At 36.4% G+C, this 72089-nt stretch overlaps 1 protein-coding gene across 1 annotated transcript; it reads left to right on the top strand.

Moving 5' to 3' along the window:
• The first annotated feature begins 38171 nt into the window (after nt 1-38171).
• Nucleotides 38172-41488, top strand: LOC112022953 (MDIS1-interacting receptor like kinase 2-like). The gene is given in 8 exon segments (XM_065773295.1): nt 38172-38652; nt 38655-39098; nt 39101-40150; nt 40153-40566; nt 40569-40700; nt 40703-40897; nt 40900-41091; nt 41178-41488. Coding segments are annotated over 8 exon segments (3189 nt in total). The 5' UTR covers nt 38172-38201.
• Nucleotides 41489-72089: the final 30601 nt, after the last annotated feature.

The following is a 72089-nucleotide window of genomic DNA, read 5'->3' as shown; positions in this document are numbered from 1 at the left end:
CGTGTTTCTCATAAAAACCACCATTGTTGTTCATCATTTCTGCTTCAATCTTCAAGGAAAGGTATGGGTTTTGTTCCTTACTCATTCTATTTTTCATTTACTGCATATATATCTTGGATTGTGTGTTTTTGCTGATATTTGTATATCTCTTGATTGAATATGGGTATCTAATCTTATGGTGAAATTGATGTGTGATTATTGGTGGTTTTGTACTGATCTACTCTATCTTGAGTAAACATTGTGTTGTTAGTGGCACACATGCACTCATTGTCATGCTTAGGACCTAAATCTCAATTTTTTAGGGTTTTCTTCATTATCCATGTTTTGGAAGTAACCCAATGCTAATAATGTTTGGTGTCTTGTGTGGTTTCTCTTGTTTTTGGTAAAACATGATGCACGGTGAAAATGTCTCCATTCAAGAGAGCAGCCGTGAAAGGGGGCAGCAGCAAAGAGAAGGAACCTGTCATTGATGTTGATGACCTCTCACTGTTAGGACATATGTGTTTCACGTGTTAAGAACATATGTCATTCTTTTATGTAATTGGCTAATCCTTTGACAAAACGCACTTAACTTGTAATTGGGTATTTCTAGGTGTTTTTAATACTTCAAGAAACAAGATTTCAAGATCAAGTGTTAAAGTCATCAAGTCTGTCCAAAAAACAAGCTGAAGAGGTGCACAGTCATTAAAGCTCGACAGGATCTCGACAGCTGCATGTTGTTGAGGTTTAAGAAGATGTCTCAAGCTCGTGGCTCGACACCTGCTCGACACCTTCTATCTATCAAGGTTTATAAAATCAAAAATTTTGATATGATTTCTTGGGATCCATGAATGTGTCTTTGGGCCTTCTTTTCTCCTAACCCTAGACATATAAAAGGATTGTTCTAAGGGCCGTTAAAGCGTTCATAAGTTGTGCAAGAGGCTTGGATGGCTTAGGTACACTGGGTAGATTAGGCTTGGAGGGTCTATTGTTGTTCATGTATCCCAACTATATTTTCTAGTGGATTATTGACCGATTGGAGGGTGGCGGAAAGGTTTTTCGCCGAGGGCTTCAGTTTCCTCTTCGGTAACACATCGTTGTGTTGTCCTTGTCTTTACATCTCTCTTCCCTTAATCTTTTCCATTTAATTTCTGTTGTGGATGTGATTTTATTTGGTTAGATTGTTTATCAATTCTGTTCTTGCTTATGTTCATGTTTCGCACATTTATTGTTTGATAATAAGCTTGAATTGGTAATTTGTAAATTGGGGTCTAAATGTTCATAGTGTTTTACACGCTATTTGAACATTCAATTTATGTCTTGCTATTTGTTAGTTAGAAGTTTTGAATCTTGATGTGTCTACAGAAGGGGAAATTGTGATTCACAATCTTGATTTGTGATGATGTGTCTACAGTCTATAGGGAGGGGAAATGTTTATTTTCTTATGCAACAGAGTGTGTAGAATTCTTGAATCTTTATATATGAGGACATAAAGAAATAATCTATTTTTATCAATTGAAATCATTATTCTTTCTGTAACATGCGAGTGCCTTGGTTATCAAAAAAAAAAAAAAAAAAGAATGAGTGTCTTTAGTTTGTTGGCTTGCAACTTCTTTTATGGTAAACACTGATTTTTCATTATGTCTTGCTATTTATTGTTAGTGAAAAGACTTTAACTCATGGTTTGTTGACGTGAGGAAAAATTGTGATTTACTTTTGCAGCAATGGTATGGTGTAGAAGTGTTGAATCTTTATTGTTCTTGGGCAATATGAAAGCCCTTGAAATATTCTTTTGATTTCACATTTTTTACCCCTAAATGTTTGAATTTTATCTTGTCACTTGTTCAATTTATTTTATGGATTTTGTTTCTTAGCAGTTTTTTTAAGGCATATATGTTTGATCCGTTTTTCTTGATCAATTTGGTCCTCTTTATTAGGTGCACAAATATGTAAACCGCCTCTTCCATGTAAACTGCTCTTTTGGTGGTGCACAAAAATAATAAGGAAAAAGTTAACGGAGCAAAGAAAAGGGTGTTGTTCTCACATTCATTGAGGAGTCCATTATTTATATTCATGGTGGGGTTCATAATAAATTTGAGAGGAAGGGGTATCATTTCTTCATATTTCAGGAGTACTTAAAAATTTTCTTAGATTTTGGATACATTTTTAGTAACTTTGTAGAGGACAAGAAAAAAGCATTTAGTTTTTATGACGGTTGATTATATGTCTCATAAAAGTGGTGTTATAACTTAAATTTAAAAAATAGTTTATTAATAATTACCCTAAAGGCATCTATCAATATAAAAATACTTTTAACCTTATATTGACCAAGGATTGAAAGTTAAATGTATGAAATAATCATAGATTTTGCATTGGCAGGGTCCGGGACATGTTATCTCATTTTTAATTAAAAAATTCCTAAATGAGCAAGCTAAATAGAATTAGCATTTACTGATTTTATAATTTTGTTAAAATAATTTTTTTTAAAACATATATCTCCAAATCATGATAATTGGTTTGGATGTTCCCTTTTGAGAAAGTGCAAAAAAGAAGCTGAGGTAATATATGTGATTGGTATCCACTAATTTCATTTTTATTTGTTTACTAATGTTGGGAAATTTAGACCTCGGTCGATAGAATTAACAAGTTTTAAACCCAAGTTGTTAATTATATTTATTATAAATAAAATTTGTTAAAACAAACAAACATCAATATCATGTCAAAATCATGCAGCAGAAAAATAAATAAGACAAGGTATGATGACCAGGAAACCAATGAAACCAACCAGTTTCACAGTAAAAAACCTAGGGGGAAACCTTCCGAAAGCAATCCATTATAGTATTTTTTTTTTTTGATAACCAAGGCACTCGCATGTTACAGAAAGAATAATGATTTCAATTGATAAAAATAGATTATTTCTTTATGTCCTCATATATAAAGATTCAAGAATTCTACACACTCTGTTGCATAAGAAAATAAACATTTCCCCTCCCTATAGACTGTAGACACATCATCACAAATCAAGATTGTGAATCACAATTTCCCCTTCTGTAGACACATCAAGATTCAAAACTTCTAACTAACAAATAGCAAGACATAAATTGAATGTTCAAATAGCGTGTAAAACACTATGAACATTTAGACCCCAATTTACAAATTACCAATTCAAGCTTATTATCAAACAATAAATGTGCGAAACATGAACATAAGCAAGAACAGAATTGATAAACAATCTAACCAAATAAAATCACATCCACAACAGAAATTAAATGGAAAAGATTAAGGGAAGAGAGATGTAAAGACAAGGACAACACAACGATGTGTTACCGAAGAGGAAACTGAAGCCCTCGGCGAAAAACCTTTCCGCCACCCTCCAATCGGTCAATAATCCACTAGAAAATATAGTTGGGATACATGAACAACAATAGACCCTCCAAGCCTAATCTACCCAGTGTACCTAAGCCATCCAAGCCTCTTGCACAACTTATGAACGCTTTAACGGCCCTTAGAACAATCCTTTTATATGTCTAGGGTTAGGAGAAAAGAAGGCCCAAAGACACATTCATGGATCCCAAGAAATCATATCAAAATTTTTGATTTTATAAACCTTGATAGATAGAAGGTGTCGAGCAGGTGTCGAGCCACGAGCTTGAGACATCTTCTTAAACCTCAACAACATGCAGCTGTCGAGATCCTGTCGAGCTTTAATGACTGTGCACCTCTTCAGCTTGTTTTTTGGACAGACTTGATGACTTTAACACTTGATCTTGAAATCTTGTTTCTTGAAGTATTAAAAACACCTAGAAATACCCAATTACAAGTTAAGTGCGTTTTGTCAAAGGATTAGCCAATTACATAAAAGAATGACATATGTTCTTAACACGTGAAACACATATGTCCTAACAGTGAGAGGTCATCAACATCAATGACAGGTTCCTTCTCTTTGCTGCTGCCCCCTTTCACGGCTGCTCTCTTGAATGGAGACATTTTCACCGTGCATCATGTTTTACCAAAAACAAGAGAAACCACACAAGACACCAAACATTATTAGCATTGGGTTACTTCCAAAACATGGATAATGAAGAAAACCCTAAAAAATTGAGATTTAGGTCCTAAGCATGACAATGAGTGCATGTGTGCCACTAACAACACAATGTTTACTCAAGATAGAGTAGATCAGTACAAAACCACCAATAATCACACATCAATTTCACCATAAGATTAGATACCCATATTCAATCAAGAGATATACAAATATCAGCAAAAACACACAATCCAAGATATATATGCAGTAAATGAAAAATAGAATGAGTAAGGAACAAAACCCATACCTTTCCTTGAAGATTGAAGCAGAAATGATGAACAACAATGGTGGTTTTTATGAGAAACACGGTAGGTTTGAGATAGGTTCAAACGGGTGAAGACAATGAATAGTCACAAAAGTTCGAGGGAAAACTGAAAAGTTTTGAAAACTGCCCTTAAAGTGCAAAACACGCAATTTTCGCAACTGAACCAAATCGCGAACAAGTTAGCAGGGCCAGTCGCCAGAACACTTAAAAACAAAAATTTGAAAAATTTTCCAAGTGTTTTTCGTGACTGGAAGGTCTACCCGCGAGAAAGTCGCGAGGTAAGCCATGAAAATTTCTATGTACCCCTCACGACTGGACCTTCCACCTGCGAATATGTCGCCACACTAAGCCGCGAGAAACATAAAAACCCAAACTTTGAAAAATATTCTAAGTATTTTTCGCGACTGGGACTTTGACCTGCTAGTGAGTCGTGAAGACCTTCTGAGTAATGTTCGCGACTGGGGGCATGTGACTGGACAGACCGCAACTAAGTCGCCAGAACAGGGCAACACTGTTTTTGAAATTTTGACAATTTTTATAAAAACAAAATACTCTCCAAAAACAACTAAAACACTCAAAAATATTTTTGTGTTTGATCAACAAAGATTGAGCATGTGAAAACACATTTAATCAAGTACAATCACACAAATGAATAAGGCATTCATTGAACATAGACATGTGTGATGTGTGTGGGTACCAAAAATGAGATAGTCCTTAGTCCAATGTGAAACTTCAATGATCAATTCAACCAAGGCATACACAACTAGCACTAGATAGAGTGACCCATCTCAATTATAGAAATATGCATATATGACCTCCTACATAAAACTTGATAACATAATTTTGAAGCTTTTCATTTGGCTCCATATACATCATATCATTTAATCTTTTTGAATTAATACATCTCATTTTGAGATCGATGCCTGAAATTTTTGATATTTCAATTTAATGAGCAAGCCTTTGGCTTTTTAGGCATCATACATTTTATTTTTGGTCGCTTTCCCTTTTTCCTAGTCAAATACTAGTATGTGCGACTGACTTTTGTTTCATTTGGAGATTTACATTTGGTGAGCTCTTTAAGCAAAAACAATAAATAAAGAGAGGGAAGATATATAGGTACAAGTCTATGCATGTCTCAAGATCAACAAAACCATTCACTAATCATTCATGACAAGGTTGAAGATCTATTTACAACAGTCACATAGATTTCAAGATTTCTCCCATAATGATATGAGTGCATAGGGAACAAGGTAAGCTCGTAGATGCACAAAGCCATTAGTCAAAAAGTCCTACTTTAGATAGAAAGAATCAAAGCAGAGGACAAACAGAAAAGACAATTAAGTCTTAGGCTCCTTTCTCACCCACACAGCACGAGTCTTTGGCCGTGAAGATGAAAAGGCATGTGTCCTAGTATGTCTACTAAAGGACATTGAAGAATTAGAATTCTCCTGAAATTGAGTTAAAAAGCTCAAGACTTTTAATAACTCTCCAAACAAATGTGTAGGTCCTTGAGAGGAAACCTGTGACCGTTTGGACAATTGCTTATGAGGATATAACTTAAAGCAGTTAGGACGAATGTGTCCAGCAACACCACAATGATGACAAACATAAGGCTTAACAAAGGATTTAGAAATAGCCAGATCAGTTTTGGATTTCCTACCTCTATTACCTTTCTCAGATTGTGGCACAAAGATAGTCCTTGATCCAGAAGCTGTGGATGAGGAGGGGCTAAAGGAAATAGCATATCTTAAGCCAGTCTTATCAGAGGCTTCCTGAAGGGACATCTTCTTAGGTACTTCATCATCAGAAGAATCCTTACTGTCATTAGCACTCTCCACAATCACCTTATCGGTTGTGGCAATAAAGGCCATAACTTGACAACATTCATCCACAAACTCATCAGAAGAGTCATCCTCAGTATCACTCTAGGTAGCAACCAATCCTTTTTCTTTTGGCTTCTCGGTCTTTTCCTTCATGAGGTAGTTTGGACACTCTATCCTCATATGACCAAAACCTTTGCACTCATGGCATTGAATAAGGGGTTTTTCATTCTTGCCCTTCCTAGAGGATTTAGGTTTCCTAGGAGGTTTGCCCTTATCCTTTTTCCTAAACTGAAGAAGCTTGATAATCTCATCAGTTATGAAGGTTAGATCCTCATCCTCATCTTCACTTTGATCTTCATCTTTAGAGTCCTCAGTCTCTTCCTCTATACCCTTAAGAGCCAAGTTTTTGTTCTTTCCACCTTTTCCCATTGAGCCTAATCCCATCTCATAGGTTTGAAAGTTCCCTACAAGCTCAGTCAAAGGAATTTGATCAATGTCCTTGACTTCTTCAATGGCAATGACCCTGGCATGGAATCTTTCAGGTAAGGACCTAAGGATTTTTCTAACAATTTTGGATTCTACAATACATTCTCCAAGGTTGAAAGCATAATTCACAATATCCTTGAGTTTGGCATAGAACTCATCAAATGTCTCATCCTCCTCCATCCTTATTTCTTCAAAACTACTTGTGAGTTGTTGAAGCTTCACAGTCTTTACTGCCTTGGTACCTTTATAGATGGTCTCAAGAATAGTCCATGCTTCCTTGGCAACTTCAGTGGATGAAATTTTCTTGAATTCTTCATTAGTCACCCCACAAAACAAAGCATTCAAGGCCCTACTGTTGAAATTTGCCGCTATAATTGTTGCATCATCCCAATCCACTAGCGCTTCCTTTGGCTTAATCCAACCAACTTCAACAGCTTGCCATATCTGTTCACCTAAGGCCTGCAAGAAAACTTTCATACGAACTTTCCAGTACGCATAATTAGTTCCATCAAATAAATGAGGTATAAATAAAGATTGTCCTCTATCCATGACAACAGGGGTCAATGGATCACACTCAGGAAATTAATCCAATCAGATTGAACCCGCTCTGATACCACTTGTTGGAAAATATAGACCCCAGTTGATAGACTTAACAAGTTTTAAACCCAAGTTGTTAACTAGATTTATTATAAACAAACCTTGTTAAAACAAACAAACATCAATATCATGTCAATAATGAATGTAGCGGAAAAGTAAATAAGACAAGTTATGATGACCCAGGAAAACCAATGAAACCAACCAGTTTCACAGTAAAAAACCTGGAGGGAAACCTTCCTGAAAAGCAATCCACTGTAGAAAAGAGAAGTTTCAGATCTAGTACAAAACTTTTGTCCCTAGACTCTACAATCCCCGTAGATGAACTCACAGCAGAAACCTTCTACCGCTTCAGAACCTCTGAACTCTTCAATATATGAACGCCACCCTTTTTGTTGCATGGATCCTAGTACGTGACTAACTCCTTTGCACGAATCCTAGTACGTGATTCACTCACCAACTTAAGGAAGAAGAATGTTGGCTACAAAATTTTTCACTTCATTAACAATGAAGATCAAGAAGCACTTGGTTACAAAACCCTAAGGCGCAAAGACGCAGTAGCTTCTTTCAGAGAGAATAAAGCATCAATCACCTTTTTGCATATGTTCTCCTTTTATTCTCTTATGTGACGGCCTTTAAAATAAGCCTTATATATGTCTAGGGTTGTGAGAAAAGAAACCCTACTCAAATACATAAGCCTGGCCCAAAAATCAAAATGCTGAAAATTCTGATTTCTCGTAACCTCGATCGATCGAGAGGTGTCGAGGAGGTGTCGAGATTTAATGAATCTTGACAGATAGCAGCTATCGAGGAGGTGTCGAGGAGACAAAAACTTTCTCGATCGATCGACCAGCTATCGAGAAGCTATCGAGATTGCGATAAGCATCAGCTGAAGAGCTCGACAGATAGCCAGGTGTCGAGGTAGCTATCGAGAAGGTGTCGAGCTTTAAAAACCTTGCACTTCAGCTTGCTTTCTCTTGGACAGACTTGATGATTTCAACACTTGACCTTGAAACATTGTTTCTTGAAGTATTAAAAATACCTAGAACTACCCAATTACAAGTAGAGTGCGTTTTATCAAAGGATTAGCCAATTTACATAACTAAGTGACATATGTTCTTAATTAAGTTAAAACATATATGTCCTAACACATATGACGTCTTCTTTGTCCCTACTCAGATATAAATTCTATTCCCAATGTGACATGATGTATTCATAGCTTCTGCCTAAAATTTTTGTGGAATGTTTTTGTTGAGTAACATGACTCTTGCCATCTCTTGGATCACCCGGTTCTTTCTTTTAATCACCCCATTCTGTTGTGGAGTCTTTGGAGTTGAAAATTCCTTCGTGATGCCGTGCTCATTGCACAAAGCTTCAAATTTAGCATTTTCAAATTCCTTTCCATGATCACTTTTGATTTTGACTATGGGAACCCCCTTTTCATTCTGTAGCCTCTTGCACAACCTTTCCATTTTATCACATGCTTCCGACTTTTCTCTAAGGAATTCCACCCAAGAGTACCTTGAGAAATCATTAGCTACCACCATAATATAGCGTTTTTCGCCCATGCTTTCAGTTCTTGTTGGACCCATTAGATCCACATGAAGTAACTCCAAAGGTCGTGAAGTAGCAACTACATTCACCTTAGGATGAGCTGATTTTGTTTGTTTTCCCATTTGACATGGACCACAAACACTTTTCTCAATTTTCCCAAAATTTGGTAAACCAATCACTGCTTCTAGCTTTGAGACTTTAGCCACTTGCTAGTAATTAGCATGCCCAAGTCGTTGATGCCATAGCTCCAAAAGATTCACTCGAGCACTTCGACATGATATGCTCGGTTTGGGAATGATACCATAACAATTGTCGGTGGTCCTAAGTCCCTTCAACACTTGAACACCCTCATCATTTAGGATTAGACACCCTTTCTTCAAAAATTGGACTAAGAAGTCTTCATCATGAGTGATGCTCAGTAGGTTCACTTTCAATCCTTTAATGTACAACACATCAATCAACAAGGGCAGTCCCGAAATCTCAACGGTTCCATTTCCTAGAACTTGTGAATGACTACCATCTCCAAATGTCACATAACCATCTTCCTTCTCTTTGAGAGTTTTGAACAAAAATTTATCTCCAGTCATATGCCTTGAACAACCACTGTTAAGATACCACAAACATGAATTAAACACTTTCAATGCGGTATAAACAAAAAGACGAGCATGTGATAGGCATTCTTGATCATCAAAACAAGACTCATCTTTATTTTCTTCATTCATATAAGAATGTAGCTTTCTTTTCAAACCATCAAGTTTATCACACAAATGTCTATTCCTTTTCTTATATTTTTCAACCAAGGAAATCGACTCACAGAAGCTATTATGAACATCATGATTTCTATAAACTAATGATTTCAGCATGTGTATAAACACTTTAGCATGTTTCTTAGACTTGAATTACTCTAAAAGTTCATTACTAGGACAATCTCCAAATATGCTCATAAAGTCATTATCACAAACACCTTTACTCCACTTCATATTGGCCTTTGCCATAGCACTTTCCATAGCAAGTCAAGGGGTCTAGGATCACACTCAAGTAAAAACACCACAATGAGTGTACCCGCTCTAATACCAATTGAATGTTCAAATAGCGTGTAAAACACTATGAATGTTTAGACCCCAATTTACAAATTACCAATTCAAGCTTATTATCAAACAATAAATGTGCAGAACATGAACATAAGCGAGAACATAATTGATAAACAATCTAACATATTAAAATCACATCCATAACAGAAATTAAATGGCAAAGATTAAGGGAAGAGAGATGCAAACACAAGGACAACACAACGATGTGTTATCGAAGAGGAAACCGAAGCCCTCAGTGAAAAACCTCTCCGCCGACCTCAAATCGGTCAATAATCCACTAGAAAATGTAGTTGGGATACATGAACAATAATAGACCCTCCAAGCCTAATCTAGCTTTTTGCTCAAATGAGGTTATGCTGAACCTTTTTCTTTTCTAGCTTACCGAATTCCGCTATAGCCCATAGCATAACCAATAACCATTGGCCCCTTGCTAATTGCTTCCCAAAGCACCAAAAAACCTTCTCACAGATATGGGTATGGTGAGAAAAGGATTTGGCCAAGAACCTCTCAAGGATGTAACAATAGAGATGGTGAGAGTAGAGGAATTTGAAGAGTCTCTATGTAAAGATTGTGGATGAGTTAATCTTATTTTTCTCTAGGGTTTCTCTCTCAAAATTCTCTTTGGAAGCTCTCTACATTTCGTGAGTATAAGGGGTATTTATACTGGGGAGAGAAAGGAATGCGAAGAGTCAGTTTTTTCAAAATAGAGCTGGCTGGCGACTTGGCCTCGCGACTTGACTGAGTCGCGAGTTCAAGCTGCGAGCTAACTGAACGGCCAGTATGTATTTTTTGTCTTGTAGTGCTACAGCTAGTATGACGATTCAGCTTCTTTGCATGCTTCACTCGTGTGATTCTTCTAGCGGCTTGCCAGTCGCGAGCCACCCATGAGATCCAGTCGCAAGTCCCTCCTTCACTGCACAGTTCTTGAGCATTTCTTCATATTCTCTCACACACTACCCTTACATGATTCCCACCTACATAGAGTGTTTCTATATGCTGAATTACAAGCAAATTTGGCACGGAATACAGCCAACAAGATGGTTAATTAAATTCAACCTTACATAAATAAAAGTATAAAACTCCAGTTGCCGATTGACAGAAAATGATATCAATGATGATATAGACAACAAATAGATAGACTTCAATTAACAAAAATGAGGTTGCAGGCTGACTAAGAAAAAACATGCAAGCTGAAACATTATTATTCAACTATTATGAAGAAAATAAATAAATCAATTGATAAAGAAAGATTATTCCTTAGGTCCTCATCAAACACCATCCCAAGTAGACATACCTTACTTAAACATATTAAACAGATTGATTTAGGGGTAAAAAAATTCATAAAAACCCTCGTATCCAGAGCATGACCCAAAAATACAAGAGGGCAAATAAGGAAGCACAGACCTAAACTTCTATATTTAGAGAAAAACCATGTATAAAGCATGCTAGTCATAACAATAAATCACCATCAACTAATGCAAAATATCATATGAGGCTGTAGAGCAAATGAAAAATTCATCTTTGCAAATCTTAAGTTCTAAAAACTTGCGATGAGTGTAAATGGATGACAGTAGAAAAAGACACTAGGGAAACATGTTGAGTGTTGGAATGAGTTAGAACCGCATAAATGGAGCCTAAAATATCCATAATGGAAGCATCCATTTTCATTTACACAAAGATTTTAAATTTCTTAATCCACAGTAACCAGCCAGCTCAAAATAAAAGGGGGCAAAAAAAAATTCACATATTTGTGCTCCTATAGAAGAGTACTAAATTGATTTAGAGAAACCTTAAAAAGCAGCTGTAAGGTTAAATTTAATCAACCATCTTGTTGGATTTATTCCGTGCCAAATTTGCTTGTAATTTAGCAATTAGTAACCTTGTATTTAGGTGGGAATCATGTAAAGGTAGTGAGTGAGAGAGTGTGAAGAAATGCTCAAGATTGTGCAAGGATGCAGAGACTCGTGGCTAGGACTCGCGGGTGACTCGCGACTGGCAAGCCACCAACTGTAGCACATGAGTGAAGCATGCAGAGAAGATGAACAGTTGCGCCAGCTGGAGCATTGTAGGACAAAAAGTCTAGCCTGACCATTCTGTTATCTCGCGACTTGAACTCGTAACTTAGTCAAGTCGCGAGGCCAAGCCGCCAGCCAGCTCTATTTTGTAAAACCTGACTCTTCGCATTCCATTCTCACCCTAGTATAAATACCCCTTATACCCACAAAATGTAGAGAGCTTCCAAAGAGAATTTTGAGAGAGAAACCCTAGAGAAAAACAAGATTGATTCATCCATAATCTTCACATAGAGGCTCTTCAAATTCCTCTACTGTCACCTTCTTCATTATTACATCCTTGAGAGGTTCTTACCCAAATCCTTTTCTCACATACCCATATCTATGAGAATGCTATTTAGTGTTTTGGGAAGCAGTTAGGAAGGGATCAATGACTACTGGTTGATGCTATAGGCTATAGCGGAATTCGGTAAGCTAAAGAAGACAAAGGTTCGGCGCAACCTCATTGGAGCAAGAAGCTTGGAGGGCTTAGGTACACTGGGTAGATTAGGCTTGGAGGGTCTTCTGCTATTCATGTATCCCAATTTCATTCTTTAGTGGATTATTGACCGCTTGGAGGGTGGCGGAGAGGTTTTACGCCGAGGGCTTCGATTTCCTCTTCGATAGCACATTGTTGTGTTGTCCTTGTGTTTGCATCTCTCTTCCCTTAATCTTTGCCATTTAATTTATACTGTGGATGTGATTTTATTTGGTTTAGATTGTTTATCAATTCTGATATTAACTTGTGCTCATTTTCCGCACATATATTGTTTGACATTAAGCTTGAATTGATAAGTTTGTAATTGGGGGTCTAAACGTTCATAGTGTTTTATACACTATTTGAACATTTAGCAGCCAATCTCCAAATTCTATAAATAAAAAATTAGAGTAAAAATATTATAATATTTCAGGGATCAAACAAGAATCTCAAATTCCCCAAAGGGTGCAGGACCATTGAATGTTCAATTATTCCTCTCCCCCTCCATATGGTCAATTTTAAACAAAGAGGAGCTGTATTGCAAGCAAAAGAACTTCTATGCTTGCTATATCAGCTTCTCCAGCCATACATTTGCACATATAAGCTGAGGGCACTAGGGAATGAATTTTTTTTTTCTTTTTTTTTTTTTTCAGTAAAGTTACTTAAAATTTTCTAGATTGGACTATTATGCAAAACAAAAGTAGTGTCAATTCCAAGAAATAGTGAAATTTATAAAAACCTAGATATACCAAAAACAATAAGTACTAAAACTTTTAAGGGATATGAAAGAACTTAATTTGTTTGTTGTTGTACTAAATGCTACTATTTCATCACTCTTACTGGTTTTTAACTAGACTTACAATAATTGACTTTCTGTTTTATGTGAATGTGTATTGTGTTTCATAGATTTATGTATATAGGATGTCATTATGGGCAGAACATCTTGGATTTAAGGAAGACTACTTTAAATAACTAGAGTCTCAAAGTTTTCATCATTTTTTTCTTAACCTGTGTACCCAATAGAACTAATCTTTGTCCAAACCAATCTTTACGAGATGGGTTCTGCTTCTGAGCTAACAGTTGCTGCTAGAGGCATGAGACACATTTTACACCATTCATAACAACTATTTACACTCAAACGTAATTAGTTTGACACCATTTACAACAACTATAACAAAATCATGCCTACAATTGGATAAGACACATTTTACACAAACCCAGGGACATCACTAAAACAGCACCACTCAATTTGCCAAAACCCCCCATCAAAACCCCAAGCACATTTAAACTCATTAATGAGAAAATAATCATTGCAGCATGTAAAAGACAAAAAAAAATTCTCATTAATGAGAAAATCACACAGATGTAATCATATAGCAAGAAATACTTTAGGGAAATCATCATTGTAGAATTCTCATCTTGATTAGTAAATTTACTACTTTTTAAGTAAGTTTCAACAAAATAATCAAAATCCCACATAAAACACAACCTAATATTAACCAAGATCAGAAAAGATATCAGAGGAGAGGACCGTACCTCACTACAACAAAATGTATTTTTAGTGACAAAAATTAGTGAGGAAATATTTTTCGTCACTAAAAATACAGCTTTAGTGACGAAATATGAATTTCGTCATTAATAATGAAACAATTTATAACATTTAGTGACGAAAAATAAATTTCGTCACTATTGTGATCTGAAAAATGAGCGCCAGTGGAGGGAAACTTTGGCGCCAGTTTAATTAATCTATAGTGACGAAATATTTCGTCGCTAAAAGTTGAAATTTTTAGTGATGAAATATTTTGTCACTGTAGGTATTGCTGTGGATAGTTTTAGTGACAAAAATACTTTCGTTGCTATAAGTAAGAATTAGTGACGAAAAATAGTTGTCACTAAAAATAGTAATAGTTTTGCGCTTATATGTTTTTAGTGATGAAATGTGCATTTCGTCACTAAAAGTATACTCTAGTGACAAAATATGAATTTCGTCACTAAAAATAATAATAGTTTTGCACTTAATATTTTTTGCAACGAAATCACATTTCGTCACTAAAAGTATGCTTTAGTGACGAAATATGAATTTCGTCTCTAAATTTTAACAAAGCTTGGGTTCTTTAGTGATGAAACTGACATTCATCACTAAAAAACATATAAAATACCTTTTACGATGACGAAATGAGCATTAGAGATAGAAATATTGCATCGCTAAAGACCCTTATATAAATATCCTTTTAGTTCACATACCCCTCATTTCATTTCACTCCTAAACTTAGAACACCAAACAGAAATAGCACGCCTCTCTTCATCGTCACCTGAAGCAAGTGCCATCAAAGCCAATCGTCGCAGAAGCCTTCTGACGCTGAAGCCTTCCGACGCCGAAGCGAACCATTGTCGAAGCCTGTCCAACCGTCATCGAAGCCTGTCCAATTTTCGCCGAAGCCTTCCGATGTTGAATACCACGAACTAAAAAAGCGACGATTTGGCGAACCCATTCGCGATGCTTCAGCTCCCAATATCGCCGGTGAAGCTCAACGGCGACGCTTCATCTCCCACCATCGCTGTTTAAGCTCATCGGCGACACTTTAGGTCCCACTATCGCCGATAAAGCTCAACGGCGACGCTTCAGCTCCCACCGTTGTCGATGAAGCTCAACGCTGATCACGACGCTTCAAGTCGCCGAGCGTTGGCGACGCTTCAGCTTGCCGGCGACGCTTCTGTTGACCCTTCGCCTCCCTTTCCTACCGGCGACCTTTCGCCTCCCCTTCGCACTGGTGACGGCGACTGTGAGTTTCTTTGGTCTTTCTCTCTAACTGGTCTCTCTCTTTTTTGCCTTTTCATTATTGCCATGGCTGGATTTGTTATGACTTTTGTGTTTTCATTCATTTAATTCTCTAATCCTTTTATGTTGTCCAAATTTATCTGCTTGATGTTTGACAAAATGCCTCAGAGAGTTGAGTTTATTACATGTTGTGCTATATAGTTGACTAATTGAGTTTATGTTAAATTGTTAGGTCCAACATGGTTTAAAATTTATATTTGTGTAGTACCCTTTGGCAATTTTGTTAGAATGGAGAGAATTGTTTGGTTGTCATTTTGCAAGAGAAAAATAAAAATGGGTATTGGAGTTTATTGACAACTTATACTTGTTTTCTTAGTAATGGTTTTTGTCCTATTCCAAGCACTTAGCAAGTGGTTGCTAATTTGAATTATTCTTCTATTCTAACTGGGTTACAGATGTATTTGTGAAGGTTTTTGGGTATTAGGATTTAACAAATGAGAATAGTAAGACTTTGAACAAGGGGTGGTGTTATTGTAATTCATTATTGGTGGCTACTGGATTCATTTAAGTTTTAATTAATGAACGGATTCATAAAGTAATGGGTAGTGAAATAATTTTTATTGGATAAGTAATAATACTTCATTCATGAAAGATGAAACAATATAGTGGGTAGTAAAACAAATTAATAGGGGTAATGATGATCTTAAGTAATATCTTGATTTTCATTCATTTTTGCAGTAAACTTGTGGAACCTATGGTATTTCCAGCGTGTACACATTTTACAACTAGAATTAAAGCTCACTACAACTAGGTTTGATTATTAGAGCATTGTTTTCCCCAAATTTTATTTTATTATATTATTATTATTATTATTATTATTATTATTATTATTATTATTATTTTGTGTGTGTGGCTGTGACTTTACATTTTCTTACTAGTTAATTGTGGGCTGTTGTAAGTACTAGAAGGAGAGTGAAACCCTTTTAGGGAGGCAATTTAATAAAGGATCTCTCAGCAAAGTGAAATTTAACTAATGAATTATAGGTTGTTTATTAGAATTTTCATTGATCTTATATGGTTGTAAACTTGTGAGCTTGTGCATTTTGTAATTATTTCTCTTTATCTAATGATTGTCATGGTCATGAATTAGGTACTAGAAGTTGTCCCTTTTAAAGAATTTCAAGATCCAAATAAGGTGAGTTTCTTATGCATACATGGTTAATATATGAATCTATAAAATGCTTCTATTTTTCCCCAGTTAAGATGTACAAAGAGTATCATCTATATTTACTTTCTTGACCAATGAAAATGCTAGTTAAAACATGAAATTGAGTCTTGATTCTCAGATAATTTATTAGTAAATTTACTACTTTTTAAGTAAGTTTCAACAAAATAATCAAAATCCCACATAAAACACAACCTAATATTAACCAAGATCAGAAAAGATATCAGAGGAGAGGACCGTACCTCACTACAACAAAATGTATTTTTAGTGACGAAAATTAGTGAGGAAATATTTTTCGTCACTAAAAATACAGCTTTAGTGACGAAATATGAATTTCGTCATTAATAATGAAAAAAATTATAACATTTAGTGATGAAAAATAAATTTCGTCGCTATTGTGATTTGAAAAATGAGCGCCAGTGGAGGGAAACTTTGGCGCCAATTTAATTAATCTATAGTGACGAAATATTTCGTCACCAAAAGTTGAAATTTTTAGTGATGAAATATTTTGTCACTGTAGGTATTGCTGTGGATAGTTTTAGTGACGAAAATACTTTCGTTGCTATAAGTAAGAATTAGTGATGAAAAATAGTTGTCACTAAAAATAATAATAGTTTTGCGCTTATATGTTTTTAGTGACGAAATGTGCATTTCGTCACTAAAAGTATACTTTAGTGACGAAATATGAATTTCGTCACTAAAAATAATAATAGTTTTGCACTTAATATTTTTTGCGACGAAATCACATTTCGTCACTAAAATTATGCTTTAGTGACGAAATATGAATTTCGTCTCTAAATTTTAACAAAGCTTGGGTTCTTTAGTGATGAAACTGACATTCATCACTAAAAAACATATAAAATACCTTTTACGATGACGAAATGAGCATTAGCGACAGAAATATTGCGTCGCTAAAGACCCTTATATAAATATCCTTTTAGTTCACATACCCCTCATTTCATTTCACTCCTAAACTTAGAACACCAAACAGAAACAGCACGCCTCTCTTCATCGTCACCTGAAGCAAGTGCCATCAAAGCCAATCGTCACAGAAGCCTTCTGACGCTGAAGCCTTCCGTCGCCGAAGCCTTCCGACACCGAAGCGAACCGTCGCTGAAGCCTGTCCAACCATCGTCGAAGCCTGTCCAATTGTCGCCGAAGCCTTCCGACGCTGAATACCACGAACTAAAAAAGCAACGATTTGGCGAACCCATTCGCGACGCTTCAGCTCCCACTATCACCGGTGAAGCTCAACGGCGATGCTTCATCTCCCACCATCGCTGTTTAAGCTCATCGACGACGCTTCAGGTCCCACTATCGCCGATGAAGCTCAACGGCGACGCTTCAGCTCCCACCGTTGTCGATGAAGCTCACGCCGATCGCGACGCTTCAAGTCGCCGAGCGTTGGCGACGCTTCCAGTGACCCTTCGCCTCCCTTTACCGCCAGCGACCTTTCGCCTCCCTTTCGCACTGGCGACGGCGACTGTGAGTTTCTTTGGTCTTTCTCTCTAACTGGTCTCTCTCTTTTTTGCCTTTTCATTATTGCCATGGCTGGATTTGTTATGATTTTTGTGTTTTCATTCATTTAATGGAAATGAGTTTTTCTTTTTTGGTCTCTAATCCTTTTATGTTGTCCAAATTTATCTGCTTGATGTTTGACAAAATGCCTCAGAGAGTTGAGTTTGTTACATGTTGTGCTATACAGTTGACTAATTGAGTTTATGTAAAATTGTTAGGTCCAACATGGTTTAAAATTTATATTTGTGTAGTACCCTTTGACAATTTTGTTAGAATGGAGAGAATTGTTTGGTTGTCATTTTGCAAGAGAAAAATAAAAATGGGTATTGGAGTTTATTGACAACTTATACTTGTTTTCTTGGTAATGGTTTTTGTCCTATTCCAAGCACTTAGCAAGTGGTTGCTGATTTGAATTATTCTTCTATTCTAACTGGGTTACAGATGTATTTGTGAAGGTTTTTGGGTATTAGGATTTAACAAATGAGAATAGTAAGACTTTGAACAAGGGGTGGTGTTATTGTAATTCATTATTGGTGGCTACTGGATTCATTTAAGTTTTAATTAATGAACGGATTCATAAAGTAATGGGTAGTGAAATAATTTTTATTGGATAAGTAATAATACTTCATTCATGAAAGATGAAACAATATAGTGGGTAGTAAAACAAATTAATAGGGGTAATGATGATCTTAAGTAATATCTTGATTTTCATTCATTTTTGCAGTAAACTTGTGGAACCTATGGTATTTCCAGCGTGTACACATTTTACAACTAGAATTAAAGCTCACTACAACTAGGTTTGATTATTAGAGCATTGTTTTCCCCAAATTTTATTTTATTATATTATTATTATTATTATTATTATTATTATTTTTTTGTGTGTGGCTGTGACTTTACATTTTCTTACTAGTTAATTGTGGGCTGTTGTAAGTACTAGAAGGAGAGTGAAACCCTTTTAGGGAGGCAATTTAATAAAGGATCTCTCAGCAAAGTGAAATTTAACTAATGAATTATAGGTTGTTTGTTAGAATTTTCATTGATCTTATATGGTTGTAAACTTGTGAGCTTGTGCATTTTGTAATTATTTCTCTTTATCTAATGATTGTCATGGTCATGAATTAGGTACTAGAAGTTGTCCCTTTTAAAGAATTTCAAGATCCAAATAAGGTGAGTTTCTTATGCATACATGGTTAATATATGAATCTATAAAATGCTTCTATTTTTCCCCAGTTAAGATGTACAAAGAGTATCATCTATATTTACTTTCTTGACCAATGAAAATGCTAGTTAAAACATGAAATTGAGTCTTGATTCTCAGATAATTGACTCTTAACCTTTAACGGAGGCTGTGCTTTCTTCTTTGTTATTGTCAATATCTCTTTTTAAGGTGCAATTATGTTTTTTTCATGATTTATAATTGCATTCTTGGCTGAATCAATGATAATGAATTAAGAGATCATATCCTAATTGCCCCTAGTCTGATCTGAGTTGGGAGGTGGGATTGTGGTTTGAGAATAAAAAGAGATGAGTGTTTCTTTGTCCAAGTTATTTAGTATCATATCCCACATTCCTTGTTTTTCTTAACTATTTTTGAGTTTAGTCTTTAGAGAGAGCCAAACCCAACACTTTGTTTTGAAACAGACACAAGTGAAGTGATCTCAAATGTTGTTGTGAACAAGAACTGGACACTGGTCATATATAATCACAAAGGTAAGATTATTCATGGGTCTTTTTATATTTTGCTTTTCTGTACTCCCTTTGGTTGTTATGTGTTTGTTATTGGTTTTGTTTGTGCTAAAGCTTAAGTAGGGAGCCAATTTTGGTAGAGATTTTTTCTTTGGTGGGTTATCCATTTCTTAGTAAACTAAAATGTTTTTTTTTTTTTTTTTTTTTGTATGTAGGCTAAAGCTAACTAAAAGTTATCTTTCTTTTATCTCCAGTGAAAGTTCAAAATAGGTATGAACCACCCTTGAACGTTTAGACCCCCAAATACAAAAATACCAATTCAAGCTATATAACAAACAATGTATGTGCGGAAAAAGATAAATAGCTTAGACCAGAATTGATAAACAATCTAAACCACAAATAATTACACACACAACAGTAATTAAATGGTAAAGATGAAGGGAAGAGAAATGTAAACACAAGGACAACACTCGATGTGTTATCGAAGAGGAAACCGAATCCCTCGGCGTACAACCTCTCCGCCGCCCTCTAAGCGGTCAATAATCCACTAGAAAATTTAGTTGGGATACATGAACAGCAATAGACCCTCCAAACCTAATCTACCCAGGTACCTAAGCCCTCCAAGCTTCTTGCTCCAACGAGGTTACACCGAACCTATTTCTTTTCTAGCTTACCGGATTCCGCTACTTGACCATAGCATCAACCAATGTATATTGGTTTCATCCAAACAGCTTCCCTAAGCACTAAATGTACCTTCTCACAGGCGTGGGTGTGGTGAGATAAGGATTTGGTAAAAGACCTCTCAAGAGTATGACAATGGAGAGGAAGAGAGTAGAGGAATTTGTAGAGTCTCTAAGGTAAAGATTGGGGATAAGGCAATCTTGTATTTCTCTAGGGTTTTCTCTCACAAAATTCTCTCTGGAAGCTCTCTCAATATGATGGGTATAAGGGTGTATTTATAGTAGAATGAGAAGGGAATGCAAAACGTCAGTTTTTGCCAAACAGGGTAATTTGGCGACTTGGTCTCGCGGCTTGTCCAAATCGCGAGTTCCAGTCGTGACATAATGGCCTGGCCAGCTGGAACTTTTGTCCTGTAGTGTGATAGCTGGTGCGACCCTTCAGCTTCCTCAGTGTGCCTCTCACGTGACTCATTTTGGCGGCTTGCCAGTCGCGATCCACCCTCGAGATCTAGCCGCGAGTCTCTGTTTTTCTTGCACACTCTTGAGCTTTTCTTCACTTCTTCTCACACACTACCCTTACATTTTTCCCACCAAAATACAGGGTTACTAAGTGCTAAATTACAAGCAAATTGGTCACGGAATAAAGCCAATTAGATGGTTGATTAAATTCAACTTTACAATCTCCCCCTTTGGCTATTCCATGACAAAACCCTACAACAGACTCTAGACTTAAACGTGAGTTGGGAACAGTTGAAAAACTCACTCACACCTAACTCTAGATTCTGTAAAGCTCTTGAACATATGAATAAGTAACTCCTGAAACACAATAACATAGCTATATCATTGTATGCAGAAAGCTTAATATGCATATAGAGCAAAATAGGCATGATCAAGCAAAAATGAACATAAGCATAACATCAATGATTCATGGCAAGATTAACAACAGTAGTCACTTAAGCAAAAGTGATTACTATGTTCATTCACACAAGGAATGAACATCCGGACATGCAAAAATGATAAACTCAATTGAAGAGCATCATTTGCAAGTCCAACACTCAACCAATGCATACAAACATATATGCATCTAGGAACAATCCTACAAGGGCACAAGAGTGTTGTACTTAAGATAATGCAATGCATTAACAAGTACCAAAGCACAAAGCATAAAGGCTACATATGCAAAGTTTTGCAAATACATGGCACAAACCATAAAAGCCTACAAGTATGCATAAGAACAAGAAACAACCCTCAAAGCTTACAAAAGCAATAATGGGTACAAACCAACATCATAAAGTGCTGAAAAATATAAGATGGATACAGAACAATGATAAAACTAAAGATAGACAAAAGCAGTAAACAGAAATCTGTTAGCTGAAATCTCCCCCTTTCGTTGAGCTCTCCCCCTGCCACCAGCATCTCCCCCTTTTTGTCAAGGAATAGCTAGGCTTCATTATCTTCTAGCTTTCTTTGAATTTCATCCAGTTGAGTTTGAATTGAAGTAAACTTTGTATCCCATTAAGAGTTGAGATGATGCAAGATGGAAGTAAGATCGGACATCTTTAATCTCAACTCATGAACAGAAGCTACAATAGAGTCTAGCTTCTCGTCAGCGGGGAGTGAATTGGAGCGCGAGCCACTATGTGACATGGAAGCTTCTGTTTTGATTCCCTTCTTGCTATGACCAATGCTAGCATTGAATGTGCGCATGTTGATTGGGCATGGTTTTGTGCAGGGAACTTCATTCTCAGACGGATAGATCCCTTTACGCTTTAGAATCCGTGAGATGAGACAGCAGAATGGGATGCACAACCTTGATTCTGTTCTTAGAACAGTCTTGCGAAGGATATGAAAGATATGAGCGCAGATGTCTATTTCGGCATCAGAAATCAGATCATGAAGAAATAGTGCACGCCCGAGATTCATTTACCCTGTGCTGGATAGGGGATACAGGTTGTGAAACATGACGATTGTAAGCACCCTCAATTTTGGAGGAAGAGAAGAAACACTGACTGAATTCCCATTTGAGGAAAATTCTAGATTATCCCCAAGAGCTGCTTTAAGTAATTCCTCATCCGAACGAAAATCATCATAGACTGGTGATATCCCAAGTATTGGCCTGTTGATGTGCAGAATCTCTGCTACATATGCGGGAGAGACTGAGAAACTTTTTCCTCTAATCCAGCACTTAAGTTCATCTCCTTCAACAATTGCATTAGCATAAAACTCTTTTACCAGATCTTCATATGCATCATCAAGGTCAGAGAGGAGATAATTCCAGTCCTTGCGAGCAAACCATTGAGGAATGTTGGTGTCAAACAGAGAATGTTGGTCAACGACTCTTTCAATCAAAGGTGTTGCCTTTTTAAAATAATTTTCATGAGTCTGAAAGGCAGCATACGATCGAAACTTGTTGGAATTGAACACACCAGACGGGGAACGAGCTCGCTTTGGTCTAGGAGAGAAATCATCAATCTCAATGACATGTTCCTTCCCTTTGCTGCTTCCTTCTTTCACAGCTGATCTCTTGAATGAAGACATTTTCACTCTGCACTATGATTTAATTCACACACAAACACCAAACAAGATAGCACCCATTATTAGCAATATGTCAGTGCCATACCATGGATAAGGAAGGATACCCTAAACACTTGAAATTGAGGGTTAAATCATGACAATGAGTGTGATAGAACAACCAACACCACAAAAAGAACACAAGATAAAGATGATCAACGTATGGGCCAGCACAAACATATAGTATAATCCGAAAATCATAACCCCAAAATCAACCATGATAAATCACAATACACAACACCAACTTCACAAAACAAAAAAATTGCCCAAATCAAGAAATATGAAGGGTAAGGAAGAAAACCCATACCTTTTTGTTGAAGATTTGAGAAAAAAATGATGTAGAAATGGAAGATTTTCAACGAGAAACACGGAGTGTTTGTGAGAGTAAAGTGAGGAAGACAATGAATAGTCACACAAGTACGAGGGAAAACTAAAAACAATTTTAAAATTGTCTTTAAAACGTAAAACACGCGTTTTTCGCGACTTGATCAAGTCGCTAGTAAGTCGCCAATTTAAGCTGCGAAACACTGTGAGGAAAAGAAACTTGAGAATTTCTCTAAGTGTTTTTCGCGACTGGAAGGTCTACTCGCTAGATAGTCGCGATATGAGCCGCGAAAATCCCTGAGTACCTCTCACGACTGGACCTTCCACCCGCGAACCAATCGCCACACTGACCCGCGAAAAGTGCAAAACTCAAATTTTGAAAAAAATTTCTAAGTCTTTTTCGCGACTAGAGCACTGACTCGCCATTAAGCCATGAAAAATCTCTGAGTGATCTCGCGACTGGTACATGCGACTGGGACAACCTGCGACTTAGTCGCCAAAACAGGGCAACACTATTTTTGAAAAAAATTGACATTTTTGTAAAAACAAAGTACTTTCCAAAAACATAACAAAATACTAAAAAATCTTTTTGTGTTTGATCAACAAAGATTGAGCATGTGAAACCACATTTAATCAAGTACAATCACACAAATGAGTATGGCATTCGTTGAACATAGACTTGTGTGTTATATGTGGATATCAAAAATGAGATAGTCCTTAGTCCAATGTGAAGCTTCAATAATCAATTCAATCAAGGCATACACAACTAGCACTAGATAATGTGACCTATCTCAATTATAGAAACACGCATATATGACCTCCCACAAGTACTTGATAACAATACTTTGAAGCTTTTCATTTGGCTCCATATTTAACATATCATTTGCTAATTTTGAGCAAAGAGAATCTCATTGTGAGATAGATGCCTGAAATTTTTGATATTTCAATTAACGAGTTAATCTTTGGCTTTTTGGACATCTTTTATACAATTTATTTTGGTCGCTTTCCCTTTTTCCTAGTCAAATACTAGTATGTGCGACAGGCTTTTGCAGCTCTATATCTCTTTTCATTTGGAGATTTACATTTAGAGAGCTCTTTTAAAGCATAAAACTAAAAAGTGGGAAGATATATAGGCATGAGTCTATGCATGTCTCAAGATCAACAAAACCATTCACTAATCATTCATGACAAGGTTGAAGATCTATTTACAACAATCACATAGATTTCAGAATTTCTTCCACAATGATATGAGTGCATGAGAGACAAGCTAAGCTCGTTAAATGCACAAAGCCATTAGTACAAAGGTACAAGGCAAAACATGCTTTGAGACAAAACTCAACAAAGTGATCAAACTTTTTGGATTTTCAAACTTTTTATGTGTTTTTGGATTTTTTGACAGAAAGCAAATTTGACAAACAAATTAGCAAAAAGACGACAAACAAAAGACACACAAAGCAACTAAAAACACAATTAGATATCATGGAGGATTGAGTTTAAGGAATGATACCGACACCAATTGTCTTACGCAAGGATTCAAACCTTGGGCCATTAAGAGGTTTGGTGAATATGTCAGCCTTTTGATTGTCAGTATTGATGAATTCTAGACATACTGTTTTGTCTTCTACCAAGTCCCAGATGAAGTGATAGCGGATCTCGATATGCTTTGATTTGGAGTGCTGAACTGGATTCTTTGACAGATTTATGGCACTCATATTATCATAGAACACACACATAGTGTCTTAAGAAATGCCATAGTCATGCAATAGCTTTCGCATCCATAACAATTGTGCACAACAACTTCCTGCTACAATGTATTCAGCTTCAGCTGTTGACAGAGATACCGAATTTTGCTTTTTGTTCATCCATGAAACCAAGTTATTTCCAAGATAGAAGCACCCACCAGAAGTACTTTTTCTATCATCAATGCACCCTGCCCAGTCAGCATCTGAATATCCTGCCAAACACTCATTTGAATCCTTTGTATACCAAATCCCATAGTCAGATGTCCCATTTACATAGCGAATGATTCGCTTAACTGCTGTTAAGTGGGATTCTTTAGGAGCGGCTTGAAACCTTGCACAGACTCCGACACTAAATGCAATATTCGGCCTGCTTACGGTGAGATAGAGAAGACTGCAAATCATACTCTGATAGAGGGTTGGATCAATATCAACACCGGCTGCATCTATGCTCAACTTTGCCGAGGAACTCATGGGAGTAGAGGTATGTTTCTTGGAGTCTAGACCAAATCTTTTGACAAGATTTTTGGCATACTTTTCTTGAGAAATAAATATTCCATCTCTCCGTTGTTTCACTTGAAGTCCAAGAAAGTAGTTCAGCTCTCCCACCATACTCATTTCAAATTCCCTTTTCATTTCTTCCGAGAACTCATGGGCTAGTTTATCAATTGTGGAACCAAATATAATATCATCCACGTACACTTGAGCGACAAGAAGGGATTTTTCATCTCTTTTAACAAACAATGTGCGATCTGCTTGACCTCTCTTGAACCCACGATCCAATAGGTAAGTAGTGAGACGGTCATACCATGCTCTTGGCGCCTGCTTCAACCCATACAAAGCTTTCTTCAATCTTAGTACATGACCTGGGAAGTGAGGATCTTCAAACCCCTTTGGTTGTTCAACAAAAACTTCTTCATTGAGAAAGCCGTTTAAGAAGGCACTCTTTACATCCATTTGGTACAACTTAAAATCTATGATGCATGCTATGGACAGGAGAATCCGAATAGATTCTAGTCTTGCTACCGGAGCAAAAGATTCATCAAAATCTATGCCTTCCACCTGAGTATACCCTTGAGCCACCAATCTAGACTTATTTCTGATAACTTCACCATCTTCATCTATTTTGTTCTTGAAAATCCACTTGGTGCCGATCACATGTGTATCTTCAGGCATTGGGACCAATTCCCACACATCATTTCTAACAAATTGGTGTAGCTCCTGGTGTATAGACTCTACCCAATTCTCATCTTTCAGTGCTTCTTCAACCTTTTTGGGTTCAAATTGAGCGAGATAGCAGTTGTATGTTACATGGTTAGTAGTGTACTTTAGCCCTTTTCTCAACCGAAGTCCTTCATTCACATCCCCAATAATATTACTTGATGGGTGATTAAGTGTCACTCTTGATGAAGGTTTCCTGGAAGTTGATAGTTCCATATCACGAGAAATTGGGGTTTGAATTTCTGGAGGAGTGAGTGGACTTGAGACTTCTTGTGTTGATCTAGTCTCTCTTCTTGATACATGGGGTGTGGTCTCCTTTTCGGGTGTTACTTTCTCAATATCATTACTTAGAGGCATATCATCGTCATCCTCATTCTCCTTGAGTTTGAGCCCCTTTCCATCGTCATCAATTTCCTTTTCAGATATGGTGTCGTCTATGACCACATTGATTGACTCTATCACCGTCTTAGTGCACTTGTTGTACACTCTATAAGCTCGGCTATTTGTCGAGTATCCTAGGAGTATTCCTTCATCACTCTTAGCATCAAATTTTCCTGAGTTTTCCCTGTCATTTAGAATATAGCATATGCTCCCAAATACTCTGAAATACTTCACCTTGGGTTTCTTTTCTCTCCATATTTCATATGACGTCTTCTTTGTCCTCGCTCGGAAATAAATTCTGTTACAAATGTGACAAGATGAGTTCACAGCTTCAGCCCAGAACCTTTAAGGTATGTTTTTGTTGAGTAGCATGACTCTAGCCATCTCTTGGATCACCCGGTTCTTTCTTTCAACCACCCCATTTTGTTGTGGAGTCTTTGGAGCTGAAAATTCCTTCTTGATACCATGCTCTTCACAAAATGACTCAAATTTAGCATTCTCGAATTCCTTCCCATGATCACTTCTGATTTTGACTATAGGAACTCCTTTTTCATTTTGCAATCTCTTGCATAATCTTTGCATTTTATTACATGCTTCGGACTTCTCTCTAAGGAATTCCACCCAAGAGTACCTTGAGAAATCATCAACTACCACCAGAATGTATCTCTTTCCTCCTAGGCTTTCAGTCCTTGTAGGCCCCATTAAATCTATGTGAAGAAGTTCCAAACACCGTGAGGTAGCAATCACATTCACCTTGGGATGGTTTGCTTTTGTTTGTTTCCCCATTTGACATGCTCCACATATAGTCTTCTCCACCTTTTCAAAATTTGGAAGTCCCTCAACGGCCTCAAGTTTAGAAACTTTACATACTTGTTTGAAGTTTGCATGTCCAAACCTGTGATGCCAAAGCTTCAACATATCAACACGAGCACTTCTACACGAAATAGGTGTCGTAGGCACTACTTCATAGCAATTATCAGTAGTCCTATTTCCCTCAAAGACTTGAATCCCTTTTTCATCAATGATTATGCACCCCTTCTTTGAGAATTGCACAAGAAAATCTTCATCACATATTTGAGTAATGCTTAGGAGATTTGCCTTCAATCCTTTGATGTATAGTACTTCCTTCAACACAGGTAATCCCGGTATTTTAACTGTCCCTTTTCCGAGAACTTGAGCATGACTTCCATCACCAAAAGTCACATAATCACATGTTTTCTCTTTAAGAGTCTTAAACAATGATTTATCTCTTGTCATGTGACGAGAACATCCACTGTCAAGATACCATAAACATGAATTAAATACCTTCAATGAGGTGTGCACAAACATACAAGCATGAGACAAGCATTCTTGACCATCAAACAAACATTCATTGTTATTTTCCATGCTTATTCCAGACTGAATTTTCTTTTTCAGATTATCAATTTTTTCACACAGTGATCTATTTCTTCTTTTGTGTTTCTAAATCAAAGAGTTAGACTCATATAGACTATTGTGAAGAATGTGGTTCTTGCTTTCAAAATATTTCAGCATGTGAATGAACATTCTAGCATGTTTCTTGGATTTAATTAACTCTAAGAGTTCATTTTTAGAGTATCCCTCAAATATACTCATAGAGTCTTTTTCACAAACACTTAAACCACAATTCAGCATAATCCTTTTTACAGCAGCATCCATAGCCAAGGGGTCTAGGATCGCACTCAGGTAATCAAACCACAAAGAGTGCACCCGCTCTGATACCAATTGAAAGTTCAAAATGGGTATGAACCACCCTTGAACGTTTAGACCCCCAAATACAAAAACATCAATTCAAGCTATATAACAAACAATGTATGTGCGGAAAAAGATAAATAGCTTAGACTAGAATTGATAAACAATCTAAACCACAAATAATTACACACACAGCAGTAATTAAATGGTAAAGATGAAGGGAAGAGAAATGCAAACACAAGGACAACACTCGATGTGTTATCGAAGAGGAAACCGAAGCCCTCGGCGTACAACCTCTCCGCCGCCCTCCAAGCGGTCAATAATCCACTAGAAAATGTAGTTGGGATACATGAATAGCAATAGACCCTCCAAGCCTAATCTACCCAGGTACCTAAGCCCTCCAAGCTTCTTGCTCCAACGAGGTTACGCCGAACCTATTTCTTTTCTAGCTTACCGGATGCCGCTACTTGACCATAGCATCAACCAATGTATATTGGTTTCTTTCCAAACTGCTTCCCTAAGCACCAAATGTACCTTCTCACAAACGTGGGTGTGGTGAGATAAGGATTTGGTAAAAGACCTCTCAAGGGTATGACAATGAAGAGGAAGAGAGTAGAGGAATTTGTAGAGTCTCTAAGGTAAAGATTGGGGATGAGGCAATCTTGTATTTCTCTAGGGTTTTCTCTCACAAAATTCTCTCTGGAAGCTCTCTCAATATGAGGGGTATAAGGGTGTATTTATAGTAGGGTGAGAAGGGAATGCAAAACGTCAGTTTTTGCCAAACAGGGTAATTTGGCGGCTTGGTCTCGCGGCTTGTCCAAATCGCGAGTTCCAGTCGCGACGTAACGGCCTGGCCAGTTGGAACTTTTGTCCTGTAGCGTGACAGCTGGTGTGACCCTTCAGCTTCCTTAGTATGCCTCTCACGTGACTCATTTTGGTGGCTTGCCAGTCGCGATCCACCCGCGAGATCTAGCCGCGAGTCTCTGTTTTTCTTGCACACTCTTGAGTTTTTCTTCACTTCTTCTCACACACTACCCTTACATTTTTCCCACCTAAATACAGCGTTACTAAGTGCTAAATTACAAGCAAATTGGTCACCGAATAAAGCCAATTAGATGGTTGATTAAATTCAACCTTACATCTAGCTTTCTTTCTCGTTTGTTGCTGAAGAAATTGTGAGGAATAAGGTGAAGAACACAAGTTAACTTTGAATTTTTTCTGAAAGTTGTAAATTTAGCTTGAGCAAAGTAAGTAAATTTTAGTTAAAAACTTATAAAACTCTATATACATATTTGTGATGTTGGAAATTGGTTTTATGGTGGGTTGTTGTGTTGGAGCAAGCGGGTGGCTTGCATGGTGTTATAAGGTGGCTTAAATACATATTGGGAGTGTTTTTAATTTCTTACAAATGTGAATGAAACTTGTTGATTAGTAGCAATTGTGTTCCTTTATTCGATTTCAATGCTTGTAAGCATTGTACTTGTGATGTTTGTGATTGGTTTTGTGGTGGGTTGTTGTGTTGGAGCAAGCGGGTGACTTGCATGGTGTTATAAGGTGGTTCAAATTCATATTAGGAGTGTTTTTAATTTCTTGCAAATGTGAATGAAACTTGTTGATTAGTAGCAATTGTGTTGAGTTAGTAGTAATTGTGTTCAAATTTAGCACTTATGGGGGTTGTTCAACTTCAAGTTAAAACACTTTTTGGTTAGTAATTTATTTGCTTTCTACAACTTATACATTAGGAGTTGTGATTTTAATTTATTGGTGTGGTTACTCTTAATGCATTGTTAGAAATGTTTCTTATAACATAGTTAATGTTTTTACTTTACGATTTTAATGAAGTATTGTTTTTATATTTGTGCAGATTTCTTATTGATGGCTTTTAGGGGATTTTCTTTTGGCATTACTTGAAGACATATGAGGACATCTTCCGTTAGTTCTAAAATAGGGTTTAGGTAGAGTTATTGTATGTATTGCAAACAATTATTGTATGGAAGGAGTTGTTTTATTTTTTACTTGTGGAATGTATGGATTTTTTTTCAAAAATGTGTTGTTGAAATAAATGTTTTATTCAAATGTGAGATTTTAATAATGTAATGACAGGTTACAGGTTAATATCAAAGCCATTAAAAAAATAAAAGCAGAAAATAAGTTTTAGTGACGAATATTTTCGTCACAAATGTAGCAACAAAAAATTGTTTTCGTGACGAAAATTTCATCACTAAATATAGCAAAATATTGTAAGAAATGGTTTTAGTGACGAAAATTTTCGTCACTATATGTGTTTGGTTTTTCTTAAAAATAGTTTTAGTGACAAATTTTTTCGTCACTATATCCGAACATAGTTTTAGTGACGAAATTATTCGTCACTAAATATGATTTAGTAAACTAAAGTGTTTTTAGTGACGAAATAGTTTCGTCATTGAATAGTGTTTTTAGTGAGGAAAACATTTAGGGACGAAACGTTTTCGTCACTAAAAGTTTTTTTTTTTTTTTAAATCAAATCGGACTTTTAGTGACGAAATTTTTCGTCACAAGGACTTTTAGTGACGGGGCTACAGTGAGGAAATGAGTTTTGTCAATAAAAGTCCAATTTCGTTACTAAAGGTCCTTAGTGACGAAAAACTGGACTTTTAGTGATGAATTTTTTCGTCACTGAAAATACATTTTGTTGTAGTGCCTGTAATCAACGGCGGCGGGAAGCAACGGTGACGAGAAGCAACGACGACTGATGGAGACTGGATAGGGAGAGTGAGGAAGAGTGGGGAAGCCTGATCGCAGAGCGAGCGAGGGAGAGTGTAGAGAGAGAGTGATGGCAGAGAGCGAGGGAAAGAGAGTGTACAGGGAGAGAGTGAGTGAATAGGCATTGTGAGACGTTAGGGTCCTATTGATTCAAACCACTGAAGAAAACTCGATTTTACTCTTCCCGAGTTATGAATGACTACACAAGCATTTTTTTATTGGGAAAAACGCACGTCTGCTACACCAGCATGGCACAATGGTCAGACTAACTCGATCATAGGAATATTGAGTTCTTCATAAAAACTTGACTCTCATATTGTCAAGTTACAAAAGAGGAGCATTTCCATATTTAGTTTGGGAAAGTTGACAAAATCCTGTTTACTTTGCCCGAAAAGGGCAAAGGGCAATTTTGTCCTTGAAATTTATATAGGAAGTCAAAAGAATTATTAAAAATGCCCCGCGTTCAAAGAAAATAAGAGAGTAGGTTTAAATCACCTTTGCCTATTTGTTCGAATTCACATAAAAATTTAGGAGTTTTCTTGCCCCGTACGCACGCTATTCAAATGACTCCGAATTTACACATCAAGTCAAAAGATTTGTTGGATATGTTCGACATTCAAATTTCAAAGGGTAGAAGGAATTTAGGTGTTTTCTTGCCCCGAATGCGCGTCATTCCAATGATTCTGAATTTACACATCAAAGTCAAAAGAATTGTTGGATATGCCCCACATTCAAATTTTAAAGAATACAAGGAATTTAGAATTTTTCTTGGCCCCCAACGAACGTCATTCAAATGACTTCGAAATTTATAAAAGCAAGTCAAAGGAATTGTCGCGTTTACCTACAGTCAAAGAATATGAGGACCAACTTGGTTCGTGTTAGTTCGTTTAGACCACATATATGTTAATTTAATCAATTTTAAACCAAATAAATTATTAGTTAAATTATGCATAATACCTTGATCAATATGTAGATCACCACTATGTGCGAAAAGTAATAAATAACATAAAAAAAAAAAAATGCAAAATATGATGATGCAAAGAATAACTAATTGAAAACTGAATACTACGCAAAGGAAAGAACAAAACCACTTAATGGAGTTCAAGTTTTTACAAATTGAATAACCATATTTTAGTTTGCTATAACCTAGCAGTAGTACTTACGAGAAACTTGATATTCTAGATAGGGTTGCAGCTTCTACACCACCAAATTTATAATATTTCCAAGACACTTACACGGCACATTTTTGTTTATATTTTGTGAACCTACACTATAGACTCAATAGTTTGAACTTCAATTTGAAAAATTTATTCCTTGCATATTAAGTTTGTTATAAATGGAAGAGAATTTGAACATATGAAATGTTTTTGATGTCCTTTCTATGATTATTGCTATTTACATTACGCTCAGACACCAATTTTGTTTTCAGTGTAGGCTGAATTCAAACTTAAGCCCTGCAATCAACAAGATATTTTACGCTTTTAAGCTTATTGGAACTTGGAACCTACAATATTAGTTAGGCTTCTAATAAGTTAAACATTATATTAATATTCTATTAAGGAAATGTAATCACATAATTATTCAGGTTTTTGTTGACATCTATATAAATATTAAGAGAGATGCTACGTCTACAACAATTTTACAACATTTTTACAACAAATCATATGTGGTTAGTTATTATTGGTTCAAATTTGAAACTAATAGTAAGATTACTTTTTTGCCGCAATAATAATAACTAGTAACAACCTGCCACTTAGGATTTGTTGTAAAATTGTTGTAAAAATATTGTAGACATAGCATTTCTCAAATATTAATAGTCAAAGTTTATAGAAAATCCAATCAAATTTTAATTGGATTCTCAATTTTGTGTCATGTGTCTCATTTAGTTTTTAATTTTGTGCCAAGTGAATTATTAAGTATAAGAATTGAAGAGTTCTGAATGGTTTTAGACTCCTTAAAACACAACCAGATTGAGTAGCCTAGATAATTAGCCAAGTTGTTACTTAGTCAAATTAAGCAATTCTAGGTTAAAACAATCAAACAATCATATCAAGAATATAAAGCAGCGGAATAATAAATAACACAAGATATGATTACCCAAGAAACCATACTGGTAAAAACCTGGGGAGGATTTGACCCACTGATCCTCAAGGCAAAACAAAATTCACTATGAAAGAATCGAAATTCATACAAAAGGACTTACAAGCTCCCCGCTCGACTTCCTAATGCTACCTACCAGTAGAATTTACTGACACGACCCCGTGTAAGCTCCGAATCCACGGACTCCTTCTTTCTTGAATTCTTCAATCAGTTACAAGCACCCACGCTTGTTATTCTTTAAGCTTCAATGGTAGCAACCGAGTTGATCATCAAGATGTTGAAGTAATCTCTACCTTGAAAATCCTAAGTTTTGTGTAAAGGAAAACTCCTCTAGATCTCACAAGAGATTTACACAAAACAGCAATGTATAAGCAACAATACAACTGGAGCAACTCTAAAAACGTGACTAGGGTTTTTCTTTATATACCTAAGGTAAAAACAGAAAACCCAAAACGTTTAATGAGTTAGGGCTGAGTTGGAAATTCTGCAGAAAACGCATCTGGCCCGAGATTCGATCAATTGAGCTAGACCGAAATGCCCCAATGCATCTGCAGTCACTCGATTCCAATTTTACAATATTTTATCAACTTTGAGCAAGCCTAAACAAGACTAAACACATTGTTTTGATCATGGTTTGCCAACAATACACATTAGAGTTCTAAATACATAAAATCCTAAATCTTTAGAACCTAACAGGGCCGACTTAAAATTCTGCAGATATGATTTTCGATTGATCGAGCCTGTTCTTCGATCGATCGAACTAGGCAGAATATGAAGTCTTCTTCTTGCAGCTTGTATGTTCTTGAATCTTAACTTGAATCACCTTGAGCATTGTCTAATAAAACCTATAGACTCTAAGATCTATATCTAGACAAGTTTGTGTTCACGATTTGCCAATTGTTCTAAACATTTAGAACCTAACAAGTTCAAATACACTTAGATTCTAAATTGGATTTCAATTAGAGTCTAATTTTTCACTATGTGTCCATTTAAGTTTTTTATTTTTGTGGTAAGTAAATTATTGGATGTAAAAATCAAAGAGTTTAAAACCAATTAAATTATAAATTATATATATATATATATATATATATATAATTAAAGGTTTTTTTTTTTTTTTAAATCAAATTGGACTTTCAGTGACGAAATTTTTCGTCACAAGGACTTTTAGTGACGGGGCTACAGTGAGGAAATGAGTTTCGTCACTAAAAGTCCAATTTCGTCACTAAAGGTCCTTAGTGACGAAAAACTGGACTTTTAGTGACGAATTTTTTCGTCACTGAAAATACATTTTGTTGTAGTGTCTGTAATCAACGGCGGCGGGAAGCAACGGCGACGAGAAGCAACGACGACTGATGGAGACTGGATAGGGAGAGTGAGACTGATGGAGAGTGAGGAAGAGTGGGGAAGCCTGATCGCAAAGCGAGCGAGGGAGAGTGTAGAGAGAGAGTGATGGCAGAGAGCGAGGGAAAGAGAGTATACAGGGAGAGAGTGAGTGAATAGGCGTTGTGAGACGTTAGGGTCCTATTGATTCAAACCACTGAAGAAAACTCGATTTTACCCTTCCCGAGTTATGAATGACTACACAAGCATTTTTTTATTGGGAAAAACCCACGCTTGCTACACCAGCATGGCACAATGGTCAGACTAACTCGATCATAGGAATATTGAGTTCTTCATAAAAACTTGACTCTCATATTGTCGAGTTACAAAAGAGGGGCATTTCCCTATTTGGTTTGGGAAAGTTGACAAAATGCTGTTTACTTTGCTCGAAAAGCGTAAAGGGCAATTTTGTCCTTGAAATTTATATAAGAAGTCAAAAGAATTATTAAAAATGCCCCGCGTTCAAAGAAAATAAGAGAGTAGGTTTAAATCACCTTTCCCTATTTGTTCGAATTCATATAAAAATTTAGGAGTTTTCTTGCCCCATACGCACGCTATTCAAATGACTCCAAATTTACACATCAAGTCAAAAGATTTGTTGGATATGTCCGACATTCAAATTTCAAAGGGTAGAAGGAATTTAAGTGTTTTCTTGCCCCGAATGCGCGTCAGTCCAATGATTCTGAATTTACACATCAAAGTCAAAAGAATTGCTGGACATGCCCCACATTCAAATTTTAAAGAATACAAGGAATTTAGAATTTTTCTTGGCCCCCAACGAACGTCATTCAAATGACTTTGAAATTTATAAAAGCAAGTCAAAGGAATTGTCGCGTTTACCTACAGTCAAAGAATATGAGGACCAACTTGGTTCGTGTTAGTTCGTTTAGACCACATATATGTTAATTTAATCAATTTTAAACCAAATAAATTATTAGTTAAATTATGCATAATACTTTGATCAATATGTAGATCACCACTATTGTGCGAAAAGTAATAAATAAAAAAAAATGGAAAATATGATGATTCAAAGAATAACTAATTGAAAACTGAATACTATGCAAAGGAAAGAACAAAACCACTTAATGGAGTTCAAGTTTTTACAAATTGAATAACCATATTTTAGTTTGCTATAACCTAGCAGTAGTACTTACGGGAAACTTGATATTCTAGATAGGGCTGCAGCTTCTACACCACCAAATTTATAATATTTCCAAGCCACTTACACGGCACATTTTTGTTTATATTTTGTGAACCTACACTATAGACTCAATAGTTTGAACTTCAATTTGAATAATTAATTCCTTGCATATTAAGTTTGTTATAAATGGAAGAGAATTTGAACATATGAAATGTTTTTGATGTCCTTTCTATGATTATTGCTATTTACATTACGCTCAGACACCAATTTTGTTTTCAGTGTAGGCTGAATTCAAACTTAAGCCCTGCAATCAACAAGATATTTTACGCTTTTAAGCTTATTGGAACTTGGAACCTACAATATTAGTTAGGCTTCTAATAAGTTAAACATTATATTAATATTCTATTAAGGAAATTTAATCACATAATTATTCAGGTTTTTGATGACATCTATATAAATATTAATAGTCAAAGTTTATAGAAAATCCAATCAAATTTTAATTGGATTCTCAATTTTGTGTCATGTGTCTCATTTAGTTTTTAATTTTGTGCCAAGTGAATTATTAAATATAAGAATTGAAGAGTTCTGAATGGTTTTAGACCCCTTAAAACACAACCAGATTGAGTAGCCTATATAATTAGCCAAGTTGTTACTTAGTCAAATTAAGCAATTCTAGGTTAAAACAATCAAACAATCATATCAAGAATATAAAGTAGCGGAATAATAAATAACACAAGATATGATCACCCAGGAAACCACACTGGTAAAAACCTGGGAGGATTTGACCCACCGATCCTCAAGGCAAAACAGAATTCACTATGAAAGAATCGAAGTTCATACAAAAGGACTTACAAGCTCCCTGTTCAACTTCCTAATGCTACCTACCAGTAGAACTTACTGACATGACCCCGTGCAAGCTCCGAATCCACGAACTCCTTCTTTCTTGAATTCTTCAATCAACTACAAGCACCCACGCTTGTTATTCTTTAAGCTTCAATGGTAGCAACCGAGTTGATCATCAAGATGTTAAAGTAATCTCTACCTTGAAAACCCTAAGATTTGTGTAAAGGAAAGCTCCTCTAAATCTCACAAGAGATTTACACAAAACAGCAATGTATGAGCAACAATACAACTGGAGCAACTCTAAAAACGTGACTAGGATTTTTCTTTATATACCTAAGGTAAAAACAGAAAACCCAAAACGTTTAATGAGTTAGGGCTGAGTTGGAAATTCTGCAGAAAACGCATCTGGCCCGAGATTCGATCGATCGAGCCTTTCCTTCGATCGATCGAGCCAGACTGAAATGCCCCAATGCATCTGCAGTCACTCGATTCCAACTTTACAATATTTTATCAACTTTGAGCAAGCCTAAACAAGACTAAACACATTGTTTTGATCATGGTTTGCCAACAATACACATTAGAGTTCTAAATACATAAAATCCTAAATCTTTAGAACCTAACAAGGCCGACTTAAAATTCTGCAGATATGATTTTCGATTGATCGAGCCTGTTCTTCGATCGATCGAACCAGGCAGAATATGAAGTCTTCTTCTTGCAGCTTGTATGTTCTTGAATCTTGACTTGAATCACCTTGAGCATTGTCTAATAAAACCTATATACTCTAAAATCTATATCTAGACAAGTTTGTGTTCACGATTTGCCAATTGTTCTAAACATTTAGAACCTAACAAGTTCAAATACACTTAGATTCTAAATTGGATTTCAATTAGAGTCTAATTTTCACTATGTGTCCATTTAAGTTTTTTATTTTTGTGGTAAGTAAATTATTGGGTGTAAAAATCAAAGAGTTTAAAACCAATTAAATTATAAATCATATATATATATATATATAATTTGAACTGTATAATTGTGATTTGTTTTAATACCTGTATATATGCACGGGGGCTACACACTAGTTAAGAATAATTTAGAAATGAGGTTATTTTCTTGTGTGCATAGATAAAGTGATTAATTATATATACATATATTAATCCGGTAGTTATAACAATCTCAAAGAAAAAATATATATGGATGGAGAACAAACTAATTTTTTTTTTCAATGATGCATTGATACTTGTGTTATTTTTAAGATAGAAATTTTACTTTAACTTAATTTAATTATATATGTATATGAATTTATTACCTAGAGCCTTGAACTCTGACCCCTGTCCCATACACCTTACAATCATTTACACTTATAAAGTAATCATTGTAGCATGAATACTAGTATTAATTGTCATTGCTAAAGTTCACTTCTAAAATTTGGTGCGGTCGTTTGAATACAATTTTTAAATGCCCTAGTGCATAGAATATTAGAATTGCAACTTTTCCAAAAAATAAAAATAAAAATGCTCCTCAATTTCCTTCCTCGATGTATCTTTCTTGGAATTTATGTTCATGTATCTTTTTTCCTTTTTCTTGACAGACTTTGACTGACATAACTGCTGAAGTAAGCAATGATCATTGTTTCAAACCCCCTATTTTCTCTTTACTGCTGAAGTTACGACAAAACTTTATTGGTATTTAAAGAAAAAGAAAGATGGAAATTGAAAAACGGAGAGACTGAATCAGCTCGTCTCTTGTAAAACAAAGTCCCATGGCATTCAAAATAATGTTCTCCTCCATTTCTCTAGTCGCGCTGATCATGTTACAGTGCTCATTCGAAGTTGCTTCTCTTTCGGCGAATGAAGAGGCAGAGTCCGAGGCACATGCTCTACTCTACTGGAAAGCCGGACTTCAAAATGAAACCCAGTCACCCCTGCCTTCTTGGACTCTCCTTCCTAATAATGCAACCAATTCTTCTCATAATCTAAACACCAGCTCAATCCCATGTAGTTGGTTCGGCGTTTCTTGCAACCAAGCAGGAAGTGTGGTTAGATTAAACCTGACAAACTCAGGCTTGAAAGGTACGCTTCATGAATTTCCATTCTCATATCTCCCCAATCTTGCATATGTTGATCTCAGCATGAATGAGCTCTTTGGTACAATCCCTTTTCAAATCAGTCATCTCTCCAAACTCATATATCTTGATATGTCCTTCAATAACTTATTGGGGAACTCCCACCTCATATTGGACTACTGACCAATCTTGAGGTCTTGCACCTAGCCGAAAATCAGTTAAACGGCTCAATTCCCAAAGAAATAGGTCACTTGAAGTCACTCAATGGCCTTTCTTTGTATGCCAACCATCTCCATGGCTGCATTCCTGCTTCTTTAGGTCATTTGAGCAACCTCGCTTATTTGATTCTCAATAATAATTCCCTTTCATGTTCCATTCCCGCAACGTTAGGTAATCTAAGCAACTTGGCTTATTTTTACCTTTATGATAATCAACTTTATGGTTCCATTCCACCAGAAATCGGAAATCTTACAAATTTAGTTGAACTTGACATAAGTAGCAACAGTTTAAGAGGTCCCATCCCTTACAGTATTGGAAACTTTGAACAGTTGACATGGTTGTATATGTTTCAAAATCAACTTTCTGGCTCCATCCCCCAGAAATAGGGAATTTGAAGTCTCTCATCTCTTTAAGCCTTCAAACAAATAATCTTTCTGGTTCGATTCCCTCATTGTTAGGTGCTCTCAGAAACCTAACCCTCTTACATCTGTACAACAATCAACTTTCAAGTACCATTCCTGAAGAATTAGGAAACTTGAATTCCATAACTGAACTTGATCTCAGCGTAAATGCATTAAATGGTAGCGTTCCAATTTCCTTAGGAAATTTGAGCAACTTAGAAGTTCTATCTCTTCGGGATAACCAATTTTCTGGTTCCATTCCTCAAGAAATAGGAAACCTTACAATGTTGACTACGCTACAGCTAGATACAAACCAATTCACTGGTTTTTTACCTCAAAACTTATGCCAAAGTGGATCTCTTCAATACTTTTCTGCAAATGATAATCTTCTCATAGGTTCAATACCAAAAACCATGAGGAATTGTCTGAACTTAATTAGATTCCGCATTGGAAAAAACCAACTCTTTGGGAATATATCTGAGGATTTTGGTGTCTATAGAAACCTACAATTCATAGACCTAAGCTACAATAGATTTTATGGTGAGATCTCACACAATTGGAGTAGATGCCCACAACTAAGCACCCTACGGATTGCGGGGAACAATGTTTCTGGTCGCATATCGCCCAAAATTGGAGATTCAATTCAACTCCAATTACTTGATCTTTCTTCAAACCGGTTGGTTGGGGAACTTCCAAAGGAATTTGGAAAGTTGACAAATCTGTTGAAACTAGAGTTAAATGGAAATCAATTTTCGGGTGATATACCTTTGGAGCTTGGATCATTAACAAATCTTGAGTATCTGGATCTATCCACTAATAGATTCAACAAGTCAATCCCCAAAATTATGGGGAACCTTTTGAAACTATATTATTTGAATATGAGCAATAACAAGTTTAGCCATGAGATTCCAGTTCAAATGTGTTATTTATCTCATTTGTCCCAGCTAGATTTGAGTCATAACAGTCTCGAAGGAGAGATACCTTCACAAATTCGCAATCTTCAGAGCTTGGAGATGTTGAATGTCTCACAAATAAACTCTTTGGTTTTGTTCCAATTGCTTTTGAAAAAATGCATGGCTTGTCATATGTGGATATATCCTATAATAAGTTGAAGGGTCCGCTTCCCAATAGCAAGGCATTTCAAGATGCTCGCATAGAAGCGCTACAAGGTAATAAAGGGCTTTGTGGAAATGTTACAGGATTGCAACCCTGTGTGGTTGGAAGACATATTTCGAAAGAGGGACACAAAATCATTTTCTTAATCATTCTCCTGTTTTTGGGAACACTTTCACTTGTATCGATATTTCTTGGAATTTTCTTCATTTTTCAAAGAAAAAGGAAGCACCCTTGTACAAACCAAACAAATAACATGCATGAAGAAAAACTGTTTTCGATATCAACTTTTGATGGAAAAGCAATGTACAAGGAAATTATTGAAGTAACCAGGATTTTGATGCTTTGTTTTGCATTGGGAGGGGAGGACAAGGAATTGTCTATAAAGCAAATCTAACATCAGGGAACACAGTCGCAGTGAAGAAACTTACATCCTTGCATGATGGTGAAATTGCACAACAAAAGATTTCTTGAGTGAAATAAGGGCATTAACAGAAATCCGACATCGAAATATTGTAAAGTTGCTTGGCTTTTGTTCACATTCACAATTCTCAATTTTGATTTACGAGTACCTTGAAAGGGGTAGCTTGGCCACAATTTTGAGCAATGATGGAGGAGCTAAAGAATTGGAATGGAACAAGAGGGTGAATATCATCAAAGGTGTGCTCATGCTCTATCTTATATGCACCATGATTGTTCACCACCAATTGTTCATAGGGACATATCAAGTAAAAATATTTTGCTAGATTCAGAATACGAGGCCCATATTTCAGACTTTGGCATAGCTAAGCTCCTTAATCAAGACTCATCCAATTGGACTTCATTTGCTGGCACAAATGGATATGTTGCACCAGGTACTGTTCTTATTTTTCAATCAATATATAACATAGATCCTATGTATACATTGCCATAATATTCTGGTTTTTTTTTTTTTTTTTAGAGTTTGCTTATACAATGAAGATAACTGAAAAGTGCGACGTGTTTAGCTTTGGAGTTTTGGTTATTGAAGTGATCAGAGGAAGGCATCCTGGTGAAATCATCTCCATTATATCTGCTTCATCCATGCAGGAGAATTTATTGTTGAATGATTTGTTAGACATACGCCTTTTACCTCCCACTCTTGAGACTGAGAATCAATTGATACTCATCATAAAGTTGGCAATTGCATGCTTGAATGCTAATCCAGAATCAAGACCAACTATGCGCATGGTCTCTCAGGTGTTATCAAGTGGAAGTGCACTATTTGCCTAGGCCGGCCCAATTAGATAATCAATTATATATAAAGGGAGAGACATACAGATTTTTTATTAGAGATTAGAGAAAAAGTGAGACACCATTGTGAAGTGGTGTGTATGTGCGAGTGAAACCACTCAGTTATTCTCCCTTGGAAATTGATTGAGAGACCACACTTCTTGGGCGTAAAGTGGAATTGGAGTGAAGATTAAAAGCGTTCCCAAGTACATATAATCTTTTGTTTTGAATTTCACTACACCAAGGTACGCAAATTCTGAAATTTACATAGTGCAAGTTATCAATCATGAATGAAATAGATTTTTGTTTATTGCTTCCGCTATGTGTTTTGTATGAGATACAAAACCAAATATAACCAACAATTCTGCCAAATTTATGTTGTTGAATGCAAGTGTTTGTTTCAGATTATGTAATATCTAGAGTACTGTTAGATCTTTAATTGCAAGTATTAATAATTTGGTTTTAGTCATTTGTACTTCAACAGAGGCATTTAAAAAAATTAATGGGAAAATTTTTAGGTATATTTTGCGCTTTGTATAGCCCTGTTGTTGGAATCATATGTTTGGATACAATTGTTAATAAATGAAGGTAGCAATTCTTGTCTGTGAGATGTCGTCAAAGAAACCAAAAAACTGTTGTTAAAAGAGCTACTGTGCAAGAAACAGAGGAAGGGAGATTAAGCAAAAACAAAAAAACAAATCTAACAAACTAATGTCACAGCAGCCTGAAGAAGCACAGATGATGCTCTTTTTGATGGACATGAAAGCTCGAAAATGTGTCGAAAACACAAGAGCTAATTAGACCCCCAAAATAAAGTTACGGCTTAGTTGATTTTACACTAAATTAATACTAAGTGCAGAATAGTGTAAACACAAGTGTATAAGCAAGACAACTACTCTAATCCATATTTAAAGCAACACAACAATAAAAAAGAAATGAACAGGAGTAGGGAAGAGAGATACAAACACAAATAACACCAAGACGTGTTAACGAAGAGGAAACCGAAGAACTCGGTGAAAAACCTCTCCGCCACCCTCCAAGCGGAAATCAATCCACTAGACAATCAATTGGGATACATGGGTTAGCAAGAGACCCTCCAAGCCTAATCTACCCGATGTACCTAAGCCCTCCAAGTTCCTACTCTAACAAGGCTTCTCGGAACCGTGTCTTGTCTAGTTCTCCGGATCCCGCAACAAGCTCCATGTTGCATCTGCCATTCTAGGCTTCTTCCAATACTTCCCAGCAGCACCAAAACTCCGCTTGACACTCTGAAAGGGTGTGGTAAGTGTTTGGGCTATCAACTTCTCAAAGATATGGAAATGGAGAGGTAGGAGATGAGGAAATTTCCAAAACAAATGTGTAGAGGATTGTGGGTATAACAATCTCTAACTCTCAAGGTGTTTGGCTAGGGTTTTCTCTCAGAAGCTCTCCTTTACATTTGTGGGTATAAATAGTGTAGGCACAGATAATGTGTCTTAGACTAGACAAGTTGGCAGAACAGAATGCCTCGCGGATGTCACGCGGGAAGGCCTTACCTGCAAGATACTCGCGAGACACAACTGTCTCCATCTGGCCTGACTCTTCGCATTCCAGCATGTGCAGGGCACATGATATACTTCGCGGGATGCTAAGTCGTGAGATACTCGCGAAACCTTCTTCCGTCTTCAAATGCTTGAGTCTTCACACCACTTTCTCTATCACACAACCCTTACAATGAAATCCCACAATAAATACAAGATACAACAGATTGAATGTAATTACAATCAAATTTGGCACGAAATATAAGCCAACAAAACATAAAGTTGTAAATAACAACTTTACAATCTCCCCTTTTGGCTATTCAGTGACAAAACCCCTAAAACAAACTCTAGACTTAAACGTGAGTTTGGGAACAGTGGCAAAACTCACTTACACTTAATCTAGAAACTGTGAAGCACTTGCAAGTATATACTTGTTACCTGAAACACTTGCACACAAACAAAACTTTCATGAAGCTTATGACAAGTTAAACACAAGGTATGTACATGAGCAAGTAAAGTGTGATCAAGTTAGTAAGCACATCATAACATGTAAGCATATCTTGATCAAACAAAAACAGTCATTAAAGAATTACTACAATGAACATTTAGCAGGTTAATGCTCATCTGGACACGCAATGCAATTAAGAACAATCCATAGGATCAATTGCATGTCCAACACTCAACCAATGCAGAATACACGAAGTACTTGCATCTAGGATAAAAGATCCTACTAGGGCACAAGAGTGAGGTACTTAAGACATAATAGCAATATCTTAAAAGTACAGAAAAAATGCTACAAAGCATAGAAATAAACACAAATTACTGAAATTAAACATAAATATAAGAACAAAGTATTTGAGCTTTAAACAAAAGCTAACAGTAAATACTGTAAACAAAATAAAAAATGAACTTCTTCTTCTAGCTTCTACTCCCCCTATCATCATACTCCAACTATCAATGGTCACCATACTCCCCCTATCAATGATACCATCTCCCCCTTTTTGTCATGGAATAGCTAGTCATTTTCTTCTAGCTTCAGTTGAATTTCGTCCAGTTAAGTTTGGAGAGATGTGATCTTTGAATCAAAACGACTGTGGAGAGAGTACATGATAGATGCTAGTCTGGATATCTTGGTATTGATCTCTTGAAGAGCAGTGGTAATGTTGTCAAACTGTTCATCATAGGCATGGGGTGTAGAGCTCGAGCTCCCCGGAGTTGCAGGGCTTTCTTGCTTGACATTCTTCTTGGTGTGACTTATACTCGCATGGAGAGTACGAATGGTAATTGGACTTAGTCTTGGGTATGGACGCTCATCTTTCAAAGGGTGTACACCTTTGAGTTTCAAAATCCTTGAGATGAGTCAACAGAAAGGAATACAATTCCTTGAAGCAGTCCGGTCAACCGTTTTTGCCAAGATGTGGAAAATTGAGAGCACACATCAATCTCTTTGTCAGTGATCAGATCATTCAAGAATAATGCTCGACCAAGATTTATATATCCGGTGCTTGACAAAGGATAGAGGTTGCTACACATGATCATTGAGAGAAGTCTTAATTCGAGAAAGAGGGATGCCACATTGATTGACTTCTTATTGGAGAAGAATTCCAAATTAGCTCCTAAAGTCTTTTTAAGAAACTCTTCATCTGGATTTAGCTCATCATATACCAGTGGTATTGGGAGTATTGGCCGGTTAATGTGTAGAATTTCCGCCAAGTACACTGGTGTGACAGAGAAACTTTTTCCTTTAACCCAACATTTTATCTCTTCTCCGTCAACAATGGCATTGGCATAGAATTCCTTAACCATGTTCTCGTATGCATCCTCGAGAGTTGAGAGCAAAAAGTTCTAATCTTTTGTGGCAAACCATATGGGTATATTTGTGTCACTGAGAGATGGCTGATTAACAGCCCTTTCAACTAGCAAAAGAGCATCTCAAAAATAGTTCCTATAATTCTGAAATGCAGCATAGGATCTGAGCAGATCAGGGTCATAGACTTTTGTTGAGAAACGAGGCATTTTTGACCCTAGTGACGATTCATCAACATCAATAATTGGCTCTTTCCCTTTGCTGCTGCCTCCTTTCACTATGGAGCTTTTAAAAGGAGATATCTGCATAAATGAACACAAAACAGACAGAAACATGTGCAAAAACACAAAACAAAACACAAGAAACTTGATTAGATTTAAGTTAGTTCAAAGCAAGGTAAAATAACCTAAAACAAAGTACAACTAACTCAAAACAACATGCTAAAACAATCAAAACAAGAACACAAAGACACAATGCATGAAGATAAGTAGGTGTGCATGTGTGTGCAGCATGTGTGCATGTGCAGATGCATGATAATGCATGTGCTGGGGGTGTGCCTATAGGGTGCCTAGGATGTACATGGCATGGCATTGAGGCACAAACTGAACAAAGTGTGTAAAACACACACAAAGTGATCAAAATATGATTCATAGGATCAAACAAGACCAACACCAAAGATTGGAACTCAGTTGAGTCCAATACAACACAGAAATGTCACTTAGACAATCTGTCAAACACATGACATGCAACAGTGCAAAACAAATATGAAAAATGCATGAACACAATGAAAATTTACCTCAATACATGTTAAAATCGCCACAAGGGGCCAACACAGATGCACAAACAGCAAAAGGGACTCAGCCCAAACAAAGAATTTAAAAAAATTCACAGAAAATAGAAACCCAACCCAATTTTCAAAACCCTAAGCCCAAAAACTACATAATCCAAAAATGAAAGATGACGATAATGTAAGAAATACATACCTTGAAAGGATTGAGCAAAAATTTTACTTGAAAATGATGGGGTTTGAATGAAATAGTGATTTAGGTTGAAAATGGTTTGAGAGAGCTATGTGAGGGAAATGAGAAAGTTTTGAAAAACTGTCACATCAGTTACATAAAAAATGAAAACACACATTTTTCACGGGTTAGATAGTAGTGACGCAGTCACGAGATAGTCACAAGAAGGACATCTGATGCACAAAAAATTTCGTGAGAAGCTTTAAGTCGCGAGACAGTAGCGAGATAGTGGCGATAGCTTCTGTCTAATTTTGGAAAAATCCAATTTTGGCCAAACGGCATTTCGCGAGAAGCTGTTGGTTGCGAAATAGTCACGAGACAGTCATGAGAGTTTCTGTGTAAAAAGATGAAACATTTATTTCCCTCAAGCTCATTTCGCGGAAAGCTTTAAGTCGCGAGCTTCTCGCGAAACACCCTCTGAACCAGTTTTTGAAGAAAAACACAAAAATGCATTTTGAACGAAAATAAAGAACACGAAAGTATAAAATCACTTTCAAAAACAAATAAAACTCTCAAAAATCTTTCTGGGTTTGATCATCAAGTATTTGAGCATACACATCACATTTGAACATGTACAATCACACAAATGAGATAAGCATTCATTGAATCAAAGGCTTGTGTGCTGCGGGTGAGTATCAAGTGTGAAATAGTCCTGAGACAAGAGTGAAACTTCAATGATTAATTCATTCAAGTCATACACAACTGATACTAGGTCAAGTGGTCTTTCTCAATTATAGAAATGAACATATATGACCTCCCACAAATTGATTACACAACTTAGAAGCTTTTCATTTGGCTTTTGCCTAAAACATAACATTTGATCCTTTTTAGATAACACATCTCTTTTTGAGATTGGTGCTTGAAATTTTTGATATTTAAACATTGAGAGTTAGCCTTTGGCTTTTTGAGCACCATACATTTCAAAACAAAAGTCGCTTTCCCTTTTTCCTTGTCAAATACTAGTATGTGCGACAGGCTTTTGCAGCTCGATATCTCTTTTCATTTAGAGATTTACATTTGGTGAGCTCTTTTGCAAAAACATAAAAATAAAGTGGGAAGATATATAGGCACAAGTCTATGCAAGTATCAAGACCATCAAGACTATTGACCAATCATTCATGACAAACTTGAAGATCTATTTACAACAATCACTCATAGTTTTCAAGATATCTCCCACACAGATAAATGTGCATATAAAAATAAGATAAGCTCGTAAATGCACTACGCCATTAGTACGAAGATACTAGGCCAAACTCACGTGAGATATGCACAAAACACGCGATCAAACTTTTGGAGATTTTTCAACTTTTTTATGGTTTTTGAATTTTTGAACACACCCAAAAACAGAACAAAAACAAAAACAAAGAAAAAGCTTGTAAAAGAAAACATGCTAAAACCAGAAACAAATGATACAAATCAAATCAAGCATGTAGATATGCATGAGCAAATGTCCCTAAACATTGAAAGAATTAATGGATGGACATATCAAAATGCTTATGCATGAGTACCCCTTCTCACCCACACGGCACATGCGTTTGGGGTGATATCCTTAAAGGATTGGGTATGAGAGTTAGGACTTTCAAACCGTCTAGTGAAGTTCTCTAGCCAAGTGGTGAAGGCACCGATCATTTTCATCACGTCCATCATGCCGGAGTCACCATTTTAACCTCTTGACTGATCACCAGCCCAATTTCTTTTTTTATTTCTAAGGCTTTTTGACCTCTGAACACTTGCACTCTTCAAGGTCTTCAGCTTATGGAAATTTGGTCTAGTGTGTCCTTGAAATCCACAGAAATGATAGAAATGTTGAATTCTTGGACCTCTTTGCCTTGCCCTTTCCTCTTAGATAATTGGGACACTCCTTCTTGAGATGTCCATGGCCATTGCATTCATAACAAACAATGCCTTGAGGAGACTAGGAATCCTTTCCATCTTTCTTCTTAAACTCTTTCCTATCACTTTTAGAGGATGAGAACTTCCCTCTGCTGAATGGTTTCCCATTGTTCTTCATCTTCAGAAATTTTTGAAGTTCTTTGCAAGGAATGCTACATCATTTTCCACTCCATCTTCTTCAGAGGAATCATCCATTCTTTCGATGATAGTTTTAAGAGCAAGTGATTTACTTGTCTTATGACAGGGTAGTCCAAGCTCATACGTTTGAAGAGACCTAATGAGCTCTTGGATCTTAATTTCATCCAAATCTTTGCTTTCCTCTATGGCTGTCACTTTCGCTTGGAAGCTCTCCGGTAGGGGCCTTAAAATTTTTCTTACTACCATAGCATCTTCAATCTTCTCACCAAGATTGAGCTTAGCAATTACAATTTTGTTGAGCTTTCCATAAAATGAATCAAAAGACTCATCATCTCCTATCTTAAGCTCTTTGAATTTTGTGGTAAGCATTTGAAGCTTCATGTCCTTCACTTTCTTTGTTCCTTCATACGTAGTCTCCAATATCTCCCAAACTTCCTTGGCTACTGTCATGTGAGAGATCTTGTGAAACTCGTCTGGAGACACACCATAAAATATAGCATTCAAAGCTTTACTGTTAGCGTTAGCTGCCGCAAGTGCTACTTTATCCCAAGCAGATTTAGCAGCCTCCGGTCTAGTCCAACCTATTTCAACCGCATCCCAAATAGTGTTAGGATTAGTGCCCTTAAATCCTTTTGTATGATGCCATGTATGATATTAAGTGTGACATTGTGTTTGACATTATGTATGACTTAATATTATGTTTAATAAATTTGTTTTATTATTATCTGAAATAATAGTAACATGAATATTCGGACATTATCATATAGTCCATGAGATGCATAGTATGTGATTTATGTGAAGATTCATAGAAGATATAATTCACAAGTTCTTTGTAAACACAGAATTATAGTTCGTAGTCGGTGATGAAATTGGGCATTTCATCTGCGAAGACTATAACATATCAACTACGATGATTTGTCTTGATCATGGAAGTGGAGACTTCTAGTTGATGTGTTAATATGTTTTAAGAGTTAAGACATATTGAACTGGACCGCTGTGAGATTTATTATTCTCCTAAAGACTGTCAAATGAATAATAAATCACACCACTTACATTTGCATGAACTCTTAATCCCGAGAGAATAATGGACCTGATCATAAGGTGTAGGTTGCTTTGATATATCAGGAGTGAGATCTAAAGTAATGGTCAAAACCTCAGTATATTGGGCAGCCACATTTAGTGTTGATGGAACATATATTCTCAAGATGGAATTCAGAGTCTCTTAACGGAGATATAAAGTATTCCCTTGAGATAAGTTTAATGAGTTTGTTATTCAGAGAGTTAGGCCTAACCACTTTAGTGAGACTAAAGTATATATTTATGGAATTAGATTTCATAAATATATAATGGATAACATTAAAGGATTGAACCGGGTACTCAAGGATTAAGATGTAGTAATTTACAAAGTGGCAGTCTACATTAATGACTTTGTATTACTACGAATATTTTATGAAGGGGTTGCATTTATAATAAAGTCTTGGGATATAATTTATAGATAAGACCTAGAGTGCAACTATAATTATATAGTGGTATTAAATATAGTTAATAGTAACTTTAGACTTGTCAAGAGTTGACAGAAAAGCCCAAGGCCCATTAGAGCTAGTGTCTTATTGGTCCCTTTTGGTCCCACTCCAAGCCACACACTTAAACCCAATTGGTAAGGCCCAAAAGGCCAGCCCAATTAGATAAATTGGTTAGATACAAAGGGAAAAACGTTCAGATTTTCATATGCAAGAAACATCATTGTGAAATGGTGTGCATGTGAGTTTTTGTCACTCACTAGTCATCCCTTTGTTACCAATTGAGAGACCACACATCTTGGGCGTTAGTGGAATTGGAGTGAAGATTAAAAGTATTCCCAAGTGCTTCAATCTTTGTTTTGAAATTCATCGCTTCAAGGTACGATCTCTTGTTCTCAAATTCTAAAATTTACTTAGTACGTGTTATCAATATCGAATAAAGTAGATCCGTTGAAAACTTATTTTCCGCTGCATTCATCTTTAATTCCATCAAATAGTATCATCAATGGAACACAAAATGCCTTCATTCAAACTTTCCAAAAAGCATGATTATTACCATCAAAATATGGTGGAACATTTAAAGATTTAGACCGGTCCATCTCAAACGGGGTCAAAGATCACACTCAGGTAGTTACACCACAGCGAGTGTACCCGCTCTGATACCAATTGAAAGCTTGAAAATGTGTCGAAAATACAAGAGCTGATTAGACCCCCAAAATAAAGTTACAGCTTGGTTGATTTTACACTAACTTGATACTAAGTGCGGAATAGTGTAAACATAAGTGTATAAGCAAGACAACTACTCTAATCCATATTTAAAGTAACACAGTAGTACAAAAGAAATGAACAAGAGTAGGGAAGAGAGATGCAAACATAGATAACACCGAGACATGTTATCGAAGAGGAAACCAAAGAACTCGGTGAAAAACCTCTCTGCTGCCCTCAAAGTGAAAATCGATCCACTAGACAATCAGTTGGGATACATGACTTAGCAAGAGACCCTCCAAGCCTAATCTACCCGATGTACCTAAGCCCTCCAAGCTCTTACTCCAACAAGGCTTCTCGGAACCGTGTCTTGTCTAGTTCTCCGGTTCTCGCAACAAGCTCCATGTTGCATCTACCATTCTAGGCTTCTTCTAATGCTTCCCAGCAGCATCAAAACTCCATTTGTCACTCTGAAAGGGTTTGGTAAGTATTTGGGCTATCAACCTCTCAAAGGTATGGAAATGGAGAGGTAGGAGATGAAGAAATTTCCAAAACAAATGTGTAGAGGATTATGGGTATAACAATCTCTAACTCTCAAGGTGTTTGGCTAGGGTTTTCTCTCAGAAGCTCTCCTTTACATTTGTCGGTAATGTGGGTATAAATAGTGTAGGCACAGATAGTGTGTATCAGACTGGACAGGCTGGCAGAACAAAATGTCTCGTGGGTGTCTCGCGGGAAGGCCTTACCCGTGTGATACTCACGAGACACAACTGTCTCCATATGGCCTGACTATTCACATTCCAGCATGTGCAGGGCCCATGATATACTTCGTGGGATGCTAAGTCGCGAGATACCCACGAAACCTTCTTCCGTCTTCAAATGCTTGAGTCTTCACACCACTCTCTCTATCACACAACCCTTACAATGAAATCCCACAATAAATACAGGGTACAACAGATGGAATGTAATTACAATCAAATTTGGCACAAAATATAAGCCAACAAAACATATAGTTGTAAATAACAACTTTACAGGAGAAAAACTAAATTGCTAGTTTCCGGTAGTAAACCTCGAATCCACAAGAGTGATAAACTAAATTCAACCAAATAAAAAAATTGATAAAACGTCTATATTTTATTGATAATAATCTCTGAAAAATGTTTACAGACTTAGGGGCATATTTAAGGGCTCCATAATACTTGACAGACAAGAAAAAATATTCTAAAATGACTCTACAGGAACCAAATTTGACCTAAAAAGCATTAAAAGTAACTAAAAAAAAGAAAATAAATGCCCTAAACCTAAAATAAAAAAATTAAATAAAAATACCAAAAATAACAAATTACATAAATTAATTTGAAAATTCTATCCTACATCAGAAACTTCAAAATGTTTGTGATGGTTTGCCTATCAAAAAGAGCATTTAATTTATTTTAGTCCCAAGTTGAATCAAATTGGTTTTTCAATTGGAAAACCTAGTCAATATCATTAGGGAGGGCTCCTACTGCTGTAGGAGTAAAATTGGCTTGGGAGGGGATCCATGGATCTTCCCAAATGTTTATGAAAGGACCATAGTGAACTTGGTAACAAGCACCCTTCTTCACTAGAGATTTTGCTTTGCAAATAGCTTTTCATAACCAAGATGATTGTTTGTGCACAGGGGCATTAAGGAAACTTTTTCCATTCAAGTATTTTGCTTTTATGATTTGAACCCAAGCAATATAGGATTACGTCATTTACATTTCAACTTATTTTATTTTTTTTTTTTGGGAAATTATTTCAATTAATTTAGTTATGGTGTATTAAAAAAAAAGTAATGGGGAAGATTTTAGTCTCAATATGCTCTATAATCTACATATCCCTGTTGTGAGAATCACATTTTTAGATGCAAGATCAATCCCTTCTAGGCCAATGGTGATAACTGTTAGTTTATTTAGATCCTTTTATACTCAAATTGTTTAATCTAATTAACTAACCAAGTTGTTACTTAGATTTATTATTCAAATCTAGGTTAAACAAAAACAATCATATCACTTGTTAGGACATATGTGATTCAATGTTAGGAACATATGTCACTATTTTGTGTAATTGGCTAATACTTTGACAAAATGCACTTTACTTGTAATTGGGTAGATCTAGGATGTGTTTAATGTTTCAAGAAACAAGGTTTCAAGTTCAAGTGTTAAATCCATACAAGTTTGTCCAAGAATCAAGTAATGAAGCGCTGGATTTTAAAGCTTGACAACTAGCATCTATCGAGGTTTAAAAGTTGTTGAAGCTCGTGGCTCAACAGCTAGCTCGATAGATGGCTATCTATTGAGGTTTATGAAACTTAGTTTTTCAGGCTTTTTTTCATCCAATCCGTGAGTATGTCTTTAGGTCTTCTTTTCTCATAACCCTAAACATATATAAGGATTATTTCAAGGGCCGTAAAAGTTTACGCACAATTGCACAACTTTAGAGCAAAGTCTTGTAACCGCTTGTTTTGATAATAGTGGATTCTCAGGAGTGGTGACCTTAAAATCACCCGGTGAGGTTTTTGTCATGTAGGTTTTCCCCATTCGTAAACAAATCACTGTGTCAATTTATTTTCCACTACATACGTTAGATAATTGGTGATTTGTTTGTGCTACCACGGGCTTTGCATGTTAATTTGATTAATTAATAAACTTGGCTAATTAATCAATTAAAATATCAAAAGGGGTCACTACATTCTTGCCTATCAAGTGGTATCATAGTGGGCACACTCTGATTAGGGTTAATCTTTACTGTGTGATCCATTGACCCCTGTTTGTCATTGATAGAGGATAGTCTCTTATTATACCTCCTTTATTTGATGGCACTAACTATATATAATGGAAAGTATGCATAAGAGCTTTCTTGTAGTCATTAGATGGAAAGGTGTGGCAAGCTATGGAGATAGGCATGACCAAGCCTACAGAAGCGCCAGTCGACTGGGATGATGCTGAGATCAAGGCAGCGAACTTCAACAGCAGAGCATTGAATGCTCTATTCAGTGCAGTCACAAATGAGGAATTCAAGAAAATATCATCTACTAAAACTACTAAGGAAGCATGGACCATTCTCCAAACAACTTGTGAAGGAACCAAGGCTGTCAAGGATTCAAAGCTTTAGAGGCTCACTACAAGCTTTTAAGAGATCAAGATGGAGGAGGATGATTCGTTTGATGAGTTCTATGCCAAACTTAAGGATATAGTCAACTCAGCTTTTAATCTTTGGGAAACCATTCCTGAACCCAAGATTGTGAGAAAGGTGCTCAGATCTCTACCGGAGAGATTCCATGCCAAGATCACTGCCATTAAGGAATCAAAGGACATTGACAAAATTCCTTGGACAGAGTTGGTTGGCAATCTGTAGACCTATGAGTTGGTTTTGACAAGGATCGGGAATTCAAGCAAAAGCAAGAGCATGGCATTGAAGGCCAAGAGCAGTGATACTAATGAGTCTTTTGATGATGAAGATTCTAAGATGAAGTCCTACATCACTAGGCAATTCAAGAAGTTTGTGAAGAATGCCAATGCAAAGGGCTTCAACAAGGACTGTAGACAGTCAATTTCTTCTCAGTCTAATAGCCAAGATAGAGGGAAGAAGGATGTTAGGGATGGCGGTCAGTACACTGTTCCCTTAGGACTAAAGTGCTTTGGGTGTCAAGGATTTGGTCACATAAAACAAGAGTGCCCTACTTATCTCAAGACCATCAGAAAAAGCAAGGCACTTGCTACTACCTTGAGCGACACTAAGCCTGAGGATGACTCCGATAATGACAATGATAGAATCCTGTATGCCTTCACTGCCACTGTAAATCCTACTGAAGGGATTGTTGAAGATGTGGATAAAGAAGAGGAATTGGTGGAGTCTAAGTTTGAAAAGATGGATGAACAAGATGACATCCACACAGCCTATCCAAAGTTATACAAGGTCTCTAAAAAGCATGAGAAGTTGTATAGGTTGGCCACCAAGAAACTTAGTGATGTGGAGCTTGAATGAAAAGAAATTTCCACAAAGTTTGATTAAGCCAATTAGACTATTGGAGCACTAAGATTTGAGAATAATTTCTTGGTTAAGAAGACCAAGAAGCATGAGGCAGAACAGTTCCAAGTCAGAGCTCAGTTGGAAAGGACTTTAAGTGCTAAGCTCGATGAGATGCTTAGTCTTCAGAAAGCTGCTTCCGATCAAATCGATTTAGGGTATGATTTCTCTTCCCCTAGTATTGCTTCTACTAGTACTACTATTTTTGTTCCTCCTGCTAATACTGTTGAAACTGAGAACAATGATGTTAATAATGAATTAGCTAGTGAGAATGTAGGCAAGGGTAAATCTATCGTAGGAGCACCCCCTAAGCTTGATAAGAAAGAGGTCAAGAACCCTAGGGCTTAGAAGGGAAATACTCAAAAACCCAAACAGAAAAAGCAACATTTTTGTCGTTACTGTGGCGCAGCTGGACATACTCGAAGCCCTCATGCTCCTTTCAAACTTGAACAGTTTTAACTCTTCCCCCTGACAACCGGATCAAGAGTTTTCTAAACGGAAAGGTTCTTCCAAGGCTTGGAAGGAAAAGGGCTCCAAGTGATTTTGTCACTTTTTCTCTCTCTTACCTTCTTGTTTTTGGTTTTGCATTACTTGTGTGTTTTGCTTTCTAGTTTTGAGTCAGTCTAGTTTTATGCATTGCTTTGTTTTTGTTCAACATGTTTTTAGTTGTTTTCTTTTCAGTTTTGCTTTATTTTGTTTTTAATATAAAAATAAAATTAAAAAATTGAAAAATCGAAAAACACAAAAACAGTGTGTGTTTGTGTACATTAGTGCTTGTGTACCTTGGATGGCCATTGAAACAAAGTTTTTTAAACTTTGTATCTTTTGTATCTTAGATGAGCATCTCTATGCACAACTAAGCAAGTGAGTTTTGTGGCTTGCATTTATGATGAGTAAGGTTAAGTGATCTCTTGTACTTAACATTCGTATCACTCTTTTTGACGGAAGGACTAGAAAATCCTAAGAGAAAGGCATAAATAACCATCTCATCACTATTGCCCGCCAATCATGAAATGACATTTTTATGCTTTGGCATAGAAAAAGTGGAATGTCAAATGCTTAACATCATTGGTTTGCTTAAAAGAAAAATATGCAAAGAAGAATAAAAGCAAAAAGATCAAAATGCTTTATATATGATTGTAAGTGTGTATTCTAGGAGATGTGGAAGTTATAGGATGTTCCCATCAAACATTTATGATTGTGTGTGAGTTAAAGTGATTTTCTCATATCTCAAATCGTCATAACATGTAAACACTTATACAATCTTGCGATATTTTTCACACACAACACACAATATTCTTTGCTACTTTTGATACATGTGCAGGTATAATGTGATTTGGCCATCACAAGGAATACATGTGTTAATGTATGCTCACTAAACTATCTTAACTTGTTTTTGAAATATAAAATTGGTTAGACTTGTTTAGTGTGTGTGTGTGTGTGTGTTTTGGGATCTATGAGCTTAACATTTTTTGTGTTGAGAGATGTTTTTGAAAGCTTAAAATGTTGTTTGGATCTTTGTTTGAGTAGCATGCATGATTGCATTCATATCTATATTTTTCTATTCTTTGAAAATTTGTTTTTGAGCAATCTCGATAGCTTCTCGATAGCTCTCGACAGCTAGACTATCTATCGAGACCCTTCAGCTTTTTCTTATCGCATTCTTGATAGCTAGTTCGATCAATTGAGAAACTTTCTATCTCTTCGATAGCTACCTCGATCCATCGAGCTTCAATGTGTTGAAAAACTCTCATTAGATCCTTGATAGCTGGTTCGATAGCTAAAACACACCTTTTTAAATCTCAATAGCTCTCGATCGATCGAGCTTTATGAAGATTCTATATAAGCCTTCCTAGCTATTTCAGATCTCATTTCCCCGATCTCTATCGATTGCTTTCAGCCATTTCACCTCCCAAACACACTTTTCTCTCTCTAAACTTCATTCCCAAGAGATTTTTGGCCTAAAGATCATCTTCTTTCATCTGGTATGATCTTTATCACTCATTCTTCATGCATTTCATGCATTTAGGTATAAGTTTTAGGTTTTTGAAATAGTTTTTGGAATTCTCAAAATTGGTGAAGTTGTTGTGAAATTTTTGGGATGGTTGTTACTTAAATGAGTTTAAAAACTTCATGCATTGCATCACATGTGCATTATAACAATGTTTCATGCATTTTAGATGTGTGTTTACTTTGTTGCTATGTTGTTTGCTGGTAGGTTTGGATTGGGCTGAGCCCATGATGCATTTAAATTAGCATGTCACATGTTCATGCATTTTCATGCATACGTACCTTACTGTTTTTATCATTTGATATTATATATGTTTGGTGCTTTTTAGATTGTCTCTCTCTCTCTCTCTCTCTCTCTCTCTCTCTCTTGTTTATGTTAGTTGTGTCATGGCACCTAAACGTAAATCCACTTCATCCTAGAACTCTCTTCATTCTGGGGCATCTTCTTCTTCTTCTTGTCCTTCTGACCCCACTCCATCTCATGTCTAGTTCCGTGATGAGAAGGCCAAATTGAACTTCTTGGAGAACTTTTCACGACGAGGCATTCATTTGGAATGCCAAGTCATTCTGTTAGACTTTTCTGATACTGACCTGCCCACTATCATCTACAGTAGGGTTGGGAGTTACAATGTGGCACCCCGGTTTCGTGCCCTTTCGTGATCATACAAGAGTTCTACTCTAATATGCACGAATTTGATTAATCTATACCCCATTTTGTCACTCGTATTCACGGTATATGCATCGTAGTTACTCTAGGTATTGTATCCGAGGTACTACACGTGCCTAGGGTAGCGCATCCTAACTACCCTAGCTGTGAGCGTCTGAGGACAATGTCCAAAGATGAACTCTCGTCTCTATTCTATGAGATACCATCTTCTTGGGGTGACTGTCAAAACACCTCATGCTCGGCATTTGCTAAAGGTCCGAGAATCCTTAACATGGTGATGACATTTGTTCTCCATCCATTGTCTCTCTATAACATTGTCTCACATTGTCTCACTATAACAGTTTAGTGAGTAAACATTAACACATGTATTCCTTGTGATGGCCAAATCACATTGTACTACACATGTATCAAGAGTAGAAAAGAATTTTGCGTGTTATGTGTGAAAACATCACAAGATTGCATATGTGTCTCATGTTATGACGATTTGAGATATGAGAAAATTAATTTAACTCACACACAATCATAACTGCTTGATGGGGACTATCATCATGTAGTTAGAAGGTACAAAATCACTCAGATCTCACAAAGAGTAACACACAAGTCTTCCAAAAGTCTGCAAAACATAGCTAGGGTTTCCCTTTTATATATGGAAAAATTAGATTGAAACGCTAAACATTTTCACGGGCTTGGGCTTGTTTTAAAATTTTTGCAGAAGCTGATTTCTGAGATTCTCGATCGATCGAGCCTAATTCTTGATCAATCGAACTTGGCAAATTTAAACTCCTCTTTTCTGCAGTCAGCTCGAACTTGAAACTTGAAACATACACCTTTGAGCATTGTCTAGCATATAGACTAGACATGTTTTGTTCTCGGTTTACCAACACATAGAATATATAATTCTAAACATTCAATCCTAAATCTTTAGAACCTAACAATCTCCCCCTTTGGCAATCTGTGACAAAACACATATACAAAGTGAATTGCTCAAATCAAACACCAACCCAACTACAAGTTATTGCCCTAATACAAACCACTGAAAACAAACCATAAACGCATGTGTGAAAAATACACACAAATCCAATAAATAAAAACTAAACTTGAATTCTCAAAACTTAAGAGATAGATAGAATATCAAATGAATAAAAATCAAATATACTATCATAGTTAATGAACCATCAATGTTTGTGAAACAAGAACAATATCACTAAATAAAAACAAAAAAAATATACATGAAAATAAAGAAAATACATTAAAAACTATCATCAACTCATAAACAACTCCCCCTAAATACAAAAGCTCTCTACTCCCCCTAATACAAGAACCCTTATAGCCTAAACATACTCCCCCTTTTTTTTTATTTTTTATGAATTGCCAAAGGCAACCATCAAGCATCAGGAGGCGGAGGAGGTGGAAAAACACTCCTATTCTCAGCAAAATTAGCTTTCAAGGTAGCCACCTCAGTAAGTAACTCATCAAGAAGTTGTCCATGAGTTGCCTGAGTAATCATAAAGGACTCCATCATGGCATGGAGTGAGAGAGGATGGGTAATTGTAGGGTCAACAACATCATCATCACCAAAAGGATCCACACTAGTATTAGGATTCATATGTACCTCCTCAGCAGCAGGCATATCACCACAGGAGCTGCAGTAGAAGCCTCACCTCTTTGTCTCTTTGAAGTCCCAGCACTTGGTTCAGCACTCTTCATCTGAGTATGTCGCTATCTAAGAAAAGTGGCACCTATAGGAATAGTGATATGAACTAACTCTAGAGGAGGAAAGTCTGATAACCCTAGAAAGTTCAAGACCCTATCTATATATACACAAAGGAAAGAACAGCTTTTGTGCTTTACACTTACTTCTACAAATATCAACAATAGTTTGAATGAAAAGAGAAGGAAAACATATAGATCCACCAGTGACAAGAGCATAGATAGTTAAGCTTAGTAAACTCACATGAGTTTGTTCTTGGTTCAGCTCCCTAAGAAACTGACATACCACAAAGCAAAGACATGATATCATCTACAAGAGGAAACTCAGTGTATGGATATGTGGGTTTATGAACTAAAGGTACACCTAGAGCTTTAGAAACCACACATTTAGTAATCCTAAACTCTTTACCTCTATTCCCAGAAGTCAAATAATGACCACTTGAATCCTCATGATAAATAGAAAGATTTGAATAAAACTCTCTAATCAAAGCACTAGGAAGAGGATCAGACACATCACATAAAGAAACCCAATTCCTAAACACCAGATACCTATGTATAGAAGGATCTAACTCATCTAAAACAATCTCTCTCTCTCCCCATATAGACCTATACTTGGTTAAGGTCTCATAAATTTCCTCAAGCTTAGCAGAAAGAAACCTAACCCTATCAACCAAAGGAGAGGTAGAAGAAGAAGAAGCAGGGATTCTATTTGCTTTGATTTTGAATTTCCTACCAACCTTAGGAGCCATGTCTAAAGATTAAACAAAAACAAACACAAACTAAGGGAAGACTAAATCAGATTGAGTTAGAGAGAGGATAACATGAAATTTTTTAAAAACTATATGATGCATGACACTAGTACATAGATGATGCATGATGTAATGCTCTAAAACAATTCAATTTCATGACAATTTTGAAAATTAACCAAGAAAATTATAAATTAATCAAAAACCCTAATTTTAAAAATCCTTTTTTTTTTTTAAATTCTCATATTGAGAAATTGAACAATAAAACAAGTATTAAACATGTTATAATCACTCAATCAAGCAATATCAAGAGTCAATTATAATCAATTTAGCCCAATTGAACAAAATCCTCAATTCTCTCAAGAACACATAAACCCTAATTTCGAGATTTTTGAAGAAATCATGAAAATTTTGAAATTAAAGCATTATAATCATGTTTATATGATGCATGAACGAAAATTCCAACAAATTGGAGCAAATTACTCATGAAAGCTTGAAAATGTGTTGAAAACGCAAGAGCTATTTAGGATGAACACATGTCTTGAAGTCCAACTTCATGAATCACAATCAAACTAAGAGTCAGTATTCGTATGTCCAGTTACTATCAAAACCTTACTTTTGTGGAAAAGTATATAATCCCTCATTCTCCTAAGATATTTGAGTATATGCTTTACTCCCACTAAAATAAGTGATCTTTGATTCACTTGATATTTGCTTACTATGCCCACCGCAAAATAGACATTTAGCCTAGTATTTAGCATAGCATAAAGACTTCCTATCGATTTGATATAAGGAACCGTCTTATATGCTCTTCTGAGATATAAAGTATTCCCTTGAGATAAGTTTAATGAGTTTATTATTCAGAGAGTTAGGCCTAACCACTTTAGTGAGACTAAAGTATATATTTATGGAATTGGATTTCATAAATATATAATGAATAACATTAAAGGATTGAACCGGGTACTCAAGGATTAAAATGTAGTAATTTACAAAGTGGCAGTCTACATTAATGACTTTGTATTACTACGAATATTTTATAAAGGGGTTGCATGTATAATAAAGTCTTGGGATATAATTTATAGATAAGACCTAGAGTGCAACTATATTTATATAGTGGTATTAAATATAGTTAATGGTAACTTTGGACTTGTTAAGAGTTGACAGAAAAACCTAAGGCCCATTGGAGCTAGTGTCTTATTAGTCCCTTTTGGTCCCACTCCAAGCCACACACTTAAGCCCAATTGGTAAGGCCCAAAAGGCCAGCCCAACTAGATAAATTGGTTAGATACAAAGGGAAAAACGTTCAGATTTTCATATGCAAGAAACATCATTGTGAAATGGTGTGCATGTGAGTTTTTGTCACTCACTAGTCATCCCTTTGTTACCAATTGAGAGACCACACATCTTGGGCATTAGTGGAATTGGAGTGAAGATTAAAAGTATTCCCAAGTGCTTCAATCTTTGTTTTGAAATTCACCGCTTCAAGGTACGATCTCTTGTTCTCAAATTCTGAAATTTACTTAGTACGTGTTATCAATATCGAATGAAGTAGATCCGTTGAAAACTTATTTTCCGCTGCATTCATCTTTAATTCCATCAAATAGTATCATCAATGGAACACAAAATGCCCTCATTCAAACTTTCCAAAAAGCATAATTATTACCATCAAAATATGGTGGAACATTTAAAGATTTAGACTGGTCCATCTCAAACGGGGTCAAGGATCACACTCAGGTAGTTACACCACAGCGAGTGTACCCACTTTGATACCAATTGAAAGCTCGAAAATGTGTCAAAAACACAAGAGCTGATTAGACCCCCAAAATAAAGTTACGGCTTGGTTGATTTTACACTAACTTAATACTAAGTGCGGAATAGTGTAAACACAAGTGTATAAGCAAGATAACTACTCTAATCCATATTTAAAGCAACACAATAGTAAAAAAGAAATGAACAAGAGTAGGGAAGAGAGATGCAAACATAGATAACACCGAGATGTGTTATCGAAGAGGAAACCGAAGAACTCGGTGAAAAACCTTTCTGCTACCCTCAAAGCGGAAATCGATCCACTAGACAATCAGTTGGGATACATGGGTTAGCAAGAGACCCTCCAAGCCTAATCTACCCAATGTACCTAAGCCCTCCAAGTTCTTACTCCAACAAGGCTTCTCGGAACCGTGTCTTGTCTAGTTCTCCGGATCTCGCAACAAGCTCCATGTTGCATCTGCCATTCTAGGCTTCTTCCAATGCTTCCCAGCAGCACCAAAACTCCATTTGTCACTCTGAAAGGGTTTGGTAAGTATTTGGGCTATCAACTCTCAAAGGTATGGAAATGGAGAGGTAGGAGATGAGGAAATTCCCAAAACAAATGTGTAGAGGATTATGGGTATAACAATCTCTAACTCTCAAGGTGTTTGGCTAGGGTTTTCTCTCAGAAGCTCTCCTTTACATTTGTGGGTAATGTGGGTATAAATAGTGTAGGCATAGATAGTGTGTATCAGACTGGACAGGCTGGCAGAACAGAATGCCTCGTGGGTGTCTCGCGGGAAGGCTTTATCTGCGTGATACTCGCGAGACACAACTGTCTCCATATGGCCTGACTGTTCACATTCCAGCATGTGCAGGGCACATGATATACTTCGTGGGATGCTAAGTCGCGAGATACCCATGAAACCTTCTTCCGTCTTCAAATGCTTGAGTCTTCGCACCACTCTCTCTATCACACAACCCTTACAATGAAATCCCACAATAAATACAGGGTACAACAGATTGAATGTAATTACAATCAAATTTGGCACAAAATATAAGCCAACAAAACATATAGTTGTAAATAACAACTTTACAGGAGAAAAACTAAATTGCTAGTTTCCGGTAGTAAACCTCGAATTCACAAGAGTGATAAACTAGATTCAACCAGATAAAAAAATTGATAAAACGTCTATATTTTATTGATAATAATCTCTGAAAAATGTTTACAGACTTAGGGGCATATGTAAGGGCTCCATAATACTTGACAGACAAGAAAAAATATTCTAAAATGACTCTACAGGAACCAAATTTGACCTAAAAAGCATTAAAAGCAACTAAAAAAAAAAGAAAATAAATGCCCTAAACCTAAAATAAAAAAAAAAATTAAATAAAAATACCAAAAATAACAAATTACATAAATTAATTTGAAGATTCTATCCTACATCAGAAACTTCAAAATGTTTGTGATGGTTTGCCTATCAAAAAGAGCATTTAATTTATTTTAGTCCCAAGTTGAATCAAATTGGTTTTTCAATTGGAAAACCTAGTCAATATCATTAGGGAGGGCTCCTATTGCTATAGGAGTAAAATTGGCTTGGGAGGGGATCCATGGATCTTCCCAAATGTTTATGAAAGGACCATAGTGAACTTGGTAACAAGCACCCTTCTTTACTAGAGATTTTGCTTTGCAAATAGCTTTTCATAACCAAGATGATTGTTTGTGCACAGGGGCATTAAGGAAACTTTTTCCATTCAAGTATTTTGCTTTTATGATTTGAACCCAAGCAATATAGGATTACGTCATTTACATTTCAACTGATTTTTTTTTTTTTTTTTTGGGAAATTATTTCAATTAATTTAGTTATGGTGTATTAAAAAAAAGTAATGGGGAAGATTTTAGTCTCAATATGCTCTATAATCTACATATCCTTGTTGTGAGAATCACATTTTTAGATGCAAGATCAATTCCTTCTAGGCCAATGGTGATAACTGTTAGTTTATTTAGATCCTTTTATACTCAAATTGTTTAATCTAATTAACTTACCAAGTTGTTACTTAGATTTATTATTCAAATCTAGGTTAAACACAAACAATCATATCACTTGTTAGGACATATGTGATTCAATGTTAGGAACATATGTCACTATTTTGTGTAATTGGCTAATACTTTGACAAAATGCACTTTACTTGTAATTTGGTAGATCTAGGATGTGTTTAATGTTTCAAGAAACAAGGTTTCAAATTCAAGTGTTAAATCCATGCAAGTTTGTCCAAGAATCAAGTAATGAAGTGCTGGATTTTAAAGCTCGACAGCTAGCATCTATCGAGGTTTAAAAGTTGCTGAAGCCTGTGGCTCGACAGCTAGCTTGATAGATGGCTATCTATTGAGATTTATGAAACTTAGTTTTTTAGGGCTTTTTTTCATCCAATCCGTGAGTATGTCTTTAGGTCTTCTTTTCTCATAACCCTAAACATATATAAGGATTATTTCAAGGGCCGTAAAAGTTTACGCACAATTGCACAACTTTAGAGCAAAGTCTTGTAACCACTTATTTTGATAATAGTGGATTCTCGGGAGTGGTGACCTTAAAATCACCCGGTGGGGTTTTTGTCGTGTAGGTTTTCCCCATTCGTAAACAAATCACTGTGTCAATTTATTTTCCACTACATACGTTAGATAATTGGTGATTTATTTGTGCTACCATGTGCTTTGCATGTTAATTTGATTAATTAATAAACTTGGCTAATTAATCAATTAAAATATCAAAAGGGGTCACTACATTCTTGCCTATCAAGTGGTATTATAGTGGGCACACTCTGATTAGGGTTAATCTTTACTGTGTGATCCATTGACCCCTGCTTGTCATTGATACAGGATAGTCTCTTATTATACCTCCTTTATTTGATGGCACTAACTATATATAATGGAAAGTATGCATGAGAGCTTTCTTGTAGTCATTAGATGGAGAGGTGTGGCAAGCTGTGGAGATAGGCATGACCAAGCCTATAGAAGCGCCAGTTGACTGGGATGATGTTGAGATCAAGGCAGCGAACTTCAACAGCAAAGCATTGAATGCTCTATTCAGTGCAGTCACAAATGAGGAATTCAAGAAAATATCCTCTACTAAAACTACTAAGGAAGCATGGACCATTCTCTAGACAACTTGTGAAGGAACCAAGGCTGTCAAGGATTCAAAGCTTTAGAGGCTCACTATAAGCTTTGAAGAGATCAAGATGGAGGAGGATGATTCGTTTGATGAGTTCTATGCCAAACTTAAGGACATAGTGAACTCAGCTTTTAATCTTTGGGAAACCATTCCTGAACCCAAGATTGTGAGAAAGGTGCTCAGATCTCTACCAGAGAGATTCCATGCCAAGATCACTGCCATTGAGGAATCAAAGGACATTGACAAAATTCCTTGGACAGAGTTGGTTGGCAATCTGTAGACCTATGAGTTGGTTTTGACAAGGATCGGGAAATCAAGCAAAAGCAAGAGGATGGCATTGAAGGCCAAGAGCAGTGATACTAATGAGTCTTTTGATGATGAAGATTCTAAGATGAAGTCCTACATCACCAGGCAATTCAAGAAGTTCATGAAGAATGCCAATGCAAAGGGCTTCAACAAGGACTGTAGACAGTCAATTTCTTTTCAGTCTAATAGCCAAGACAGAGGGAAGAAGGATGTTAGGGATGGCGGTCAGTACACTGTTCCCTTAGGACTAAAGTGCTTTGGGTGTCAAGGCTTCGGTCACATGAAACAAGAGTGCCCTACTTATCTCAAGACCATCGAAAAAAGCAAGGCACTTGCTGCTACCTTGAGCGACACTAAGCCTGAGGATGACTCCGATAATGACAATGATGGAATCCTATATGCCTTCACTGCCACTGTAAATCCTACTGAAGGGATTGTTGAAGATGTGGATAAAGAAGAGGAATTGGTGGAGTCTAAGTTTGAAAAGATGGATGAACAAGATGACATCCACACAGCCTATCCAAAGTTATACAAGGTCTCTAAAAAGCATGAGAAGTTGTATAGGTTAGCCACCAAGAAACTTAGTGATGTGGAGCTTGAGTGAAAAGAAATCTCCACAAAGTTTGATGAAGCCAATTAGACTATTGGAGCACTGAGATTTGAGAATAATTTCTTGGTTAAGAAGACCAAGAAGCATGAGGCAGAACAGTTCCAAGTCAGAGCTCAGTTGGAAAGGACTTTAAGTGCTAAGCTCGATGAGATGCTTAGTCTTCAGAAAGCTGCTTCTGATCGAATCGATTTAGGGTATGATTTCTCTTCCCCTAGTATTGCTTCTACTAGTACTACTATTTTTGTTCCTCCTGCTAATACTATTGAAACTGAGAACAATGATGTTAATAATGAATTAGCTAGTGAGAATGTAGGCAAGGGTAAATCTATCTTAGGAGCACCCCCTAAGCTTGATAAGAAAGAGGTCAAGAACCCTAGGGCTTAGAAGGGAAATACTCAAAAGCCCAAACAGAAAAAACAACGTTTTTGTCGTTACTGTGGCGCAGCTGGACATACTCGAAGCCCTCATGTTCCTTTCAAACTTGAACAGTTTTAACTCTTCCCCCTCACCACCAGATCAAGAGTTTTCTAAACGGAAAGGTTCTTCCAAGGCTTGGAAGGAAAAGGGCTCCAAGTGATTTTGTCACTTTTTCTCTCTATTACCTTCTTGTTTTTGGTTTTGCATTACTTGTGTGTTTTGTTTTCTAGTTTTGAGTCAGTCTAGTTTTATGCATTGATTTGTTTTTGTTTAACATGTTTTTGGTTGTTTTCTTTTCAGTTTTGCTTTATTTTGTTTTTAATATAAAAATAAAATTAAAAAATTGAAAAATTGAAAAACACAAAAACAATGTGTGTTTGTGTACATTGGTGCTTGTGTACCTTGGATGGCCATTGAAACAAAGTTTTCTAAACTTTGTATGTTTTGTATCTTTTGTATCTTAGATGAGCATCTCTATGCACAACTAAGCAAGTGAGTTTTGTGGCTTGTGTTTATGATGAGTAAGGTTAAGTGATCTCTTGTACTTAACATTCGTATCACTCTTTTTGACGGAAGGACTAGAAAATCCTAAGAGAAAGGCTTAAATAACCATCTTATCACTATTGCCCGCCAATCATGAAATGATATTTTTATGCTTTGGCATAGCAAAAGTGGAATGTCTAATGCTTAACATCATTGGTTTGCTTAAAAGAAAAATATGCAAAGAAGAATAAAAGCAAAAAGATCAAAATGCTTTATATATGATTGTAAGCGTGTATTCTAGGAGATGTGGAAGTTATAGGATGTTCCCATCAAACAGTTATGATTGTGTGTGAGTTAAAGTAATTTTCTCATATCTCAAATCGTCATAACATGTAAACACTTATACAATCTTGCGATGTTTTTCACACACAACACGCAATATTCTTTGCTACTTTTGATACATGTGCAGGTACAATGTGATTTGGCCATCACAAGGAATACATGTGTTAATGTATGCTCACTAAACTATCTTAACTTGTTTTTGAAATATAAAATTGGTTAGACTTGTTTAGTGTGTGTGTGTGTGTGTGTTTTGGGATCTATGAGCTTAACATTTTTTGTGTTGAGAGATGTTTTTGAGAGCTTAAAATGTCGTTTGGATCTTTGTTTGAGTAGCATGCATGATTGCATTCATATCTGTATTTTTCTGTTCTTTGAAAATTTGTTTTTTAGCAATCTCGATAGCTTCTCGATAGCTCTCGACAGCTAGGCTATCTATCAAGACCCTTCAGCTTTTTCTTATCGCGTTCTTGATAGCTAGTTCGATCAATTGAGAAACTTTTATCTCCTCGATAGCTTCTTGATAGCTACCTCGATCCATCGAGCTTCAATGTGATGAAAAACTCTCATTAGATCCTTGATAGCTGGTTCGATAGCTAAAACACACCTTTTTAAATCTCAATAGCTCTCGATCGATCGAGCTTTATGAAGATTCTATATAAGCCTTCCTAGCTATTTCAGATCTCATTTGCCCGATCTCTATCGATTGCTTTTAGCCATTTCACCTCCCAAACACACTTTTCTCTCTCTAAACTTCATTCCCAAGAGATTTTCAGCCTAAAGATCATCTTCTTTCATATGGTATGATCTTTATCACTCATTCTTCATGCATTTCATGCATTTAGGTATAAGTTTTAGGTTTTTGAAATTTTTTTGGGATTTCTCAAAATTGGTGAAGTTGTTGTGAAATTTTTGGGATGGTTGTTACTTAAATGAGTTTAAAAACTTCATGCATTGCATCACATGTGCATTATAACAATGTTTCATGCATTTTAGATGTGTGTTTACTTTGTTGCTATGTTGTTTGCTGGTAGGTTTGGATTGGGCTAAGCCCATGATGCATTTAAATTAGCATGTCACATGTTCATGCATTTTCATGCATACGTACCTTACTATTTTTATCATTTGATATTATATATGTTTGGTGCTTTTCAGATTGTCTTTCTCTCTCTCTCTCTCTCTCTCTCTCTCTCTCTTGTTTATGTTAGTTGTGTCATAGCACCTAAACGTAAATCCGCTTCATCCTAAAACTCTCTTCATTCTGGGGCATCTTCTTCTTCTTCTTCTCCTTCTGACCCCACTCCATCTCATGTCTAGTTTCGTGATGAGAAGGCCAAATTGGACTTCTTGGAGAACTTTTCACGACGAGGCATTCATTTGGAATGCCAAGTCATTCTGTCAGACTTTTTTAACACTGACCTACCCACTATCATCTACAGTAGGGTTGGGAGTTACAATGTGGCACCCTGGTTTCGTGCCCTTTCGTGATCATACAAGAGTTCTACTCTAATATGCACGAATTTGATTAATCTATACCCCATTTTGTCACTCGTGTTCAGGGAATATGCATGGTAGTTACTCTGGGTATTGTATCCGAGGTACTACATGTGCCTAGGGTAGCGTATCCTAACTACCCTAGCTGTGAGCGTCTGAGGACAGTGTCCAAAGATGAACTCTCGTCTCTATTATATGAGACACCATCTTCTTGGGGTGACTGTCAAAACACCTCATGCTCGGCATTTGCTAAAGGTCTGAGAATCCTTAACATGGTGATGACATTCGTTCTCCATCCATTGTCTCTCTATAACATTGTCTCACATTGTCTCACTATAACAGTTTAGTGAGTAAACATTAACACATGTATTCCTTGTGATGGCCAAATCACATTGTACTACATATGTATCAAGAGTAGAAAAGAATTTTGCATGTTATGTGTGAAAACATCACAAGATTGCATAAGTGTCTCATGTTATGACGATTTGAGATATGAGAAAATTAATTTAACTCACACACAATCATAACTACTTGATGGGGACTATCATCTTGTAGTTAGAAGGTACAAAATCACTCAGATCTCAAAAAGAGTAACACACAAGTCTTCCAAAAGTCTACAAAACGTAGCTAGGGTTTCCCTTTTATATATGGAAAAATTAGATTGAAACGCTAAACATTTTCATGGGCTTGGGCCTGTTTTAAAATTTTTGCAGAAGCTGATTTCTGAGATTCTCGATCGATCGAGCCTAATTCTTAATCAATTGAACTTGGCAAATTTAAACTCCTCTTTTCTGCAGTCAGCTCGAACTTGAAACTTGAAACATACACCTTTGAGCATTGTCTAGCATATAGACTAGACATGTTTTGTTCTTGGTTTGCCAACACATAGAAAATATAATTCTAAACATTCAATCCTAAATCTTTAGAACCTAACAATCTCCCCCTTTGGCAATCTGTGACAAAACACATATACAAAGTGAATTGCTCAAATCAAACACCAACCCAATTACAAGTTATTGCCCTAATACAAACCATTGAAAACAAACCATAAACGCATGTGTGAAAAATACACACAAATCCAATAAATAAAAACTGAACTTGAATTCTCAAAACTTAAGAGATAGATAGAATATCAAATGAATAAAAATCAAATATACTATCATAGTCAATGAACCATCAATGTTTGTGAAACAAGAACAATATCACTAAATAAAAACAAAACAAATATACATGAAAATAAAGAAAATACATTAAAAACTATCATCAACTCATAAACAACTCCCCCTAAATACAAAAGCTCTCTACTCCCCCTAATACAAGAACCCTTATAGCCTAAACATACTTCCCATTTTTTTTTACGAATTGCCAAAGGCAACCATCAAGCATCAGGGGGCGGAGGAGGTGGAAAAACACTCCTATTCTCAGCAAAATTAGCTTTCAAGGCAGCCACCTCAGTAAGTAACTCATCAAGAAGTTGTCCATGAGCTGCCTGAGTAATCATAAAGGACTCCATCATGGCATAGAGTGAGAGAGGATGGGTAATTGTAGGGTCAACAACATCATCATCACCAAAAGGATCCACAGTAGTATTAGGATTCATATGTACCTCTTCAGCAGTAGGCATATCACCACAGGAGCTGCAGTAGAAGCCTCACCTCTTTGTCTCTTTGAAGTCCCAGCACTTGGTTCAGCACTTTTCATCTGAGTATGTCGCTATCTAAGAAAAGTGGCACCTATAGGAATAGTGATATGAACTAACTCTAGAGGAGAAAAGTCTGATAACCCTAGAAAGTTCAAGACCCTATCTATATATACACAAAGGAAAGAACAACTGTTAGGTTCTAAGGTCTTAGGATTTTATGTATTTAGAACTCTAATTTGTAATGTTGGCAAACCATGATCAAAACAATGTATTTAGTCTTGTTTAAACTTGCTCAAAGTTGGTTTATTATTGTAAAGTTGGAATTGAGTGGCTATAGAAGTACTTGGGACTTTCGGCCTGGCTCGATCGATCGAAGAATAGACTCGATCGATCGAAAATCGCACAGGTTGATTATTCTGCAGAAATTCCAACTCAGCCCTACTTCATTAAAGTTTAGGGTTTTATGTTTTTATCCTAGGTATATAAACTAAACCCTAGCCACGTTTTTAAAGGCTGTCCATATTGCTTTGTTGCTCATACATTGTTGTTTTGTGTGAATCTCGTGTGAGATCTTTGAGGAGACTTTCTTTACACAAAACTTAGGGTTTTCAAGGTAGAGATGATTTTAACATCTTGAAGATCATTACTGTTGCAACCATTGGAACTTAAAAGAAAAGCAAGCGGGGAGCTTGTAGCTGATTGAAGAATTCAAGAAAGAAGTAGTTTGTGGATTCGGAGCCTGCACGTGGTCGTGTCAGGAAGTTCTACTGGTGGGTAGCATTAGGAAGTCGAGCGGGGAGCTTGTAGTCCTTTTGTAAGAACTTCAAGTCTTTCATAGTGAATTCTGTTATGCCTTGAGGATCGGTGGGTCAAATCCTCCCCAAGTTTTTACCGTGTGGTTTCCTGGGTGATCATATCTTGTATTACTTATTATTCCGCTGCATTATTATTCTTGATATGATTATTTGATTGCTTTAACCTAGAATTGCATAATTTGACTAAGTAACAACTTGGCTAATTAATCTAGGCTACGCAATCTGGCTGTTTAAGGGGTCTAAATTTCCATCAAGTGGTATCAGAGCAGGTAGCTCTTTTGTTTGAGATTTTTATCTCTGAGCTGATCCTTGACCCCCGTTGTCATGGAGCATGGACACTCTTTGTTTGTTCCTCCTCACTTTGATGGGAACAACTATGCTTATTGGAAAGTAAGGATGAAAGCATTCCTGAAATCCATTGATGAAAGGGTTTGGAATTCCGTTGAATACGGATGGGAGAAGCCCACTACTCCTGTGAGTGAGTGGCAGACTTCTGAAAAAGAAGCAGCAGGCTTCAATAGCAAAGCTATGAATGCCATCTTCAATGCTGTTTCTATGGAGGAATTTAAGAGGATCTCTAATGTTGAGGTTGCTCATATTGCTTGGAAAATCCTCCAAACTGTGCATAAAGGCACAAAGACAGTTAAGATTAATAAATTGCAACAATTGACTTCTAGGTTTGAGAGTATTAGGATGTCTGATGATGAATCCTTTGATGAATTTTATGCCAAACTGAATGATATTGTCAATTCTGCTTCTAATTTAGGTGAAATCTATGATCAACCTAAAATTGTTAGGAAGATTCTTAGATCTTTAACTGAAGACTTTAGACCCAAAGTGACTGCCATCACTGAAAGCAAGGATGTGGACTCCATCCCTGTTGATGAACTTGTAGGATCTCTTCAATCCTATGAGTTTGACCTACCTAAAGTGAACAAATCCAAATCAATGGCTCTTAAGTCAGTTGATGATGTTGATGGTGGTGGATTTGATGATGAGCTCTCTGCTACAGAGATTGCCTATCTTGCCAAAAACTTTAAGAACTTTCTTAGGAATACCAATAGAAAGGCAAGAGGTACTTACACTGCTGAACCTAGAAATTTTAGGAAGAATGATCCCACTAAGGTTAATAACTTTGAAAAACCTAATGAAAAATTTGGTCAATCTTCAAATAACTTTTTGGGTCCTCAGTACATTCTTGAGGACTAAGGGTAAAGCTATGGTTGTAACCCTTAGTGATAATGAGGTTTCTGATGATGAGTCCGGTGGTGATGAGGATGGAAACTTCATTGCTTTCACGGCTACTGCTATGGTCAGTGAAAGCGTATCTGCTGAAGAGAACCCTTCTGATGGGGAACTCTCTGAAGATGCAGATCTTCAAGAGGCCTATAACAAACTTTGCAAAATTGCTGCGAAGGATGCTATGAAAGTTGAACTTGGCCTAAAGAAAATTGATTCTCTGGAGCTTGAAAAGAAAAATTTGCTTGTTAAACTGTTTGATGCTAATGAGCTTTTGAATAATGTTAAATCTGAGAACATGCTTTTGCTTGATAAAGTTAGAACTTTGGAACATGATTTATCTGTTGCTAGATCTGCTAGTTCTAAACTTGATCACATGTTGAATGTTCAAAAGTATCCTTCTGATAAATCTGGTTTGGGATATGTTGAAAGCATCTTTGATTCTACTCCACATTCCACAAATTTTGTTCCTGCATCTTCTTCTGAACCTTCTATGAGTGAGGTTATGAGTGAAACTGTCAAACCACCTGTGAGTGAGGTAGTTAAACCCGTAGA

The sequence above is a fragment of the Quercus suber genome, unplaced genomic scaffold (assembly GCF_002906115.3).
Source record: "Quercus suber isolate HL8 unplaced genomic scaffold, Cork oak 2.0 scaffold_72, whole genome shotgun sequence".
NCBI lineage: Eukaryota > Viridiplantae > Streptophyta > Magnoliopsida > Fagales > Fagaceae > Quercus > Quercus suber.
Note: the sequence above shows the minus strand (reverse complement) of the source record. Positions and strands in the feature narration are given on the sequence as shown.